The 72,089-nt window shown below is 44.0% G+C and overlaps 2 protein-coding genes across 2 annotated transcripts; both read right to left on the bottom strand.

Annotated features, from left to right (window-relative positions):
- Positions 1-15,214: 15,214 nt before the first annotated feature.
- Positions 15,215-17,026, bottom strand: LOC137518901 (piggyBac transposable element-derived protein 4-like). The gene has a single exon (XM_068237384.1). It carries the CDS (start codon positions 17,024-17,026, stop codon positions 15,215-15,217), a length of 1,812 nt encoding a protein of 603 aa, XP_068093485.1.
- A 6,509-nt stretch (positions 17,027-23,535) lies between these two features.
- Positions 23,536-53,570, bottom strand: HAPLN4 (hyaluronan and proteoglycan link protein 4). The gene is made up of 4 exons (XM_068234187.1): positions 53,467-53,570; positions 33,811-34,173; positions 33,389-33,691; positions 23,536-24,419 (listed from the first exon to the last, which is right to left on the bottom strand). Exons 1-4 carry the CDS (start codon positions 53,555-53,557, stop codon positions 24,061-24,063), a joined length of 1,116 nt encoding a protein of 371 aa, XP_068090288.1. The 5' UTR covers positions 53,558-53,570; the 3' UTR covers positions 23,536-24,060.
- Positions 53,571-72,089: the final 18,519 nt, after the last annotated feature.

The following is a 72,089-nucleotide window of genomic DNA, read 5'->3' as shown; positions in this document are numbered from 1 at the left end:
GAGAAAATGGCCGACGCTGCTGCCTTTTATAAAGGGCAGGGCTCCAGGAGGGAGCCATGTGTCTGCTGACTGTGATGTAGAGGGTCAAAGTTTAGCCCAATGATGTAGTATAGGGGGTGGGTCAAACTCGCATAAAGTTTGCGTTCGATTGAAACGCGAACCAGCGATGTTCGCACGAATAAGTTTGTGTGCGATCCGTTCGGGCCATCACTATTTGACTCATTTGACTTAACTCATGATTTATCTCTCCTTATTTGCTTATCTTATGCATTAACTCTCCTTACAGTTAAGGTGAAAAATAAGTAAGCTTTGTGAATCCAGCCCATTGGGCCATATTCAATACACCTTTTTTCCTGTTTTCTCCAGGTAGATATTTTTACACCTTGTCAAAAAAATGCCTATTAAACCACCAGCAAGGAAAAAAATACTTTTCAATAGTACCTTTTCACCTACTTATCTATACTTATTTAATTTCAGTGTGCTGTAAAGCCATTGGTGCTGATTCAGTTAACTTTTCGTCTGAGTTTTCTTCCAGGAGATCATTTTTCATTTTATCTGCAAGATCATTTTTCATCACCTAGCAACTAAAAAAGTATTACAAAGTAGGTAAAGAAGCTATTCCACAGTATGAGTATTTTCTTGTTTGCTGTTGGCTTAAAAAGCAGTTTATTGATAAGATGAAAAAAACTAGTCCTGTGAGAAAACTCAAGAGAAAAGTTAATTGAATAGGGCTGGTGAGTAATCTTTTTCCATTGCAGCTTACCACAGACTGAGACATCTCCTTTCAGCCCACTCTTACCACTACTGCCTCTGGCTCTGAGACCCGACTCCGTTTCCATCGTATGTGTGTGAAGCACATAATACTCATGTGGCAGGCCTCGCACGTATCTGTGCTCTCCAGCTGCACTCCCCACCTGCTCCTCTTATCGGCAGACTAAACACCTGTAGTGTTCATATGGCCATGAGGTGTTCTACTAGTGCAGCCAGTGCTGTGATTGGAGATAATCTACGTCACAACCAGCACAGTGAGTATGAGAGCTTTATGAACCGAGTTTCAATAAGGAGAAATGAAAATAGGATCAGTAGATAAAAGGCGGTATGAAGCCGTCAGATGAAAAATTCACTGCTTTTTGGCTTCTGTGCTTGATGTATATCAAAAAGGCATATTCCTGCAGTCAGTCATTTTATCTTTTTTTTGATGATGTGAGTAAAGAGCCTCAAGCCATGGGTAGCTTATGCTGGGCATACACGGATGCAATTATGCGGCGGATCGAGACACTGGCTCGATGCTGGAGCGTGCGGCCGGATCGATTTCCGCCGGCGGTCCTTATCAGCTGCTCGATTCCCCTCTATTGTCCGCCGGCAGGGATCGAGCGGGGAATCTATCCGGCAGGTCATCGGACCTGTCGGATATTATCAATCAAGCCATCAGCGGCTCGATTGATAGGGAAAAGAAACTCCGTGTATGCCAAGCATAAAACTTCACTTATACCAGATTTGTCTAAATAAGGATCAAGAGTCAAGTTTAAATCCCTTATTAATAAAATGTTGTCCTTTTGTTGTTTAACAATAGTTTTAAATAGAAAAGAAACATTTCAGATTGATTGGGTGAACAGAGGCTGTTTCAGAAAGCTTTCTTTGGTGCCATTTACACCAGTTATGGCTTTTTTTTTTAAAGGATTTTGCTATTTTAACTTTATTTAAACAGCCATGAGAAAAGTTCTGTGTTAATTTAGTGACTTATTATGTGCATAAATCAACACATTTGCATAATGTACAAATAAATTAACATATGTGGCATTACGGAATGGTTCATGAAAACTTCAGCTTGTAGGAGTTTCTTAAGATGTGCACACAGCAGGCCTACTGACAACAACCAGTAACTGAGCTGTGCTTTTGTTATGTAAAAGAAGCTTTCCTGCAGCTCTAAGCGGCATGTTTGCTTCTATTAACATGATAACAAAAAAACAAGCAAGGGTTGAAAATATTTACGTCACCCCCTCCTATTCCCTCCTGCAATATTATCTGCTGCTGTCTCGCCAATCCTTCACCTAGGCAGATTTTTTATCAAGTAATATTATCCTGCATTTATTGTAAGGGGGGGAAAATGATGACTGCACCTGTTTTACTGGGAACTTGATGGCTGCACTTAATTATTATTATTATTATTATTATTGATTTATAAAGCGCCAACATATTCCGTGGCGCTGTACAAAGTAAGAAACAAACATGGGGTACATAATAATACAGACAATGGTGTACACCAATATACAAGATACATAATTAGTGACAAAATACTAAGAATGATACAAAATACAAATTATACAATTGGTAATGACAGTGATAAAATTAACATGATGAATAAAATGTATAATGGTTACCAAGACACAAAAGGGGGAGAGAGCCCTGCCCTTGCGAGCTTACAATCTAAAGGGAATGGGGGGGGGGGGGAACAGGAGGAGGGGTAGTATGCAGCAAATATATAGAGGCTTTGTGTTTTAGGATACCTAGTAGGAGTGCAATTTGGTCTTAGTACAAAGGAAAGTGGCCTAAGGTAGAGCATATGCTTGTCGGAACAAGTGTGTTTTTAGAGAGCGTTTAACCCCCTTGGCGGTATGAAAAATACCGCCAGGGGGCAGCGCAGCAGTTTTTTTTAAATTATTTTTGTTTTAAATCATGTAGCGAGCCGATGGCTCGCTACATGATAGCCGCTGCTCAGCGGCATCCCCCCAGCCCCGCCAATCGCCTCCGGCGATAGGCGATCAGGAAATCCCGTTCAAAGAACGGGATTTCCTGGAGGGCTTCCCCCGTCGCCATGGCGACCGGGCGGAATGACGTCACCGACGTCAGCGACGTCGGGACGTCATTGGGAGACCCGATCCACCCCTCGGCGCTGCCTGGCACTGATTGGCCAGGCAGCGCTCGGGGTCTGGCGGGGGGGGGGGCGCGCGCCGCACCGGATAGCGGCGATCGGGCGCGCGGCGGCGGCGATCGGGGTGCTGGCGCAGCTAGCAAAGTGCTAGCTGCGTCCAGCAAAAAAAAAATTAAGCAAATCGGCCCAGCAGGGCCTGAGCGGCACCCTCCGGCGGCTTACCCCGTGTCACACACGGGGTTACCGCTAAGGAGGTTAAAGGTTACAAAGGTTGGCGAGTGACGGATGTGTTGTGGGAGGGCATTCCAGAGGAGGGGTGAAGCGCGTGCGAAGTCTTGTAAACGTGAATGTGAGGAGTTGATTCTAGAGGAGGACAACAGAAGATCATGTGCCGATCTGAGATTGTGATTGGATTTGTATCTGGAGATTAATGAGGATATGTACCGGGGAGAGAGATCGTGGAGAGCTTTGTAGGTTAGGGTTAGGAGTTTGAACTGAATCCTCTGGTTAATTGGCAGCCAGTGAAGAGCTTGGCAAAGAGGGTCGGCAGAGGAAGATCGAGAAGAGAGATGAATGAGACGAGCAGCTGAGTTCAGTACTGACTGGAGCGGGGCCAGTTTGTTAGACGGTAGTCCACAAAGTAGTACGTTGCAGTAGTCCAGACGAGAAATTATGAGAGCATGTACTAACATTTTAGTTGTGTCTTGAGTGAGAAAGGGACGGATGCGAGATATGTTTTTGAGTTAGAGATGGCAGGAGCTGGTTATGGAGTGAACATGAGGAATAAAAGAGAGAGAAGAGTCGAATATCACCCCCAAGCACCGAGCTTTGGGAACTGAAGTTATGGGAGTGTTATTAACATTTATTGTTACTTCAGGCAGGGAGGTGGACAGAGACGGTGGAAAAATTATTAGTTCAGTTTTACTCATATTAAGTTTTAGGAAGCGAGAGGACATGAAGGAGGATATAGCAGACAAGCAGTCAGGAACACGTTTAAGGAGGGAGTTAAGGTCTGGGGCAGAGAGGTACAGTTGTGTATCGTCTGCATAGAGGTGGTATTGAAACCCGAATGAGTTGATTAAATCACCAAGACCATGCATGTAGATGGAAAAGAGGAGGGGACCAAGGACAGAGCCTTGGGGAACTCCGACAGACAAAGCATGAGGAGAAGAGATCTGATCTGAGTAGGAGACTGTGAAGGACCTTCCAGAGAGGTAGGAAGATAACCATGTGAGAGCAAGGCCCTTTATTCCGACATTTGAAAGTATTTGTAGGAGTAAGGTGTGGTCGACAGTATCAAATGCTGATGACTTAATATACTTGAGAACAGAATGGCTTTACTTGTTGAGGACATACTCATATGGCTGTACTTGTTGCAGGCCTGGATTTACCTCATAGGAGCCTATAGGCACCGATGTGCTGGCACCTTTGACTTTGCCCTGCATAAACCTACAAATCCCCACCAAACTGCACTGCAAGTGTGCTGGCTGTCCCAGCTGTCACTTCTCCCTTACTTACCTTGCCTGTCATAGGTAGCTGCAGGTGCCCCTTAGTATTAGGTAGTCATAAGAACTCTCAATATTAGGTAGCTAGAGGTGCCCCCAAGTATTAGGTAGCTAGAGTCACCTCAGTATTAGGTAGCTTTAGCTGCCCCTGACTGAAGGGAGATCTCGTCAGAGGAATGTCGAGAGCAGGGTGAGTAACCTCTCATTTACACTCTCATCAGGACTCTGCATAGGGAAGGAGGGAGGGAGGCATTCTCAGAGGGGAGTGAGCCGCCTTTCCATCATCAGGTGCCTGCAGGCATGTGCCTACAGTGCCTTATTGTAAATCCGGCCCTGACTTGTTGTAAGGGGCAACATTAAGGCTCCAAACACTGTGCTGAGGACATCATCAGCCGTACATTTGTTTTTGCCGCCTGTTATTTTTAGGTGCAGGGTTAGCCGAATGAAGGCTCACCCTCTGCCGTTGAGTTTCCAGGCAGCGTTAATTACTATTCCCCCTCTGAGTCATAGCAACTTGAAGGAATAAGTACCGTAATTTGGGGTTTGGCAATTGCTAGATCCCCAAATTACCCGTACGCTGCTATAGCAGCGCCAAACTCAGGTGCTATGCGGTGCAGGGCGTGCGCCGAGAAGCCTTGCCTCAGCAGCAGCAGCATTTGTCTACCTTCTGTGGCACTTCCTGTTGTTCAGTCATAGTGTTGTGACATGGAACCTCCGAACACAGCCTATCCTGGATGCTGCAGGCAGCGTCCAGGATGAAACGACTGGATCTACTGCAGCGTTTACGTGAATGACAGGAAACACTGGTACCATCATTAGAAACAAACGATTCCATTTGTCTACTTAATGGACCATTATAGCGTAAAAAGTTAGCAGTTAAAATTAGACATAACTGACAGTTTTTGGACTAATCTATCTCCTCATGGAGGATTTTCAGAGTTTTCATTGTTTGCAAAAGCTTTTCCTGAATGGCAGTTACTAAGTCTAACTGCCGAAATAGTAAGATACCAGCCAGCCCCCCTACTCGCTTGCGCACTGTTTTGGCACTTGGACTGAGCGACTGCCATTCAGGGAATGCTTTTGAACATAAAACCCTGAGAATCCACCATGAGAAGATGGGCTAGTACAAATGATTTTTGCAATGTAGTGGTCCTGCTTTCCTTATGTAACATAAACCTCCCTGCAGACTTAATGTACGTATTTCAATATAAAAATAGCAGTGAAGGCCCTCCGTGTAGATTTCCATGGATGCAAACAGAGAGGATTTGGCTCCAAAACAGAGGGGTGACATGATATAAGTAGTGTCAGGCAGTGTCAGGCTAGTGGTCCACTGACTTCCGAGTGCATACAGCATCTGCTTATATGCTTGCATTGCACACTACTTTCAATCACCAGCTCCGATACAAATGCTTCTGTGCTCATGTTCTACACCGCAGGTTTTTTTGTTGCTGACTACGTAACTTATCAGAATACCTGTCTTTGAGGTGTTAATCCTGTCTGACTCAGCAGATAAGCGAGAACTGATTTACAAAGCCAAGGGGTTGTAATTTCTTAGCTTTGTGTGGCCATATTTACCCTGCAGGATAGGGTGCATCCTGCCTAGCAGGTGAGCAGTTTAAAAGTGCAGGAACTGTGGTCTACCTTGGTCTCTTGCACATCACTTCAGTCCAGCTGCATTAGCAGCCATGCCTGGCTCTATTGAAATAAACAGAGAAACAGTGTATATAAATGCATCATTCCCCATTTATTGCCAGGCATCGTGTTGTCTGGTGTGGCATGCAGGAAGACTTGGGACCAGGAGGCAGGGTAAGGGTGGGGTGGTTGCAGTGAGTAGGATGGATGGCAGACTCGGCACTGGAAAAGGTAAGATGCCAGCACCCAGGCCCAGATTTACATCACAGGAGCCTGAAGGCACAGATGTCCTGGCACCCTAAATTTTGCCCTGTAGGAACCCACAAACCCCCGCCGAACTGCACCGCAAGTGTGCTGGCTGGCCCAGCTGTCACTTCTCCCTTACTTCCCTTGCTTGGCCGCCGACGCGTCCTAGAACCGCTCGTGAAGAAAATGCGATCGCAATCGATTCTCTGCATCAATTGCGATTCAGATCAATAGAATCTGGATTAGTTGTGTAGGGGCTACCCGTAGCAACCTGGAGTTTCTCTTTCTCCCAGCTGTCACGGAACAGTAGGGAGGAACGTAGGCGCATCTGGAACATTCGCAGTCGATTTTTCCAATTTCTTGGTCAGATTTGCCAGTCATTGCAGCGATCAGAAAACTGACATTTCTGAGTTTTTTAAAAGACAGTTCTTTCCCTCCTTTCACCAAAAGGGCAGGAGCCTGCTGCAGAGTGTCCCCGGCATCAAGCTGTGCTAATGGCCCCTCCATCAGATGGAGTTGATAAGCAGGATGGCAGAACCAATTTAGTGGGGAAAAGTCAGACTCTCTGGCTACAATCCCAGCAGGGGAGCTGACACATAGCTTGCTGCCCAAAAGCTTCAAAAGAGCCTTCACCTAGAACTGACCTACTGTTACCTCTAGATGTATATAATATTCCATAAACTGCTATATGTGTCATATTTCCTGTATTGCCAGGCTGGCAGGCTCCCCAAACTCCCAGAGCATGCTGAGCCTGGTCTGGCGCTGGTTCTGAAAACGTTTCAGAACATTCTGAGGTAAAGACTGCCAGTTAGGCAGTTCGAAAGTGCCCTGATGATACCACAGGGGCCCTACCCCTAATGTTTGGTATTAGGCTGCTGGGTAAATCGAAACAGACCTGAAAATGTTAGTAAATCTGCCCGGACCTGTACGGTTCTGTGAGATAGAGCCCATATATGGTTAGATATGATTTCTGGTCCCCAGGACAAGGGGAGGACTCATCTCATATTCTAAGGGGGTGTGTAGCTCCCGCCCTCACTCCCTCCTACTGGATCAGGGGCATAAGAATGGCAGAGGAGCCAAACTCAGTGTCCTCCACTCTGAACATCTTCCTGATTACATCCTTGCCAGCTTGAGGACATGCTGGCATCTGGTTTGTTTGGACTTTGCTACTGAACTGAACCAAGGACTTTACAAGTTTTCCCACAAAAGGACATCTTTCCACGAACCCTAAGTATTTTCTCCCTTTTTATTTCATACTGGCTATTAATGTTTCCATAATTGTTGATTTTAATAATTTTCTGTATATATTAATTATTTATATTGTTTTCAATAAACCGACGCTAACGTCAGTTTGTTTTTCCGCTACCCTATTATTCAGCCATACACAGAAACTGAGCCCGAGTCTCTGAAGAGATGCTACTATTGTACTGCTGCTAGCTAGACAGAATAGAGTGTATTTAACCGTTTTTATTTGTAGATCTAGGCTCAGCAAGTCAGTGGGTGCTGCTGTCCCATGATAACAGCGGTGGTGACAGTTATACCCTGAAATAGTGTGTAAGTTGTAAGTACCGTAACCCACAGGCTCCATTCTAGTTGGGCTGCTGCCCAAATTCTGTCAGTTCCTGCGCACAGATCGCGACCACAGCTTGCATGGTCTGTGTGCTGAAACCAATTGGAAGGCAATTTGCGGTCTGGCCACCAGGGGTCTTGTGACAGGTATCTACAGGTGTCCCATAGCATTAGGTAACCAGAGGTACCCTCAGCATTAAGTACCTAGTGGTGCCCCTGACTAAAGGGAGATCTCATCACTGGAATGTCAAGAGCTGGATGAGCAACCTCTCATTTATGCTCAGCTTGGGACTCAGCATAGGGAAGGAGGGAGGTACTAGAGGAGTTGAATGAGCCGCCTTTTCATCATCAGGTGCCTGTAGGCACGTGCCTACAGTGCCTTATGGTAAATCCGGTGCCAGCACTACCACTGTGCTTCACTTGCGGGGGAGCTATGCAAGAAAATAGGGAGTTGAGATGGCTGCAATTGTTATAGGGGCTGGGGAGGTTATGATAAATAATATGGGTAGGGAAGCTGGTAGTAATGTAGGAAGGACGCACTATCAGCTTTTCACTGATGGGGTAGCATGATGTGTAAATACGTTAATGGGGAAAGGGCTGTGACAAAGTGGAAAAGGAAAAAGAGTTGGGGATCTGGTGACAATGGGGACAAGATTCTGTATCCCTGTATGTTTTAAAATAGCACCTGCATTACCCCTAGAGTTTGCAAATTAGATTTTATTGCCCCATTTTATGAGACTATAATATGCAAAAGAAAGAAAAGGTATCCCCACTCCTGCACTGCAGTTATGCAACAATCACTTGGTTGTGGCTTAACAATAATGGGCTACTACTTTACAATCAATATACTACAAAAGATGTTTATATACATTTCAAAAAGGTATTTCATATGAACAACATAATACTATTTTCTTTCATATATGGATTACAAATTCAGCAAAAGAATGTACAATAATGCACTTATCCACATAACGTCTGCAGCAGCTCTCCCTAACTCCCATAGGAGATAAGACTGCTGCTTGATCAGACCATTTACAATAAACACAAGTCTACATTTTTCAGCATAGCCGCAAGGTATAGCAGCTGAAGTGACAACATAAAGGCATTTTATTAAATGGTCAAAAAAGGCCATGCTCACCCAGACAGATAGCACTCCAAGAGACTTGCTACTCTGTAATAACAAGCATTGTACAGCATATTAGTGCTGTAAAGGAACTCAGATATCAGAGAGCCAAAAGAGCATAGGGCCCATCCATAAACAGTACTGTGTGAGGTATTTATACCTTCATGGTAATGACAAGGTCTTACTTTTTCCAGCTCTGTTCATTCATTAAAGCAGTTGCTGTGGAAATCCCACACCTGGTACATTCTGGGTGTAGTACATGGCTAATTTTTAGCCAATTTGCAAAACTTTACCTCACGTACCTCAGGAATTTTAGCTCAAACTTTGAGCAGTCTTAGTAGTCAGCAGTCTTTCTGTCATATGTGTGACAGCTGTCTGGGGACAGACTTGTCAGGCAATCACTGGGAGAACAGCTCCAGCGGCAGATTTTCATGCCATGCTGTCGCACAGCTATTGTCTGCTGCATTTTTAACCCTTTAGCAGCCACATACGGAAAGCCATATGTGCGCTGCAGGTCCACCTGTTTTCCACCCTTACCCCTGTGTTTCCTGAAGCCTGGCATCCGATGAAGAGTTGGCTCTCAACTTCCTCCACCAAGTGAACTGCTGTAATGCCGACATCTCCTTCTGATTCCTGATCACATGATATGACATGTGATCGAACGCAGTGGATGGTGCCAGCTCTTCTACTGGTGCCTGGCTCTTCTACTGACCACATATGCTATTGTTCCGTTGTTATTGCCTGATGAAGCGGGATCAAACTGGCAAAACGCATTGCATTGTCCCCCGGAGTATGTAAATAAACTAGTTGTACTTGACAAACACATTGGCAATTTTTGTATATGCTTGGAGAAGGTAAGTCCACCACTGCCTCCTCATGTTTTAAACTTTTTAGATACTTTTATCCTTTTGGCACCTCTGTATCCATACTACGCTATATCAAGTCCACCCCTGGTGGAGGTGTGTTACCCCTTTTTTTCCTCATCTACAGAGAGCGACTTCTTACTCCTGAGTGGGGTCAGGTCTAATCTTACTACCTGCCTATACAGTGGTTGCCTTTGAGGTAACCTTGCTTTGTGAGTATAACTTATTACTCTATCATACTTCATTTCAACTACCAGTACATACTACACTATATTTGGCTTTTGGTGTCCCTACTCTGTGATCAAATGGCATAAGTCATGAAGAGTAAACTCTGCTGTGATGTTCATATATCTGGCCTGTAGATGGAACTGTTCTACTTGTATAACTAATACGATTATCTAGACTTTTGTGGATTGTTTGTTCCTGTTATGCTCTGGCCAGAAACACAGAGTGAAGTTGCTGCTTATGTAGAGAGTTATCCTGCCTCTGTAACTACTGAACACAACAACTGCAAATAAAGTACTTCTAATTACTGCAGAATGCACTTCCTGGAAAGCATAATAACACTTCCATACCACAAAACACAGTAACTGAATTAGCACTTGCAAAGGAAACACCACATATAGTATTTGAGGTCAGGAAATTACCTAGTGCATCTGGCAAATGGTTTGTTTAGTAAATTCTTTAAAAAATGACAATCGTCATATACCTCACTAGTGGACCTAAGCCCGTTTAAAAATGGGCTAGGTCTGTCACTGCGCATGCGCCCGCCGTGCATGCACATTTCCGCCGCGCGCGTGCCTGTCCGCCCCTTCGCCCGTCATCGCTCGCTGCACGACACTCTCCCTCAATGTCTCTGCATCCCTGCACATGCGCAGAGCGCATGTGGGACACACACAGGGACATGGGACGCAGAGACATTAGGGTTTTATTATAGAGGATGGTATTGTTTGCAAAATCTGAGCTACCATTATTACACAGCGGTCTGTCTGCACTGCTTCTACCCACCTCTGTGTCTGCAGACTGGTGCGGCAGCATGAGAGATGGCATAGCTCCCTACTATTGCAATATCACAAGGTAAAGTTGGCACACCATCGATAATTTCAGGGTGCTTGGTAAAGTGGCATAGGCAGTGCCACAAGTAGATACAGTCACAGATATTACCAGCACACCACAAGTTACGTTACGCACTTTATTGTGCCAGTTTCCACAAATAAATCCAACAATTGTTTCGGGGGCCACGCAGGGTCCCCCTTTATCAAGGCATGTGGTCTGTGACTGCAGCTCCCTACTATTGTGACTGTTCTCCTGGCTATCAACAAAATTACACTTATTGGAAAGCTGAATAATGCTTCCTTACTGTGAAACACGGCAACTTAATGACTAACCACCACCCCTGAACTAAAATAACTCTAGCATTACTACATGATTTATATAAAAAGTGTTAAGGCGGGTACACACTAAACAATTTTTAAAATGTATTTTCAAGAATTAAAATCAATTTTTCTGATTGATTGAAACATCAACATGATCAATGAATCACACACAAGTTAAATTGTTCTCCAGTTATGAAAAAAATTATTATAAACTTTGAAAAAATTGCTTTGGTCTATAAATCAAGAAACTGATACAATTCAATTTACAGAAAAATTGATCCGAAGAATCCACCAAAAAATGGAAATTCGATCAGATTCCTCTAATAGATAAAAACATGTTCACTCATAAAATGTTTAATTTGTCGTAAAAATTTGCAGCCCCAGCCAACTGACAATCAGGTGTGTGTACGGCACCCGACAAACCCCAAACGGTGATCAGTCTTGCCGACAGATCAACCCAATTCCATTAACGCTGATCCCCCAGCCGATCCTATTGTTAGCACCCCTCCCCGGCTCGCATGGGCAGCTGAGGCCGCGTTCAGACCAGCGGTTTATCCGCAGCAGCAGCGTGCACCTGATTTGTCTGAGCCTAGTAGTGCACACAGATGGAGAGCTACGCGCGCGTGCGCTAACAGGCAAGCCCTTTATGCCAATAGGAGAGGGATCAGCTGATCTGGACGATCAGCTGATCCCAGCGCAGCAGGTGATTGGCTGAATGGGACTGGGCGGCGCTGAGGAGCGCTCTGCTATATATACTTCTTCCCTGTCAGTTGCCGGTTGTCTGCCATTGCGAATGCTTACGTGTTAGCACTCAGACCATAGTCAGATCCTTCAGTGTGGTTGAACCAGGTGGACCTGGGAATCCACACTTAGCCAGATTACTGTGTTATTATTGTGTTATACTCCAGACTAGTTCCAGGGTGTTGAGACCACGGACCTCACACCCCAGACTAGGGATACTGAGTTATTATTGTGTTATACTCCAGACTAGTTCCAGGGTGTTGAGACCACGGACCTCACACCCAAGACTAGGGATACTGTGTTATTATTGTGTTATACTTCAGACTAGTTCCAGGGTGTTGAAACCACGGACCTCACACCCCAGACTAGGGATACTGAGTTATCATTGTGTTATACTCCAGACTAGTTCCAGGGAGTTGAGACCAGGGACCTCACACCCAAGACTAGGGATACTGTGTTATTATTGTGTTATACTTCAGACTAGTTCCAGGGTGTTGAGACCACGGACCTCACACCCAAGACTAGGAATACTGTGTCATTACTGTGTTATTCTTAGACCAGTTCCTGGGTGTTGAGAACACGGACCTCACACTCTAGACTAGGCCTATGCTTGATATCTGTTATGACCTATTGCTTTCCTGACCCTCCTTCTGCTCTCTGATTCGGTACTTACGCACATCTGATTACTTGTTGCCAACTCAGCCTGTCCCTGGGTACTGTATCAGTCTTCTGTCTCTGTACCTTATCTGCTCGTGTGTTACTGACCCGGCCTGGCTGACCTCTCTTACTGTCTGCAAAGACTCCCTGTCTCTTAAAGGGACCTCTCTGCAATCCAGTCATGGACTCCATCTCTTAGGTGTCCTTTGACTGCAGTAGAGTCTGATTCCCAGCAGTCAGAGAATCACTGGCTCATATACTGTCACACCAAACTCTTACACTTTGTCAGGTGTCCAGAGGTTAGTTATACTTATATTATTGGTGTTTCTGCAGATCATCAATAATTGGGTATATATCTGTATTCTTGGTGATACTGCAGATCACCAATAATCATATTCTCTCTGTGTGCCGACACCGATCGTTACACTGGGCAAGAAATATTATTTCCTTCGTAAAAAGCACCTTGTGATGTGGCACAATCATTTTAAAGTCTTAGAAACTTTATGTATCAGAAAAAAGGGCGCAGGAACCCTTCCGGAAAAAAATTGCGCAGCCACAGGTGTCTTTTGTAAAAGCCGTGATTTGTGTCAAGGAAAGGAAATTAGAGCACATGGCAGTGCCTGCTGTTGGGCGCCTCCTGGTACCAAAATGTACCTTCCTTCAGTTCCTTGTGGCTCTTTGAGGCACCACGGGGGGAGCTTAGTTTTAGGCACCACCCGGGGGGGGGTTTCTTAGGGTTAGGCACCACCAGGGGGGTCTTGGGTTTAAGCAACACGGGGGGGTCTTAGGGTTAAGGTGGCCATACATCTAGCGATGATGGGCAGATTCAACCAAGAGACAAATCTCTCTTTTAATTGAATCTGATAAGAGAGAGATCTGTCAGCTGCCCATACACCACAGGCCGATTCTTGAGCAATTTTTTGCTGAAATCGATCCGGAATCGACCTTGTGACGCAGCATCCAAGCTCCCAATGTTATGTTAATGTTAACCACTTAAGGACCAACATATAAAATGGCCTTAAGGACCAGAGCGTTTTTTTTGGTTTTGACATGCTTTGTTTGAGTTTAGATATTTCAGTAAATTTTTGGTCTATCCAAACAAATGTGATATTGTTTTTTTCAGAACAAATAGGGCTTTTTATCTATACCACTTAATTATATTGATAATGGAATTTTATATGTTTTTTAAGAGAATTTATGCTAAAGAAAAGTAAAAAAATGTATATTGTCTGAAATTTTCAACCAAAAATATGTATATATCTTGAATTAAAACATAAATTCTTTTCAAAATGTATTCTGCCATATGTTTCTAATATAGATGTGCAAAAAAAATGAAAACTATTTACATCTTTGGTACATTGTAGAGACTGTGAAAAAAAGTGTAATTTTGCTTTTCAGTGAACAAAATCTACAATGCTTGTTTTCTGCGTTGTACATCACTTCTCTGAAGCACTAAGTCACTGAAATAGTAACATTCCCACCAAAATGACCCCATTCTGTAAACTAGACCTCCTGAGGTATCCATCGATGGGGGCATTGGTGATTTTGACTGCACAGATTATTGGTGGAAATTGATGGAATGTATAACGACAAAAAGAAAAAATCATTTTTTTTGTTCAGACATGTCAGTTTTTTTCTGTTTTTTGACAGACATGCTTTGAAGTATTGTAGAAATTCACCCCACAAATTATTCAGTAATTCCTTCTGAATAAAACAATACCAAATATGTGTGGCTAGACTATTGCTTTAGTCCAATACAGAGCTTAGAAGAAGTTGTCAATAATTGAACCTTAAAAGACCATAAATCACACGCTTGCATTTCCCAGCACAGCCCGCTTTTGATGAAGTCTGAGGTAAAAAGTCTGTCAAATTCCCGCCGAAATGACCCCATTCTGTAAACTAGACCTCCTGAGGTATCCATCGATGGGGGCATTGGTGATTTTGACTGCACAGATTATTGGTGAAAATTGATGGAATGTATAACGACAAAAAGAAAAAATCATTTTTTTATTCAGACATGTCAGTTTTTTCTGTTTTTTGACAGACATGCTTTGAAGTATTGTAGAAATTCACCCCACAAATTATTCAGTAATTCCTTCTGAATAAAACGATACCAAATATGTGTGGCTAGACTATTGCTTTAGTCCAATACAGAGCTTAGAAGAAGTTGTCAATTATTGAACCTTCAAAGACCAATCACACGCTTGCATTTTCCAATACAGCCCGCTTTTGATAAAGTCTGAGGTAAAGAGTCTGTCAAATTCTGTAAAATAGACCCCCTGAGGTATTCATCGATGGGGGCATTGATGATTTTGACTGCACAGATTATTGGTGGAAATTGAATAAAATAAATGAATTTTTCTTTTTGTCCTTATACATTCCATCAATTTCCACCAATAAATAGTCTAGCCACGCATATGTGGTATCGTTTTATTCAGAAGGAATTACTGAATCATTTGTGGGGTGAATGCCTACAATACTTCAATTTGAATGGAATGTTTGGGAAGAAAAAATAAATGTAGCAATTTTTTTTGGGCGGGGGGTTTCAGTTGCTCCTTCTGAATAAAATTATATCGCCTATATGTGGCTACTGGCGCTTTGTGTACCATAAATTTGAAGGACAATCCAAGTTAAAAATGTAGGCAGGTGTGGTACACTTTGAAACAGTCTTTTAAACAAAGTCCTGGTTTTTCGGGACATTCGGGGCAATGGTATCGTGTATCCGTCCTTATTTTTTGTTTAGTGCAGACCCTACACTTTTTCTGGGGGTATTGCTTTTTCCCCGTCTGTGGTATAATTTCTGGAACATGATATCCAGAAAGTCTCTCGACTGAATCAAATCTTCTGCCAGGGTGAGTTGCAGCTTTGGAAATGAGAGATTCAGCTATTTCCTCCTGGAATTCTAAATTGCTGAGAGGGTTTTTTGACATTTTGTATAGTATAAAGCTGTTGTAAATTCCCAACTGCAGCAAGTATAAGCCTAATTTTTTATACCAATATCTGGTTTTGCGTGCGGCCAGGTACGGCTTCATTGCCGCGTCATTGCGGTCTACACCACCCATATATTGGCTGTACTCATGAATACATTTAGGTTTCTCTTGTGCTCCAGTCCTGGGTGTTATGCTTTCAGGAGTATGTATGGTTGAAAGCATATATACGTCCCTTTTTCCCCTGTACTTCAGAGCCAGCATCTCTTCACTGCGGAGACCCTCAGATTCATCAGGTTTGAGGCGCTTGTTGACAAGGCTCTGAGGGAAGCCTTTGCGGTTGGATCTGATGGTACCGCAAGCTGGCGTGTTCTCTCTCACTAAATGTTTGAATAGTGGGATGCTGGTGTAATAGTTGTCTAGGTACAGGTTGTATCCTTTGTTCAGGAGAGGGTGAATCAGATCCCAGACAAATTTACCATTTGTGCCCATATAAGGTGGGCACCCAGGTGGATCCAGCTGGCTGTCTTTTCCCTCGTACACTCGGAAAGCGCATGTAAAGCCAGTGCTGCTTTCACAAAGCTTATAAATTTTTATGCCATATCTGGCACGCTTGGAAGGGATGTATTGCTTTATCCTAAGTCGACCAGTGAAGTGTACCAGGGACTCGTCAATACTTATATTTTTTTCTGGCACGTATACCTCTGAAAATTTTTGCGATAGGTAGTCAATTAGGGGCCGAATTTTGTATAGGGGATCAATATTTGGATCTTCTCCGGTTTGGTACTGGGAATTGTCACTGAAATGGAGGCAGCGCAAGATGGTCAAATAACGTGTCCTCAACATTGTTTGCGAAAAAATCCCCATATGTTGAATTGGTCTTTTCGACCAATACCGTTTTAGGTCTGGTTTTTTGGTAATGCCCATGTTTATTGTGAGGCCTAAAAATGTTTTTATTTCCTCCACTGTAGTGGGCCACCAGTTCTTAGGCCTCGCATAGCTGGATTGCGGTTTCTCAGCAATGTGTTGCTGAGCGTATAAGTTTGTTTGCTCAGCAATAGAGCCTAGGAGCTCATCAGTGATTATGAGTTCCATACATTGAATTGGGGAGAGGTTAGCCGTTTGCACTTTAATTCCAGCATGGCCTGTGAAAGGAGGAATTGAGGGTGCTTCTAGGTTGGCAGGCGACCACACGGGATGAAGCAATTCCTCCGGTACGTCAGTGCGGCGACGTTTAGTAGAAGCGCTCTGTTGCCTGCGGCGTCTCTGTCTGGGTGTTGCGACACTCTCTTCCTGCACCTGACTAGTGCTTGGCTGCTCTGGCATGGCTGTCTCAGAACTCTCAGTCTCCTCCACGTCCGATTCACTTGGTAGGGTGTCACTGTCAGGGATTGGCTCAAACTCTGAGTCTGAATCCTCAGGCTCTGATTCTTCAGAGTCTAATTCCTCACTGGATTCACCAGACTGGCAGATCAGATCTACAATCTGCTGAGCAGTAAAAGATCTCTTCGCCATCACGTATATAGTGCAGGACACAATATACAGGACACAATATAAAGGACACAATATACCCTAACAAACCTGTATATGCACAGACAATATCAGACCCCACACTGACACTATATACGTAAGCGTATAAACCCTGAACCTATATGCCACCCTTTACACTACTGATATACAGCCCTATATACCCTACACTGTACACTAAACCTGATTTACCCTACACGATATACCCGACACTATATACTAAACCCTTTATATCCTACGCTATATACTAAAGCCTATATATACACCCTACACTATATACTAACCCCTATATACTAAACCCTATACACCCTACACTATATACTAACCCCTATATACCCTACTCTATATACTAATCCCTATATACCCTACACTATAAACTAAGCCCTATATACCCTACTCTATAAACTAAACTATATACTAAACCCTAAATACCCTACACTATACCCTAAACACTATATACCCTGCCTATTATACTAACCCCTATCTAACTGCAGTAAAGCACAGTAAATAAAATCACAATCCAGTAAATAAATATATATATATATATATATATAGTTATATACTATATATATAGCTATATGCTATATATATATATATATATATATATATATATATATATATATATATATATATATATATATATATAACTATATATATATATATATATATATATATATATATATATATAACTTAAATCACAATCCAGTAAATATTATATATACTATATATATATATATATAGTTATATACTATATATATAGCTATATGCTAAATATATATATAGCTATATACTATATATATATATATATAGCTAAAATCACAATCCAGTAAATATATATATATATATATATATATATATATATATATATATATATATATATATATATATATATATATATAAATAGTTATATACTCTATATATAGCTATATGCTATATATATATATATATAGCTATATACTATATATATAGCTATATATTCTATATATATATATATATATATATATATATATATATATATATATATATATGGGTGGTTGGGAGGGGATCAAGGGATGAATTGGGGGGAGATGGAGATAAATAAATGTATCTAAAGTGTTATTTTTGTTAAAATCGCACAGCCTGTCACGGCTGCAGGCTGTGCGTCTCTCCCTGTCACAAAAGATCCTCACAGTGACAGGGAGAGGGAGGCGGAGAGGGAGGCAGAACGGCAACTATGTTGCCTTTCGGAGGGTGATCGCTGTGATTGGCTCACAGCGATCACACGGCAGGGAGCCAATCAGTGACGGCTCCTGCCGATATCCGGAAGCCTTAGCTGTCATAAGACAGCTAAGAGCTCCGGATTCCGTGCAGACGATCGCGGTGGGGAGCGGCGGCGCCGGTGATAGAGATCTACGCCCTGCCAACTAGGAGCCCATCAAAACAGGGCGTAGATCTCTATCACCTTGGTCCTTAAGTGGTTAAGTGTGCCCCATGCATGTTATACATTACCTGTCTGCAACCTCTGCTTGTCCCCGCTGGCTCCATGCGCACTCTATTCTTCATACACGTGCATCACGTGGTTGCTTAGTAACGTGGCCGCGTGTATGATGTCTGACATCATATGCACGCCTTTACTAGGAAACCATGTGGGGCGCATGTATATGTAGAGCGGAGTGCGCCCGGAGCAGATGAGGACAAGTGGAGGGTGCGGACAGTTAATGTATAACATGCACGGGGCACCATGGGGGATACTTAACATTAGGAGGGACAGTTGCATTCGTTGATCGACCAAAATTGCACGCCATTACCACCACGCACCCGATCAAGCAAGTCAGCCCAACAGCATGCCAATTCGATTATGCGACCAATTTTGGGACCAAAATTGGTTGCATTGTTGGTCAGGCATGCACTTGGCAGCACCGATTTTCATCCGATTCAATTATAATAATCGAATCGGATGGTCAATTGGCCACCGAGTCACCTGATGTATGGCCACCTTTAGGCACCACCATTGGGGGTTAGGGTTAGGTATCAGTAGAGGTAGGGTTCTGTGTGAGAGTAGGGTTAGGGTTAGCTGTAGTAAAATATCAGTAGTAAAATATCAGCAGTAGAATATCGCTACTTGTAGCAATATTCTACTAGCAGCAATGCCCTGCGCCCTTTTTTCCAGTTGCCTTATTTCATGTATGCCCACTGTTGGACTTAGTCCAACAGTGTCAAAACAGCAAAGTACCTCAGCGCAAAAGTCAGACCACTCTGCTAGAAAGCAGTAAGAAAATCAGTACCTGTTTCGGTAGTATCCCACCTCAAGGATCCACACAATATGCCCAGGAGTATCAAGGTGCTTGCTGTAATCCCGACATCCAGAAAGCTAACTGCGGAAAAAGCAGCAGCTTGACGGTGGCTCCTGACTGATTGTCAGGGCACTATAGCGCTCAGAGCTGTAGAAAGAGTAAGAGAAGATAGTGCACACTGCTATACTAAAGCCAGCCACACACGGGGGAGCTACTTACTGGTAGTATTCTTGTTTATTTAGCATTATTGCAACGTAGCCTCCACTACCCAAATGTTGCAATGATGCTAAATAAACAATAATACTACCAGTAAGTAGCTCCCCTGTGTGTGGCTGGCTTTGTATAGCGGTGTGCACTATTTTCGCTTACTCTTTCTACAGCTCTGAATGCTATAGTGCCCTGACAATCAGTCAGGAGCCACCGTGAACCAGCGTGACACACAGAAGAGTGGCAGCCAGAAGTTTGGGCGGTCACGTGACCGGGGAGGCTACCCAGCTGCACCAGAGAGCGGAGTTTGTACAGCAGACGACGCTGCTGCTTTTCCCGCAGTTAGCTTTCTGGATGTCGGGATTACAGCAAGCACCTTAATACTCCTGGGCATATTGTGTGGATCCTTGAGGTGGGATACTACCGAAACAGGTACTGACTTGTTTACTATTCCTGAATTACTGCTTTCTAGCAGAGTGGTCTGACTTTTGCACTGAGGTACTTTGCTGTTTTGACTTCCTTTCTTTGGGGCTTTGGAACCAGCCCACCTTTAGCTGCAATTATTCCTGTTGCGCTCCTTCCAGTGTTTTACCTTAGTCCAACAGTGGACCTTTTCACCTGAGCTCCTATGTCAGACTATGTCTGACAAGGAGAAATATGGATTCCACTAGCCGTATCGAGTCTGAAACAGCCTCAGCTCCTTTAGATCAAATTGTCTGAAACTTTGATCACCATCGGCCCAATGTTGCGCTGTTGTGTTATGTAATACAGTGCCTGTGCCACCTCTGGATCTATTCCGCCATTGCGTCAGCCTACTTGGATCAAAGTGTCAAACTAAGTCTGACTCTTTTATTTATTTATTGATTGTATTTATAAAGCGCCTACATATTACGCATATTACTCTTTGATCCCCTCTGGCACCATGCTGCAATGCATAAATACGTATTACGCTGCCGTGTGTGCAATGCAGGGAAAAGTTACACCTGGTGCTGGCCTCGAGCCTTCCTGCTGATGGACAGGTCCCCTCCTCGTAATAGTGTGAGGAGTAAGACCTACCAGTTCCCCCTGCAGTCACACTCATTGATCACCCATAAATACCCCCCAGCAGTAAGTTGCGTGCCTATCTACTCTTTAAAAGGACTGATGAAGATGCCACAACAACCACATAAATGCATAATAATAATAAATACCAGATACATTATTTCAAATCTCTAGTCTCACCAAAAGAATGATGATTTTTTTAATTAAAATAAAATAAAATAATAATGTTAAATTTAAAACATCTCCAGAAAATTGAACATCAGCTTAAAGAGAATCTGTATCGTTAAAATCGCACAAAAGTAAACATACCAGTGTGTTAGGGGACATCTCCTATTACCCTCTGTCACAATTTCGCCGCTCCTCGCCGCATTAAAAGTGGTTAAAAACAGTTTTTAAAAGTTTGTTTATAAACAAACAAAATGGCCACCAAAACAGGAAGTAGGTTGATGTACAGTATGTCCACACATAGAAAATACATCCATACACAAGCAGGCTGTATACAGCCATCTTTTTGAATCTCAAGAGATCATTTGTGTGTTTCTTTCCCCCTGCAGCTATCTTCCACTGAAGTGTCAGGCTATTTCTTTCTGCAGAGTGCAGACAGCTGTGCCTGTATGTAATTCCTCAGTATGTGAAAGCCCAGCCAGCTCAGAGGAGGATTTATCCAGCTTGTAAAAGATAATAAAACAGAGAGAAGCTGCACTAATCTAAATATCACACAGGCAATGTGCAGAGAGGGGCCTGGATGGGGGAGTTCATAGCAGAACCACAACACTGAAGAACTTGGCAGCCTTCCAGACACAGGCCTGACAAGTCTGACAAGAGAGAGATAAGTTGATTTATTACAGAGATGGTGATAGTAGAACGTGCTGCAGTAAGCCAGAACACATTAGAATAGCTTTTGGAACTTGTAGGATGATAAAAAACAGGATGCAATTTTTGTTACGGAGTCTCTTTAAATAACACTATGCAGACAAATACTGTTCAAATTAGTCATTTATTTTACGTTTACTTGTTTATTGTGTAACTGTACTTATTTCTGCATATAAATACTCCCCAAGGTTGTGCTAAGTCAGTGATGGCTAACCTTGGCACTCCAGCTGTGGTGGTACTACTAAGTAGTAGCTACAATGAGTCCATTTTCCAAACTATGAAAAGCTTCTCTGAATCCTGTTGTAATAAAAATGCATTCAGTTTGTGCTTTCTCCATGCACTGATATGTATTAATGTCCCTTCTCAAGAATATAGAACATTTAAGTGTGCGTATATTGACATACCTGATGCAGATGTCTCAAGTTCATGCCACATGTCATAATAAGCTTATTCTTACCTTTTTTTAATTTTTTTATTTTTTGCTTGACCTAATTTTTGTTCGTGAATGTTAAATGAATTTGTATGCTGAAAAAATGTTTGACGTGTGCGGCTTAATCACAAACGTATTTTTGCGGTTTGAGGTTTGGCAATTGGCATGCTTAGTAACAGGAAAGGCTGGGCAGTTGTGCAAGCACAGTAGTTAGGTGTAGGTTGGCTGTGCAGGCAGAGGAGAAGTTGTGTGTTGATTAGTTGTTGTGAAGGAGAGAAGAGGTGAAGTACTGGGTGACTGTTTAGGCAGACAAAGGGTTTGGTGTAGGCTGGCTGTGTAAGAAGATAGTGAATAAAGTGCACAATGATAGTGCATGAAGAGAAGTTAAATCTAGGCTAGCTGTACAGGCAGAAAAGGGGTAAGGGTTTCAGCTGCAATACAGATATAAAAATGATTTGAGGTAGAGTAACTGCATAGTCAGCAAAGGAGCAAAGTACAGTGTGTTTGCACAGGCAGAGACAGAGTTAGGAATAGGATGACTGCACAGACAGATCGGGTTCTAGGTGTAGGATAGCTATGTAGGCAGAGAAATAAAGTGCAGTATAGCTGTACAGGCAGAACATTGTCTAGGTCTAGGGTGACTGTGCAGGCAGAGAATGGGTCTGATGTAGGGTTGCTACATAGGCAGAGAAGGGAATAGGTGTAGGGTGGCCATATAGGGAGAGAAAGATAAAGTGCAGAGTGGCTGTATTGTACAGGCAGGAAGAGATGTAGGGTGGCTACAGTGGCAGAGAGGGCGTTACGTATATGATTGATATATAGGTAGGGAAGCGGTTAGGTCAAGGCCATATGTACAGACAAAGAAATGATTAATACAGGATGGTTCTACTGGTTAAGTGTTGAATGGTTATGTAAAGAAGATGTTGACTATTGGGTAGTTTTGCAGGCAGAGAAGGCGTTATGTGCTGGGTGCAGTGGCGTAGCAATAGGAGATGCAGAGGTTGTGACAGCACCAGGTCCCTTGAACCAGAGGGGTCCTCTAGGGGCATGCCCTCAACCGCAGTATTAGCTCTTGAATGGTGCTATGCTGGTAATGATCACTTTTACAGATGCTTTGAATAGTTGCAATCTTTAACAAACTGTTTCCCTCCTCTGCTTACACCTCTCATTCTGTGGATGTCCTTGGCAAGTTTTGTTGTGCCATATGAATTGTTATGCATAGAATGCTTGTGGTGCCCAATGTAAAACTTGCACTGGGGCCCAATGTTCCTTAGCTACGCCACTGATAGTGTGGCTGTGCAGATAGATACTAATAACATTTACATATTAATCCATGGGTTCTATTGGGTACAGGCACTGCAACTAGCATTCTTGTTAAATAATTACTGTGAAAACTTCAGCACAGCTGGATAAGCCTTTTGATCACATACAGTAAATAACTACATGTAAATAAGTACTGAAAAACTTGGCATACTCACAACTGTGCAAAATCCTGTGCACACAGCCAACGGTTATTAATGCAGTGAGGTGTGGCATCTAGTGTACTGCATTCCTATAACCACGGTTCTTATATGGCATGCAGGTATGGCGTACAAATAGGATTAAATCATAAAGGCAAACCTTTGCAGTACTGATATACATTACCAATATTATTTGCATCACACTGTATATTAAACTAATCATTTTCACATACTGTATGTCTCTTAAAAATAAATTTCAAAAATATGATAGATTCTTTTCAGAGAAGAATAATGGCTTTAGTACCACACTACTGCATGGAAGTGTGTGATAAATAACCCTGGAGATATATTAAATAAGGAATGGAATGAGTATATTAACACGACAGTAATAGGATTCTGAGTCAGCACCAAGGACAGCTCCCATGTTAATATATTGCAATGAGTCAAGTCAGCATGACCCAGTCCTTTTGTAGATAGCATGAGCGTCATTTTTTCTATGGGATTATTCTTCTCTTTCTGAGGCATTCTATGTTTGATTATTTCAGTTTAGTCCTTCACTTCTCCCTTACAAGCTCCCATTAATCTCTGTCTTTTGGTAGTTATCTCCATATATGGTGCGATCCTTCATAACCTGATTGAGGAAAATGTGTTTCAGCATACTGATAAAAAAGAATGCATCGATGGATTTTCTTATGACATTCAGTAAATTAATGTATGTCATGCCAGTCCCCATACATGCTAAACTTGGTTAGACTTCCACTTATTAATGCTGTCTTTGATTTTCTCATTTTCTGTGCTTTGTTCCTTTTCTTCCTTGCCTCTAAAACAATAGACCCCAAACAGCTTGTACTTTTTACTGGGGAAGCCCAGGTTTCTGACGCCAGGCTCTGCGCCCCCGCACCTTGCCCGGGGGTTAACAATAGGGTAGCGGACACTGCCGTCCCCAAGCCACCCAGCTTCACACCTATCCAGGAGCTGCAGCTTCCAGGCAGCATACAGTTGGCCTACTTTGGCTACAGAGTCGCCATTTTTCTCACAGGCTTTCATGGCCTCTGGGTAGCTCATCTTGTGAAAGCTCTTCAGAAAGTAGACTTTACCTAGAGAAAAAAATTGCCAGTTAATAATCACTTTAATTCAGCTGTAGAAAACAAACATCAGAATTTCTAAATAGTGAAAGGATAATAATGGAAAACGAATGACTCCCATTTCACAAATGTTTCATATATTTATATTACTTCCTTATATTCCTGACTGATCCATGTTTACTATCTTCTCTTGACTCCCCTTAGGGGGCCCGGATGTTCTATGATTTATTGTGTATTTTATTTTATTACAATAATCCTTTCAAAAACGTAAAAAAACTTTTTAAGCCTTAAAAAAAAATCTGTATAAAAGCCACACAACTAAATGTTGAAATACATAAATACATATATCTGATCTGCATTACCACTAAACCAGGAGTAAATATACAAATCATGCGGCCTGTTAGCAGTACTCCTGCCTCATGGGGCTTCCTACTTGCTTTATCTCCATTACATCTTCTCCCTCAGCTGCAAATTATAGTTTAACCTCCCTAGCGGTATGATTACTTCCAGATTTTATTGTCCAAAAGCAGTGCAATTTTTTCACAAGCTTTTAGACCCTAAAAATCATACCCCTAGATAGATCTGCAGCAGCCCTGCACATTCCACACCTCCCATGGATACAGCTAGGTGTTACGGTAGCTCTCTGAGCTGTGAATTTCCACCACCAGCCTGTCTCAGGATTACAGCTAAGGAGCATAAATCACACATTTTTTAGTAATATACCCAGCGCTAAAATTAACCTTCACATTAAAACAGCCGTGAAAACAATAGCCCATTCAAAACAATAACCCATTGTTTCAGGGCTCTTTTAGTATAAAGATTAGGTCTAGTGTTAAGGTTCATTAAAGAACCTTAACATTAAACCTAATCCTTATACTAAAAGACACCCTAAAAATGGGTTATTATTTTGAATGGGCTATTGTTTTTACAGCTGTTTTAATGTGAAGGTTAATATTAGTGCTAGTTACAGCATATTACTAAAAATTGTGTGTTTTATACTTTAATGTGCCTAGCATGACTTAAAATTGGAAAAGGGCTCAAGTAATGTGTTACTTCTCTCTACTCTGACTCCATAAATATTACTCTTGCTACCACAGATGAAATAACACCCCTGCACCAAAATATTTATTATTTTATAGAGCCGTCTTTGTACGACTTTGCCATTAGATAGCATGGTGACATCAGTAATTACTATTTCCCTTCTGCAGCTATTCTGATGCCTCTCCATTGCATGATCAATTCTGATGACTTTCCTGCACTCCCCTCCACCTGTAAGCAGGCTGCCTACCTACCCACCCACCAGGCTACCTACCTACCTACCTACCGGGCTAGTTACCAACCCATCCACCAGGCTACCTACCCACCAGACTACCCACCCACCAGGCTACCTACCTACCCACCCACCAACCAGGCTACCTACCCACCCACCCACCAGGCTACCTACCCACCCAGCTACCCAGCCACCCACCCGGCTAACTACCCACCCACCAGGCTACCTACCCACCCGGCTAAGGGCTACCTACCTACCCACCCACCAGGCTGCCTACCTACCTACCCAGCCACCAGGCTACCAACCCACCCACCCACCAGGCTACCTATCCACCCAACCAACTATTGGGAGCTGCGCGCCGGATGGAGGCTGGGACAGGAGGTCTGCTGCTGCAGGTGAGTAAATGTTTTTTTTTTTTTATATTAGCAGGTGTATGTTCTGGGCAGGTCTGCCACATGATTGCATGTATTTTCTGGGCAAAACTGCCAACATGATTGCACGTATTTTCTGGGCATGTCTGCCGACATGATTGCACATATTTTCTGGGCATATCTGCTGACATGATTGCACATATTTTCTGGGGAAATCTGCCGACATGATTGCACAAATTTTCTGGGCATATCTGCCGACATGATTGCACGTATTTTCTGGGCATATCTGCCGACATGATTGCACGTATTTTCTGGGCATATCTGCCGACATGATTGAATGTATTTTCTGGGCATATCTGCCGAGATTATGTGTATTTTCTTGAGAAAACCTGCACAATTATGTGAATTTTCTGGGGAAAGGGTCACCAAAACTTGGGCCCACTGTCTTTGCGTTGCACTTTTCAAGGGAACCTGAGGTGAGAATAATCTTGAGGCTGCCATATTTCTCTACTTTTAAGCAATACCAGTTGCCTGGCTGCCGTGCTGGTCCTCTGCCTCTTATTCTTTCAACCATAGACCCCGAACAAGCATGCAGCAGGTCAGGGGTTTCTGACAATATTGTCAGAACTGAGAAGATTAGCTGCATGCTTGTTGCTGGTGTAATTCAGTTTATTACTGCAGCCAAATATATCAGCAGGGCCGCCAGGCAAATAGTATTGTTTAAAAGGAAATAAACCCTCACCCCAGGTTCGCTTTAAATTAGTTACCTCCTTTAGATACTCTGCACTTCCCAGTGGTGTCTGCTGATGACAGAGTTTTCCTGGAAGCGGACATCACTGAGGAAGAGATTAGAGAAGTCATCAAGGGTCTGCCGGACTCTAAGTCCCCTGGCACAGATGGGCTGCCAGCGGCCTTCTATAAACAATACAAAAAATGCTCACCCCACGCCTTCTCCGATTATTCAAGCACATTCTCGAAACTGGCAACCTTCCTTATTCAATGCAAGAAGCGCTAATTTCTGTCCTCCCTAAAAAAGGCAAAGACCTAACACTATGTCAATCATACCGCCCAATATCCTTACTAAATCAGGATTACAAATTGTTAGCTAAAATACTTTCCATCTGATTAAACTCAATTATCACCAAAATAATACACTCAGATCAATCTGGGTTTATTCCGGGTAAGGGGACCGACATTAACCTGAGACGGTTGATGACTAATCTTGAAATAACTCATGAGCAAGTCGGCTCGCGTGTGGTAGTATCCCTTGATGCCGAAAAGGCCTTCGACATGGTGGATTGGGAATTTCTATGGGGAACTATGCTTAAGTTTGGCATTAGTGCTAAATTTGTACAATGGGTCAGAGTGCTTTACACCACGCCGAGGGCCTTAGTACGTACTGGGCTAAATATTTCTCTCCCTTTCCTGCTGTCAAGGGGAACGAGACAGGGTTGCCCGTTATCACCAACAGTGTTCGCTATCGCAATTGAACCGCTAGCCTCTATGATCAGGGCCAATACACAGATTCGGGGGTTACAATATGGGTCCTGCACAGAAAAAATTTCTCTTTATGCAGACGATATATTACTATATTTAGCAGACCCCGGCCCTTCTTTAGCATCTGCACTCTCCTCCATAAAAACATATGGCTCCCACTCTGGCTTTAAAGTCAACTGGGACAAATCGGTGATACTGCCATTAGATACACAAGTTATACCTGCCCTTCCCACAAACCCTTTAAGATGGGTGTCAGAGTTTACCTACCTAGGGATCAAAATTACAAGAACCCCGCAAGACTACACCCGCTTAAATCTCCACCCAGTTCTAACCAAACTCAAACAGAAATGCCAAGCCTGGAAATCCTTACCTTTAATACTACTAGGGCAGGCAAACGCCATCAAAATGAACATGTTACCCAAATTTCTTTATTGCTTCAGGAACTGTCCAGTATTGCTTCCCCAAAAATTCTTTGCAGAAATAAATAAAAATATTTCTGCCCTACTGTGGTACCCGAAAAATCCCCGTATTGCACTCTCAGCCCTGCAGCTCAATCAAACCCAGGGAGGCATTGGCCTTCCAGACTTCGAATACTATTATTGGGCCTCTAACTTAGTTACCATACGTTGGTGGTTTGCTCAATCCCCACTAAATCCTGCTACTGTCCTGGAGGCTGAAATCATGGGCTCATTTAACGCCCTCACTAGCCTCCCATTCAGAGGCAGTAAACAAATCCCACGCGCAACCACAAACATGCTTAATACAGTCCGAATATGGGAAAAAGTAAACCGCCTAATGTCCCACCCTGGGCAAATTTCGCTGTTCACCCCACTTTGGGCTAACCACTCCCTATCTCATTTTTTAACTGTTCCAGACCCTAAAATCTGGGCAGACCACGGCATTACTAAGTTAGCGGATATTACAGACAATAGCTCCCTTAAATCATTTACAACGCTGAAACGGGAGTTTAGCATACCCCCCTTTATGTACTTCCGATACATACAATTAAGGCATGCATTTAATGCACAATTTCACCCAACAGACGGCCCTCTGTTGATACAATCACACCCTATTGAGGCAGAAATCATCAAGGAACACCTTGAACATGTCATATCTACCTTTTACAAATTATTTCCTCCAAGGGGTAGAGGAATCGCTGAGGATCTTCTCAAAAAATGGCAATCTGATATCCCGGATCTAACCACAGAGAGATGGGAGGCTATCCTCAATTATTTTTTTACGACTACAATTGCATCCAAAGATAGGCTAATTGCCCTCAAATTCATTCACAGATGCTATTTATCTCCAGCAAGATTACTTAAAATCTATCCAACTTCAACGGGAGCATGCAATAGATGCACACAGACCAAGGCAGATCTTTTCCATGTCTTCTGGCAATGCACTCATATAACACCATATTGGAAACACATCCACGCAGAACTTCAGAGAATATTTAGCATTCTTATACCATTTACTCCTGAAGCCTTATTGCTGGGTAGTATTGAGGATAGCCTTTTATCCACTCACAAGCTGACAGCATTCAGGACACTAGTAGCTTATGCACGAAAATTGATAATGTTAAAATGGAATCAAGAAATCCCCCCACGCATGAAACACTGGAAAACATACGTCCACAAGGACCTAATATATATTAAACGAGTATATGTTAAGAGGAAATGCCCCAAGAAATGTGCTAAAACATGGAACAAGTGGCTTTCGTATTACGATTTAGAATTAATTGATTAATACTTACTTACTAATCTAACTGCTGATATCACGGTTTTCTGGAGAGGCATGCGACTGGACCAGACCCCCCCTTTTTCTGGGTTACAGAACCCCATCCTGCCGAGCAATATTCCTTCCCCTGGACTGTATTGCACCAATGTTATAATGTTGAATTTGTTATGCTGTAGTGGCACTGTCGCCACTTAAAACTCAATAAAAATATTCTTTTAAAAAAAAAAATTAGTTAGCTCCGACCTCATCCGGTCATTGCCACGCCCATTTTTTGGCACAGCGCAGGTTCTACCCACACCCATTTTTTGCGCCACAGGCTATAGCCACACCCATTTTTTGCCACGGCGCGCAGGTCGTAGGGGCCCGCAATTGCAATTTTGCACAGGGGCCCACTGCTGGCTGTGTCCGCCACTGCGCAGATATACAGAGGGATCATAACCCAATGTATGGCCACATCATTTTTTTAAAATAAGGTGTGCTTTTCTATCCTTTCTAAACTCATTGTCTCCCTCTAAATATACTACCCAATAATGACATCCATCCATGTGTTTGTTATTCCCTCATTCTTATAGACTTTATCTACTGTACTGCTTCTTCATTGGTTAAATTCATAAAGCATTACCGCATGCATTTTGGCAAAATATTTAAAACTGGATGGATTTTATTATTATTCAAAGGAAGTTCCCACATGGTAAAGCTGCTTGTGTGTCACCTCATTTTCCCTTGCTACATGGCATAATATGTCAAGCAGCGTGTCTGTACACAGATCGTCCAAGCCCCCTGCACAAAACAATCTCTAAAGGTCAGACAGATAAAGTGTGAACAGAGACCAAGTCCAGCAGCAGAGATTGCACGTCTCACATTGCCAATATGTCAACTAATAAAGGGAACATTTATCATTTATAAATGAACAGAACTGTCTTTCTGCTAGTACAGTGATGTACTTAGGAGCATACCTACCACAACTTTATTAATCAGAATCTAATAATCTATTATTATTCAACTGAATATATAGTTAGCATACTTTACATCAGCATAGAGTTCTATGTAAAAAAAAAGTGATTGTTTTTAACCACCTTTTATAGTGCTTATTACAGTAATATGCTCAGTGTAATCATTATTTTTAGCCCCTTCCTGGATTAAATGAGCACAATTAGCAGTAAACAGCAACTGATTAGAGGTCACCTGACCCCTGACTTCAGCAACCCCTTTCCATATCCACATGTCACTCATGCTGCAGCTGATTGCAGATTATATGAATTGAGAACATTTTAGCTTGAGTGTAATGAAGTACCATAAATCTAAAAATAGAAATACTCAAACTAATTAAAAATATTTGTTTTCTTTGTGCGCTTATTTGCTTTCATAAACCTGAGCTTCATTGTGCATTGAAATGTTTGTTGTTGCTATAGTGCCATCACATTTCATTATACATAATTCAAAGAATTTTCTCATCTCTAGAATAGCCGTGACTAGCTGTTAACCAAACTTGAAGTGAAAATAAACTAATGAGAAAAAGAATTGTATCTATGATGCTAATTCTTAAAGAGACCCTGTAACAAAATTTTCAGCCTTAATTCTTCTATCCTATAAGTTCCTATACGTTTTCTAATGTGGTCTGTCTTACTGCAGCCTTTCCTAGTTGCACAGTGGCTGTATTATCTCTGTTATCTAATCTAATCTAATCTTCTTTCCTTTGCCGGCTTTGTCGGCTCAGGCAGGAATGTGCTGCTCTGCTGTGATAGGATAGAAGTTATGCACACCCCCTCCACGCCCCCTGCAGGCTCTGTATGAGTCACAGACTGAGCTTCTCTGAGCCCATCACAAGCTGGTTAGCAACCATGTCTTGTCTGTAAACACTGCCTAAAACTGGCAATTACAAGCCAGGATCTCAGCAGGGAGTGACAGAAACAGCAAAGAGGGGCCCAGGAGAACATAATGAATAGAATGTTATGCTTTTTATTGTAATAATTTTAGAGTACAGATTCTCTTTAATAGGACTTTTCTGTAGTCTTATTTTGTATCTAAGGGACCTTTCACACTAGGTCCCTTGCATCGCATCATGTTGCAAAGGACAAATGCAAACATAGTCCTATGAGACTGTCACGTTGATTGCAGTGCGGCACAGTGTGCCAGGTTCCAATGCGGTGCGTTAAGGTCTGTTTCCACTAGGACAAGTTCATTCACATCTTCTACAGAGTTTTACAACCCTAATTAGTTACCAATGGCAGTTATGCTGCAATTTGGCTAAAGAGAAATTGCCATAGCGCTACATTCTTAACCCCTACAGCCAGGGAAAAAACAAAAAAGGAGCTTCTATGCAGAAATGGAACTGTATAGCCACATACTTATCTCATACTGTTATGCGTCACTTCTGGTACCCTTCAAAGAAAATTTCAGCAAAGCTGTTCATAAGTACCTAACCTAAATAAACTCCTTGGATTCTGGGGTGCTTTGGGATCTTTGCAATCTGTAAAACAGGTTCATGAATTACATCACTCCCATCAAGAACCGGTGATGTATAGTGAGCCAATGCTTTATAAACTTTAAAGAGCCACATTAAACCAACATACATACAGCCTGTTTCAGACTTTCTGGTCCCCATCATTGCATGGCATGGATTGATATGCGATAGAGCTTAAACCAGCATAAGAGATGATTTGCATGTTCGGTAGTGATGCATCATGGGAAACCACAGATGCTCACTTAAAACTGAATTATCACAAATAGATTGTTGTTCTGTTATAAGCTGGATGAGAAAACACAATTAGTGAATTATGCATGCTGGGTATTCTGTAGTACTGGTCCAAGCCCTATCCCATAGTGCCATATCAATCCATGCAGCACACTAATTAAGACCAAAAAGTTTGAAACAGTCTGTATGCATGTGTACTATACTATACACCAATAGTTCTGGATGTGGCTTTCAGGGGCATAGAGATGATTCGCAAATATGGGAATGATGCATCTTGGGAAACCTCAGATGCTCACTTAAAACTGAATTATCGCAAATTCCTTCTGTTTTATGAAGACAAAATAATATTAGGCATTGCTTTTTAGAAAGACAGCTTTTTTGCTCTGTTTTAGCCACTAATACTCTCCTAGTGGTTCGGTTCTAGGTCACCATGAGCTACTTGGGTATTCTGTAGTATAAGATAGTTACGACCTAAATCTTTTCTTTAAGGAGAGGGGCCTTCATTCAAAGTTTTGTTGAGCCACACATGTCTAATTAGACTATACCCACCTTATTGCACAATTCTCAAAATGCTCTATTTATTTTTGTCCGGAGGTGCTCCAGATCTTCTAGCATGGAAATTTGCACAGGAGGCTTATAAGATTATGGAGCTGCCAATGAAATAACTGTCAGTTGATTATTTAACTAAATTGGCAATTCCAAAATCTGATCCGCCCCTGCAAAGTTTTAGTTTAGCCACTGCAAATTTCAGCTCCCATTCAACCAGACTTGACACATCAGCCACATTTTCATATTGTCTCTACTTATTATTATAAATACAGTAAATTAACACATTCTTCTGCTAAGCATTGCCAAAAACACAAAGAAATGTGGCAGTACACTTTCAATTAGTACATAGCAAAGAAATGAACAGCGCTACTTAAAAACAGATAAGTGCTTACCTGCAAGAGAGTGCAAGCCCCACTTGTGGGATAAAATACACACCTAGCATACACATGACCTGTCTACCACTGGAGGATGTTGGTTTCCTGTAACAGGCAGCTTGCATGCAACTTGTTAAGTACTCGTCCCTCCCACTGCGGAGAAGTCATCCCCCTATGGGAGGGGACCTAACACTAACTAAATCCTAACCTATGCATATGCATAGCCTGGGTGCGCTACCAAGTAAAATCGAACATTTAAAATTGCGCAAAAGCTTTCATTTTTGGTCAGCTGCTCCCACTTAGCAGCCTTGCTTTTGGTGTATATGCAGAGCTTCTGTTTGGGTTCAAGGTGCGTTTGCAGTTTCTGGGGGGCTCAGCGCACCTTTGATTGTAGGCCATTCGGAGGCGGCCTGGTGATGCGCTGATCCACCTTTTGCGCAGTACACTTTCAATATAATTGTAACTATTGTGCTAGGAACACGTTATACCATTGAGATTGGATGTAAAACAGAAGGCATCGTAGCGCTCATCATCCTTGTGTCGGTATCCGTAATTCCTTACTCCAGTAGGAGTATCTTTTTTTCCACATTCCTCCCGAGGTTTTGCAATTGGGTACTGTACCGAGCCATCCTGCAACCAACCGGCATTGCACCAGTCAAGGCCATTCAGCCAGGCTTCATGGAGCTGATCGTAGGAAGCAAGGATCCCATCCTGCTTATTACAAGCCTGCTCAGCCTCATGGAAGTTCATACGATAGCGCCCGAAGCGTGGATAGTAAGGGAAGATCACTCCTGAGTGGAACAAAGGAAAAACACATGTTAATAAATAAGATCTGTTTTGTTTACTTGTATGTATGTATTTTCTCACTTCAAGTAAGTCATAGGAAGGAGTATATTATGGGTTAATTTACCTTCTAAGTCTAGTTTGACAGTCCCTGTATCATCTTCTAGCTCATTGGTCACTTCACACTCATACCTCCCATAATCTGCCAAGGTGACATTGTGAACAATCAGTGAGGCATCTCCTGGATCAAATTCCTGCAGGGACACCCGGTTCTTGTAGGAACCAAACCCTCTCCTCTCCTTTCCCAGAGCTACAAACACATCAGTGAAGGCTGCAGGCTCGCTAATTTTTGACCACTTTATGCGAACCGGTGCTGGATCCTCTCCGGAATGCTCATAGTGATATCGGCAGGGAAGTATTATGGTGCCACCTCGATGTGTGGTGACTATGCCTGGCGCTGTCTGTACAATCACTTCACCAGTTTCGTCCTCTGGTCATGCAGGTCACAGAGCAACAAAGAATATGCAGAGAAAACAAAAAACACAGATCAGATAACAAAATGTTGATTTGTAACAAGTTACATTATAAACAACTGGACTGGAAACTGGAAATAACAGGAAAACATATCTCAAAATACAGGTGTCCTGTGCTTAAAGTACACATTTCACAATTGGCCATTAAATCGTTATTTGCCTCTTTACTTGTAAAGCTGGCCATGTACATGTCAATCCATGACCAATTTAATTACAAAATTGTCCACCCAATTCCATTACAAAAGTCAATTCAAATCTGTCTACATGATACCACATAAATCCCCCAAGTTTAAAGATGATATAAGATGCTAATGATTTTAGCTTGCATACACATTTATTGCAAATTGTATGCATCTTGGAACTGAGTTAATCAAATGCACTGCCTGCTGGTATTGATTGGCTCAATCCTAAACTGCATGGAATTTGCATTAAATCTGCATCCAAGTCGCAGTTATTAGCATCTCACTGACTATCTTTACGTAAGTCGTCTCAGTGGTACACACAGTTGTATGTAGATCAAACCCCACCCCAAATAAAAGTCCCTATTAAAGATTTTAGGCAGATTTGATCAATAAAAAATGCTTTTCCCAGAATGGATTAATACACGTGATCAATTGTTTGCAGTCTTAACCACTTTGCATCCAGACCTTGTTTCCCACTTATGGACCAGAGCAGTTTTGACAGTTTAGCTCTGTCCTTATTTAACCACTTAAGCCTTCAGTCGTGTTTCACTTTATGCATCCGAGCAATTTTCACCTCCCATTCATTTGCCAATAACTTTATCACTACTTATCACAATGAACTGATCTATATCTTGTTTTTTCCGCCACTAATTAGGCTTTCTTTGGGTGTTACATTTTGCTAAGAGATACTTTATTGTAAATGCATTTTAACAGGAAGAATAAGAAAAAAAATGGAAAAAATTCATTATTTCTCAGTTTTCAGCCATTATAGTTTTAAAATAATACATGCCTCCATAAATAAAACCCACGTATTGTAATTGCCTAATAGTCCTGGGTATTACACCGTTTAAATTATGTCAATGTCACAATGTATGGCGACAATATTTTATTTGGAAATAAAAGTGCATTTTTTCTGTTTTGCATCCATCACTATTCACAAGCTGAAGATAAAAAAAAAATAGAAATATTTCATCTTTACATGGATATTTAAAAAGTTTAGACCCTTAGGTAAATATTTACTTTTTTTTTAATTGTAATGTTTTTTCATTTTTTTTTATTAAACATTTTATTTGGGTATTTTTGGGAGGGTGGGATGTAAGTAGTAATTTTTTTATGTAAATATGTGTTTTTTGGGGTTTTTTTTACATGTAGATGTAGTTTTACTATTTGGCTACAAGATGGCAACCATGAGTTTGTTTACATGATGTCACTCTAAGCGTAACATGTACGCTTTATCGGGACATAGGGGGGACGTAAGAGGCAGAAAGAGCAAGGCTTCTGAGAGAAGCAGTCGCTTTTTCAGACAGGGAAAGGGATTAATGATCGGGCACCATGTCCCGATTAATTGATCTCTAGACTAACGAACCATGGCCCGGGAGCGCGCGATCGGCCGCGGGAGCGCACATGGCCTTCTGGACATAGCCTCCATGTCCAGAAGGCTTAAATGGTTAATCAGCAATAACTTTATCCCTACTTATGATACAGAAATGAAATAATTTTTTTTTATGGGAAAACAAGAAAAAAAAATGAAAAAACACATTTCTCAGTTTTACCAACTCCAGTTTAAAAATAAAGAGTGCTACTGTAGATAAAAAAAATACAAATTTTGTTTGGCTATTCTTACCGTTTATCACAAAACTTAGATTATGTTCATGTCATAATTTGTTGTGAAGATATTTGATTCTGAAATAATGCTACAGAGTGTATTTTTCACTATGAATTGAGAAAATAAAAGTATTTTAATGATAAAATCAATATCATTAGCTCAGGGAACATATATTCCCGTTCACCAATTAGTGCTGCATCAGATAGTGCCAGAAATTTGCACAGTAGCAAGCACAATCCTGGCACAGCACTGCTTCTGCTACAAGATGTATATCTACGTCCTCGTGGCTTAGATGAAGTCACATAGGAAGTATATATACTGCAGCGGTGGATAAAGTGGTTAACAGTGATCTGTTTCCTCTAAGTAATTTGTACATCTTGGGCTTGATTCACAAATCCGTGCAAACTGTTTAGCACGGGTGTGCTAAACAGTCAGCACGTGAAGTGCTGTTCGCAGACTTTTGCGCGCGCAAAGTGCAATTTGCAAAAAATTCCGCACGCAAAAGTCCGCAATTGCGCGAATCGCGACACTTTGCGCGCGCAAAAGTCCGCGAACGGCACTTCACGTGCTAACTGTTTAGCACACCCGTGCTACCCAGTTTGCATGGCTTTGTGAATCAAGCCCCTTGTTGGTTATCAGTCTATGGATTTTGACAAAACATGTGGTAATCGTGCCTTATTATATGACAGAATAATATGGATTATTGCAAATGCATATAGAAAACAAATTTATTTTAAGTCATTACTTAAAAAAAAAAATATCTGTAGTTCTAGACTTTTAGCAATCGTATCCAGTAAAGCAGTATAAAACCCAGGCTGAATAGTGCTGGGACGCATGGCAAGCAATCAGATTTTACTGCATTACAGTCTGGTCATTGAATGGTGAATTCTAACTGGTTAGTATGGGTTATTAGTATTCTGCATCCTATCAGACTTACCAAAATATTGAAGGAATGTTGCCAGTATCTCATTTGTCTCCAGGACCATACAGGCTCTCATTGTGGAAGTAGGTAGTGGAAGTATCATTAGACACATCATTCACATGCCTTAAATAACTATTAACTACTTAAAGGAGCCAGCCTAAAAGTTGTCATAATCAAGATTAGCCAGTAGTGGGTGCATAGCTCACTATAAACAGAATTTTTATAGGTTAACAGGTTTACCTCTAGAAAAAATATGCAACACTCATCAGTTGAATTTTATAAAATTATATTGATATACAAAATAGATAAAGCATATATACAGGGATATACATCTCTCCAGTTGTTGTCCATCATCTAGTAAACTGACTTCAAATTATGAAAAATGCTACTTTCATCACAGCTCTATGACCTTTTATAAATGTGAACCCATAATATTCTCCAATCCTAATACAGTCAGGCCCTAGAACTTTTTGCTGCCTGAAGCAAACATTGTCAGGATGCAGCCCCCCCAAAACCAGCCCCATTATACATAGCCAGAGGAACCTCCAATATTAGATAGCCAGACTTAACCCAGTATAGGTAGCCAGAGGTATTAGGCATTAAAACATAGCACCCCCCCTTCCCAGTATAGTTAGCCAAAGGAGTCATGGGTATTAGGTAGACAGGCATACATAGCCCCACCTTCCCTAGTGTCGTTAGCCAGAGGAGTCCCCGGAATTTGGTAGCCAGTTGCCCCCAGTATAGGTTAGCTAGGTAGGTGCCTCCAGTATAGGTAGCCAGGCAGCATAGGTGTAGCGGTGGGGAAGAGCGGGCATAGCGTAGTAACAACTTATCTTCCGGGATAACACCGGCAGCTTCGATCTTCTTCCTCTCCCAGCCATCCATTGCATTGGTACCAGCGCCCCCTGTGATGACATGCAGTTACGTCATCACAGGGACGCTCTTACCAAAAAGACTGATGCCTGGGAGAGGAAGTAGGAAGAGGCTGCGGGGGATCCCGGAAGGTAAGCTGCGCTATAATTATATGCATGGAACACGGCGGGTTGCGGGGGGACATGGAAAAATATACGCGTAAAAAATCACTGCTTTGACGATTACGTAATCATCATGCCCCACATTGTGATTTGGATTTTAAAATGATCGTGCAGCCCTAATGTGAATTCCAGTATAGGCAGCCAGGGGAGCCCCCACTATTAGGTATCAAGAGAGGGCCCTTTATTCCCCAGTGTAGGTAGCCAGGCTTGCCCCCAAGTACAGATAGCCAGAGGAAACCCCAGTATTATGCAGGCAAACATAGCCCCTAGTATAGGTTGCCAGAAGAGCTCCCAGAATTAGTTAGCCAAACAAGCCCCTCTCTGCAGTGTAGAAAGCAATAGGAGAACCCAGTATTAGTTAACCCCCCCCCCCCACACACACACACACACACACACAAACACACACACTCAAACATACTCAGTATAGGTAGCCAGATGTGACGATAACCTCCCTGTGGGCCACTAATAACCACCTGGACTACTAGTAACCCCTCCCAGACAACTAATAACTTCCTGAGGGCACCTAATAGCCCCACTGAACAACTAATACCCCCCTATGGGCAACTAATTCCCCTCATTGTGCCTAGCCTTAAACCCACTATGGGAGGCCTTAGTGCCGGCTATTCAGCGTACATTCTTGTTGTGCTTTTTTTTAGCTGCTCCTCTGCAGTATAGGTATCCAGATGTGACCCCAATATAGGTAGCTAGAGGAGCCGCCCATATAAGGTAGCCAGACATAGCCCCTCAGTACAGGTAGCCAGATGTGACCCCCAGTATAGGCAACAAAAAAAAACCATCATGCAGAGTGGCAAGCTGAGTGAAGGAATGAAGTGACTTACCTCTCTAGGATCCAAGGCCGAACACACACTATCCACCTTTTGCCTAGAGATCCTAGTCTCCATGGCTGCACCAGCGTTTCTCAACACGTAACCCATTGGTACTGGCCATTGCCATAAAAATAGATGTTTCTTAAGATTGGTAGAGACAGCATTGTTGCTGACAATTAAGCTCCCCTCAAGTGACACTTGGCCATTGGCCACTCTGTCCCTTTGTGGATAAAACAGGAGTGAAGTTGTAACGATCTGCTAGTGTGTGAGCAGTGAGCACTAGCAGACAGACAAATATCAGACGTTACCTAAACGGGAAACGTCTACAGACAGTGTCAGTAGAAGGCAGCACTAACACTGAGTACAGATAAGGAGAATGGTCAACAAATATGGTCGGTAACAGATCTGAAAGATACGGTACAAAATCGGCAGGCAAATACAACGTGAGTGTTCAGGCAGAGGTCGGCAACAGATCAGATATGCAAAGGTACAGAATCGTTAGGCAAAGGGAAGTCAGATAACAGGCAGAAGTCAAACACAGTATAACAGACAATAATAATAGTAGGCTAGCTAGTATGGAATCCCCGGGGTCCTGCCGGTTCAAGCCACACACGGAACTGACTAAGGTCTGAAGCCTTCACTGCGAAGTGTTAGCTAGAGCAGACAGTGAGCAAGTGTCAGAACAGAGCTTAAATAGCCTGGGTAAGCAGGAGAACACGCTGTGGTGAATAAAATTGCATACCATGCCCACCGATGACGCACATCGATTGCGCCATCAGTAGATGTGACATTCTCACTCAAAAATGACAAGCAAATGTCTTTTCCCTCTCTTCTCTTAGAAGCAGAGTACAGTAACTTCCCCCATGTCCTGTGTTAGGTCAGCAAGGAATTTCACACGTGGCTCGACCTCCTGGGGAGAGCCGTTTGCTACCTCAACCCCTCTCCCAAAAGCCAGATCGAACTGGCCAGATAAGAAATCCCCGCCAAAATCATACAATCAAACAAAGGAAACTTTAATGTATTTGTATTTCAAAATACGCTTGTCACAGAAAGAAAAGAATTACATTTTCGGATACCCATAAACCAATTCTGTAATTCCATCGAATTACAGTTTTCTAACTGTCAGGAATCAGTAGGGAAACTGCTTTATTCAGCCTGCGAATAGCGAATGCGATAGAATAGGCATGTGTAGCCTCATTTGATACAGGGTCGCAGGCCGCTTATGAATATAGCCTCGGATTTGCGATGCGCTACTCTGGGGTGGAGTCACGCAGATTATTAATAAATGTTACATTTTCTTGCTCTGAGTCTGGGGGTGGCAACCTTGCTGCCAGGAGATAACCCCGCCTTCCCTCCACCTAGTTTGGAGGTAACCCAACCCCAATTCTAAGATTTTGTCTTGGAGCGGAAGCCTGACTCCGCCAAAGCTGCCGCAGAACTTGCAGACACTTTTGTGGCCACCCGTGTGTCGGACATCCGCAAACCTCCATCCCAGAGCTGGAAAGGGGGGAGAACTGCGCAACCTAGCTCTCCTCCCCCTGCTAACCATGGGAATCGGGTCCCAAAGCCACAGAGGCCGGATGCTGCACCTGCTACTCGTTCGCCTGATGCCACATATGTGAGACGCCGTCTCCAGAGCCTAGCGCAGAATCGGCTAGCGCATCCTCTACTGCACACTCCTACCTTGTCATGGGAGCGGCAAATCCTCGACTTTCCGGAAATCATCAAGTCGTGGAAGTAAACGACCAGATCGCTGTCGGTTTCCGCAACCCAGGCGCAGAGCTTACCTTGGTTCACTCTCATCTTGTTGCCAGGGAGAATTTCCTGCCTAATGAGCGTGTTACACTTGTGGGAGTTGGTGACACACACGCACGCATCGTCAAAGCTCGTGTTGTTCTCGATTGGGGAAGGAGGCGCCAGACAAGAGTTGTGGGGGTGACAGATGACATCCCAGTGCCTGTGCTGTTGGGCACCGATCTGGGCACCCTACGATCTTTTTATGAACCTATGATAAACACCCCAGATCTCCCGTCCGGACCCACTCAGTTACTGTACAAGCTTGGGGAGGGACTGTTGGGGTAATTGTACCTAGCTCTCCTAGGGAAGGAGGCAAGGAAGAGGTACCTGTTTCTAACGGACAGCTGTCTAATCACTGTTGGTCTGATTCTAAGCCTGTCACTGTTGTTCCTGATACCTGTGTACATGATGTGAAAAATGAACGTAACTGTGATGTTAATGTTGTACCAGATGTTGCTAATAGCTTTCATGCTGAATCTCACATTGCTAAAAATGATGTATGTTTAAATGTGACAGTCTCTAATCTAAGAGGTAACTGTGTTGTTTTTCCTGGGTCATATCCTTGCCGGACAGCGGAAGAATACCAGGTGTCAGAGCAGGCAGCTGGAGGCCTAGACCGCCCCTCCTGCTATGACAGCCAGAGTGCCCCACCATTGCCTGTTACCAAATAGCTGGTGGGGACAGGCAGTTCATTCCCTGTCTTCCCCTTGCAGGAGCAACCCAGTGCAAAACTGCCCAGAGGACCACCCTCTATCCCTCCTGGAGGAGCACGCCTCGCCACCCAGGTGAAGGCTAATTCGTTTCTTAAAATGTGTTCTACTGTCTACCTAGGTGGTGCTGACCAAAATGTTTTGCCATGGTGTAGTCAGTTAAACCAGGGGTATGCCATGCTGCTTCCAGATTCGCAGGCTGACACCCGAGAGTCAGAAAGTGACCTGGATGTCAGCCAACGACTCTCTCCAGGAAGCACTACACAAACCCAGCCAGGCCTTTAGAGGTAAGCCTGTTGGTGTCCATCGCACCATCCGCAAAGCGGACACTGGGACACACCGGACCATGAGGCCTTATGCCTCTGGTGAGTTGTCTAAAGTGCAGTCAGATAAGAAGTCGAGAACCCGTTCAGTAGCTAAGAGGCACGTAGACCAGGTCTGGCAGACCCACTCTGTTTGGCCGACTGGTAGGGGGAGATGTGGTGAATAAAATTGCATGCCGCGCCCACCGATGACGCACATCGATTGCGCCATCAGTAGACGTGACATTCTTGCTCAAAAATGACAAGCAAATGTCTTTTCCCTCTCTTCTCTTAAAAGCAGAGTACAGTAGCTTCCCCCATGTCCTGTGTTAGGTCAGCAAGGAATTTCACACGTGGCTCGACCTCCTGGGGAGAGCCATTTGCTACCTCAACCCCTCTCCCAAAAGCCAGATCGAACTGGCCAGATAAGGATTCCCCGCCAAAATCATACAATCAAACAAAGGAAACTTTAATGTATTTGTATTTCAAAATACGCTTGTCACAGAAAGACAAAAATTACATTTTCGGATACCCATAAACCAATTCTGTAATTCCACCAAATTACAGTTTTCTAACTGTCAGGAATCAGTAGGGAAACTGCTTTTTTCAGCCTGCGTAGAGCGAATGCGATAGAATAGGCATGTGCAGCCTCTTTGATACAGGGTCGCAGTCCGTTTATGAATATAGCCTCGGATTTGCGATGCGCCACTCTGGGTGCGGAGTCACACAGATTATTAATAAATGTTACATTTTCTTGCTCTGAGTCTGGGGGTGGCAACCTTGCTGCCAGGAGATAACCCCACCTTCCCTCCACCTAGTTTGGAGGTAACCCAGCCCCAATTCTAAGATTGTATAAATCTGGGGGCCAGCAGAGCCCCCCTTGTCTTTCATCATTTCATCTGCTAAGGAAGAGCTTTGAGCATGCGTTCCACAGAAGTTCTGACGCATGCATTTTTCCAAAGACTCTTAATGCTCATTTAAACTGGACTCTTTTTCTTCATTCTCCAAATGGACTGCTCAGCCGTAACTAAGTAAGAACTTTCTAATTTTATCACTTTTATTTTTAAGCTTTGTATGTATATGTTAGTTGGTGTATATATAGTGTTGGGCGAACAGTGTTCGCCACTGTTCGGGTTCTGCAGAACATCACCCTGTTCGGGTGATGTTCGAGTTCGGCCGAACACCTGACGGTGCTCGGCCAAACCGTTCGGCCATATGGCCGAACTAAGAGCGCATGGCCGAACGTTCCCCGAACGTTCGGCTAGCGCTGTGATTGGCCGAACGGGTCACGTGGTTCGGACCCGAACGCGCTCTGATTGGCCGAACTGTCACGTGGTTCGGGTAAATAAATACCCGAACCACGTCATATCTCCGCCATTTGTCTGTGGGTTTAGCTTTGGGTAGGCAGGCAGGGTAGTTCGCGCTCCAGCCACGCTAGCCAGGGTCCCCCCCAGTCATTGTGTGTCGCTGCTGGGAATAGTAGTACACCGCTCGCTCAGCATTCTGTTTACTGCCACTCTGTGTACCTCGCTCAGCCACACTATATAGCATTCTGTTTACTGCCACTCTGTGTCTGCTGGGAATAGTAGTACACCGCTTGCACAGCCACACTATATAGCATTCTGTTTACTGCCACTCTGTGTACCTCGCTCAGCCACACTATATAGCATTCTGTTTACTGCCACTCTGTGTCTGCTGGGAATAGTGGTACACCGCTCGCTCAGCCACACTATATAGCATTCTGTTCACTGTTCTGTGTCTGCTTGGAATAGTGGTACACCGCTCGTTCAGCCACACTATATAGCATTCTGTGTACTGTTCTGTGTCTGCTGGGAACAGTAGTACACCGCTCGTTCAGCCACACTATATAGCATTCTGTGTACTGTTCTGTGTCTGCTGGGAACAGTAGTACACCGCTCGCTCAGCCACACTATATAGCATTCTGTTCACTGTTCTGTGTCTGCTGGGAATAGTGGTACACCGCTCGCTCAGCCACACTATATAGCATTCTGTTCACTGTTCTGTGTCTGCTGGGAATAGTGGTACACCGCTCGCTCAGCCACACTATATAGCATTCTGTTTACTGTTCTGTGTCTGCTGGGAATAGTGGTACACCGCTCGCTCATCCACACTATATAGCATTCTGTTCACTGTTCTGTGTCTGCTGGGAATAGTGGTACACCGCTCGCTCAGCCACACTATATAGCATTCTGTTCACTGTTCTGTGTCTGCTGGGAATAGTGGTACACCGCTCGCTCAGCCACACTATATAGCATTCTGTTTACTGCCACTCTGTGTACCTCGCTCAGCCACACTATATAGCATTCTGTTTACTGCCACTCTGTGTCTGCTGGGAATAGTGGTACACCGCTCGCTCAGCCACACTATATAGCATTCTGTTCACTGTTCTGTGTCTGCTTGGAATAGTGGTACACCGCTCGCTCAGCCACACTATATAGCATTCTGTTTACTGTTCTGTGTCTGCTGGGAATAGTGGTACACCGCTCGCTCAGCCACACTATATAGCATTCTGTTCACTGTTCTGTGTCTGCTGGGAATAGTGGTACACCGCTCGCTCAGCCACACTATATAGCATTCTGTTTACTGTTCTGTGTCTGCTGGGAACAGTAGTACACCGCTCGCTCAGCCAGAGTATATAGCATTGTGTTTACTGCCACTCTGTGTACACCGCTCAGCCAGACTATATACCATTGTTTACTGACACTCTGTGTACACCACTCAGCCACACTATATACCATTGTTTACTGACACTCTGTGTACACCGCTCAGCCAGACTATATACCATTGTTTACTGCCACTCTGATTCTGCTGGGAACAGTAGTACACCGCTCGCTCAGCCAGACTATATACCATTGTTTACTGACACTCTGTGTACACCGCTCAGCCAGACTATATACCATTGTTTACTGACACTCTGTGTACACCACTCAGCCACACTATATACCATTGTTTACTGACACTCTGTGTACACCGCTCAGCCAGACTATATACCATTGTTTACTGCCACTCTGATTCTGCTGGGAACAGTAGTACACCGCTCGCTCAGCCAGACTATATACCATTGTTTACTGACACTATATAGCAGACTATATAGCATTGTGTGTACACCGCTCAGCCAGACTATATACCATTGTTTACTGACACTCTGTGTACACCGCTCAGCCAGACTATATACCATTGTTTACTGCCACTCTGATTCTGCTGGGAACAGTAGTACACCGCTCGCTCAGCCAGACTATATACCATTGTTTACTGACACTCTATGTACACCGCTCAGCCAGACTATATACCATTGTTTACTGCCACTCTGATTCTGCTGGGAACAGTAGTACACCGCTCGCTCAGCCAGACTATATACCATTGTTTACTGACACTCTATGTACACCGCTCAGCCAGACTATATACCATTGTTTACTGCCACTCTGATTCTGCTGGGAACAGTAGTACACCGCTCGCTCAGCCAGACTATATACCATTGTTTACTGACACTCTATGTACACCGCTCAGCCAGACTATATACCATTGTTTACTGCCACTCTGATTCTGCTGGGAACAGTAGTACACCGCTCGCTCAGCCAGACTATATAGCATTGTGTTTACTGCCACTCTGTGTACACCGCTCAGCCACACTATATAGCATTGCGTACTCTGCCAGTCAGTGTGTATATTGCTGGGATCAGTAATACTCCACTCACCGTCAACCACTATATGAGCTCAACATGAGTTCCCCAGAGACCTCCGCTGTGAGCAGCACTCCCAACAACAGCAACAGCCAACGCCCCACGCAAGCTATAACATCCACCCCAGCAGCCAGTGGTCAGCAGCAGCCCTCCCCGGAGGAGAACGTTGTGTCCATCAGTCCGTCGCCAGAGCGATTAATGAGGGCTGCCATTGAGGAGATGATGGGGCCTGATGTGGAGGAGGAGGTCTGGCTCAGGCCAGCATCCCAAGTTAATGTTGAGGACGATGAGGGGTCTGTGTCTGGGGATGTTGGGGTGGCAGAGGTGGTGGGTGGGTCAGACTCAGGAGAAGAGTTGTATGATGAGGATGATGATCGGGACCATCTGTATGTGCCTCAGAGTCCGACCCCGGAAAACATGTTGTATCGTGTGTTTAGGTACTAAAATCTGCGTTCCCTCCCAGTAGTGTTGGGCGAACAGTGTTTGCCACTGTTCGGGTTCTGCAGAACATCACCCTGTTCGGGGTGACTATATAGCAGACTATATAGCATTGTGTTTAATGCCACTCTGTGTACACGGCTCAGCCACACTATATAGCATTGTGTTTACTTCCACTCTGTGTCTGCTGGGAACAGTAGTACACCGCTCACCCGCCACTGTATAGCATTGTGCTCTGTGTCACTGCTGACAATAGTGGTACACCGCTCACCCACCACTGTATAGCATTTCTGTACTGCCACTGTACTGCTGCCAGTCAGCGTGTACTTTAAGGATAAGTGAAATGAGGAAGAAATCCGGTGAAAGAGGGAGGGGCAAGGGAAGAGGTGTTTCCCCTGACGGTTCACGTACAGGCCACAGGGGAGCACCCAAGAAAACCCACTCAATACTGCCCATGTTGTCCAGGACAACAACCCTCACAGATCCAAAAGAACAGGACCAGATAATTACTTGGATGACCTCTCAAGCGTCCAGCAGTGGGTTAAGCAGCACCAGCACATCACGCACGAGGTCCGAGTCCTCAGCCAGTTAAAGTCTGGGCTTTCTTTGAAGACTGCACTGAGGATGTTACCATGGCGATTTGCAAGGTGTGCAAGACCCGCCTGAGCAGGGGGAAAAGTATTAACAACCTCTCCACCACCAGCATGAGCCGCCACATTCTATCCAAACATCCCACTCTGTGGGCAAACGCGGCAGGACAGGGTACCACCAGCAACACTGCCTCCCTTGGGTTCACCAGACTCACCACCAGACCCGCCTCAGCAGCAGCAGTAGCCCAGCCATTGCGTGGTTCACAACATTCACAAACATCAGACGATGCTGACACTGTCACTTTCCGGACTAGTGCTCTTGAGGTCTCCCAGTGTTCATCAAACACAACAACCAACAGCCCTTCGGTGTGCAGCGCTACGGTTGAGTTGTCTGTTTCTGAGATGTTTGAGCACAAGAGGAAATTGCCAGCAAATGACCCCCGGGCCGTGGCAGTAACAGCCAGCCAGCATAGCCAAGCTTCTGGCCTGCGAAATGCTGCCATATCGAGTGGTGGAGACAAACAGCTTCAAGGGCATGATGTCAGTGGCCATCCCACGTTACGTGGTTCCCAGCCGCTACCACTTTGCGCGCTCTGCAGTGCCTGAGTTGCATGAGCACGTGGTCAGCTAAATAACCCGAAGCTTGAAGAATGCCGTTGCCTGCAAGGTTCACCTCACCACTGACACCTGGACGAGTGCGTTCGGCCAGGGTCGATACATCTCCCTTACCGCGCACTGGGTGAACCTTGTGGAGCCTGGCAGCGATTCCTCACCTGCTACGGCGCGGGTGTTGCCCACGCCGCAAACAGCTGGATAACAACAGCAGCACCTACCTCTCTGACTCCTTCTCCTCCAACGCATCTCAAAGCTGTACCTCATCCGGAAATGCTAACCCAGCACCAGCAGCAGTAGGATCGTGGAAGCAGTGCAGCACAGCTGTTGGCATGCGTCAGCAAGCGTTGCTGAAGCTGATCTGCCTTGGGGATAAGCAGCACACAGGGGAGGAAATTTGGAGGGGAATAAAGGAACAGACGGATTTGTGGCTGGCACCGCTGGACCTGAAACCGGGCATGAAGCTAGACACCTGGCACGAACTGGCAATGTACGCAATAGAGGTGCTGGCTTGCCCGGCAGCCAGCGTTATGTCGGAACGCTGTTTCAGTGCTGCCGGAGGCATCATCACAGATCGGCGTATCCGCCTCTCCACAGAAAATGCAGACCGTCTGACTCAAATTAAAATGAATCAATCCTGGATTGGAAACGACTACGCAACACTCCTGGACCCCAACCAAGTAACATGACCGATGAACATCTGGGATGGTTTAGCGTTTCCGGTCCCTGTTTATTGAACCTCTCATCTGTATTACATTTATGACTGCATGGCGGCAAAAAGCATTGCTGCTATATCCGCACGCTTTTTGTCCTCATGCAAGGCCTGGGTTGTTGTGTCTCACAAAGCGTGGCCTTCTCCTCCTGCGCCTCCTCCTGTTCCATCACGTGTGCTGCTGCTGCTGCTGGGTTACCGTTGCCGCGTGGTCCCTGTTTATTGAACCTCTTATCTTTATTACATTTATGACTACATGGCGGTACAAAGCATGCTATCCGCACGCTTTTTGTCCTCATGCAAGGCCTGGGTTGTTGTGTCTCACAAAGCGTGGCCTTCTCCTCCTGCGCCTCCTCCTGTTCCATCACGTGTGCTGCTGCTGCTGCTGCTGGGTTACCGTTGCCGCGTGGTCCCTGTTTATTGAACCTCTTATCTTTATTACATTTATGACTACATGGCGGTACAAAGCATGCTATCCGCACGCTTTTTGTCCTCATGCAAGGCCTGGGTTGTTGTGTCTCACAAAGCGTGGCCTTCTCCTCCTGCGCCTCCTCCTGTTCCATCACGTGTGCTGCTGCTGCTGCTGCTGCTGGGTTAGCGTTGCCGCGTGGTCCCTGTTTATTGAACCTCTTATCTTTATTACATTTATGACTACATGGCGGTACAAAGCATGCTATCCGCACGCTTTTTGTCCTCATGCAAGGCCTGGGTTGTTGTGTCTCACAAAGCGTGGCCTTCTCCTCCTGCGCCTCCTCCTGTTCCATCACGTGTGCTGCTGCTGGGTTAGCGTTGCCGCGTGGTCCCTGTTTATTGAACCACTTATCTTTATTACATTTATGACTGCATGGTGGTACAAAGCATGCTATCCGCACGCTTCTTGTCCTCATGCAAGGCCTGGGTTGTTGTGTCTCAAAGCGTGGCCTTCTCCTCCTGCGCCACCCTCCTCCTGTTCCATCACGTGTGCTGCTGCTGGGTTAGCATTACCGGTCCCTTTTCCTGGAACCTCTTATATGTATTACATTTATGACTGCATGCCGACAAAAAGCATGTTACCTGTGCAAAGAAAACAGACATTTCCCGCATTTAAAAGACAGTTTTCCCTTTGAAACTTTAAAATCGATTTTCTCAAAAACTATAAGCTCTTTTTGCTAAATTTTTTTTTCCTCTTGTACCCACTCCCAAGGTGCACATACCCTGTAAATTTGGGGTATGTAGCATATAAGGAGGCTTTACAAAGCACAAAAGTTCGGGTCCCCATTGACTTCCATTATGTTCGGAGTTCGGGTCGAACACCCGAACATCGCGGCCATGTTCGGCCTGTTCGGCCCGAACCCGAACATCTAGATGTTCGCCCAACACTATGTATATACAGTAACTGTATGTAATGCATTTTTGTTATTAAACGTTTTAAAAATAGTTTAGCGGTTATGACCTGTTGCTGAACATACACAATCGTACTCATACTCCTGAAACCGCTATCCTGAGTTTAATAGAAGTGTACATTTATAACCCGTATGCGTGAATCCGGCTCAGATATTCAGAGCTGACCCAGATTCCTGCATACTGCAAAGGGTTTACAGAGCGTTCTCGAAGTATTAGCATAATTACAGTAGCGGGCTGTGTAACCCGCTTGGTGGCAGATCTTTGAATTTTATGTGTGTGGTGAATCCTTTGGCATCCGAACGCCTCTCCACTAGTCAGTTCATCAAATTGCGAAGTCAGGTTTACGCTTCGTGATGAGCAAAATGACAGTGTGAGAGGATTTCTGATGCTGATCGATTGACCCTCCCGCAGACCGGCCTTGCTGTCAGTGACACACGCCCCCAAGCCGCTTGGCCAATCAGGAACCGGAGGTGGAGTCCTGCGTGTCAGCTGACAGCTGGTCAGCTGACACGCTTCCAAAGAGCATAAGAGGAGCGACGCTGCCAGCGCATGCGTCCGCCCTCACTTTTAGTCAGAGTATCATGCGGCCGGATCCCCGCAGACATGCTGTTGACATCATTCCCGCCGATGCGGCCGGCTGCACCGGAAGTGCCAGATGCGCTGCCAGCAGAGGTAACAGCAACTTACTGTACTTACTGTACTTCTGTCAGGATTACTGACAGAAGTACAGTAAGTAGCATCATTCACTATTAATGGAAACTGATGGGCAACATAACCTTTCTGTATCCTTTAAAACTTTTACAGTGGATAACTTTTTAAGTGCAGTCATTATTCTAAAAGAATCTATTAGAAATGTATATCCCTGTTCAATGTCCAATACAATGGTACTTTTTATGGAGTTCTCCTTTAAATGCATACATAAACTCCCTTATTCTCTTTGTTCGCTGCTTACAAAGTTTGTAGCTGTGGTGGGAATCGAAAAAAGAAACCTATGATAGAACGGCTGGAGGAAGCCAATTTGCAGGAACAGTTGGTGATTATATATGGTCTCATGGAATATGTAACTTCTCGTGTGGATTGAAATTACTTGCACACAAATATCAGCTCTTCACTACCTGTGCTTTGCCCATACTTTAAGATACCCAAAGACATAGTACTCTCCTGTTTCCATGGATACATAATGCTCTTTTGTGCTCTGCCAACAGAATCTATCACAGCAGATTTTCAGATTTAGATGCAATATGAACAATCATTCTTTCAATAACTGGTTGGTCAAAATGTCCACTATTGGCCATCTCACCTGACTATCTGCTGAATCTGTTCAATCTGCTCAATCTGTTGTTCATATTTTTGGACAAATGAAAACCTAAGTGGCTGTGACAAATTATTTCAGCCAAGCATAGGGAGAGAGTTTTGTATCCATGGCAATTGGCCCTGTTTTAGCAGATCTGTTAGGGCCTGTTTCCACTACACGCAGATTGGATGCAGAACTGATGCAGAATGGATGCAGAAAAACTGACTACAATGAATGCCTATGGGAAAATCTGCATCAGAAAAATCGCGTTTAGTAGAAACAGGCCCATAGGCTTTCATTGGAGTCAGTTTTTCTGCATCCATTCTGCATCCAATCTGTGTGTAGTGGAAATAGGCCCTTTCTGCAGTGTCTGTAGGGTAGTTTGCAGATGGTGTGTGGGCTCTTGCCAGTCTATCATCTGCACACTAAAGTTTTAAAGTAATTACAGCATATCACAATTCAAGCATTGCAGGCCAATGTCCCTTAATAGCAAGGAGATTTCACCTTAGTGTGAATGTTTTTAAATCAATGTGTCAGTTCCAAGTCATGGCCAGTTGCTGATAAATTGTGTCAGACTATGTCACTCACAAACCTGTCTTTTTCCATCCATTATTAATTCAAACATTCTGATCCTCACTACTGAGGTAAGTAATCAATATTTTTTCTGTTTCCCTTCAGGTACACTTCAAGGCTATACCACATAAATAAATGGTAAAACCCACAGGTCAAACCCTGCCAGCCGTTTTGCTAGAGTTTAGTTGAGCCTGAATGCCTTGGGCAGCATGGTGGTGTATTGGACAGCCCTCTTGTGTTCAGGGGTGTAAGTTAAAGGATACCCGAGGTGACATGTGACATGATGAGATAGACATGTGTATGTACTGTGCCAAGCACACAAATAACTATGCTGTGTTCCTTTTTTTCTTTGTCTGCCTGAAAGAGTTAAACATCAGGTATGTACGTGGCAGTTCCTGTCTGAGTCAGGACTGGGTCAGACTACAGTGTGACCCTCACTGATAAGAAATTCCAACTATAAAACACTTTCCTAGCCGAAAATGGCTGCTAAGAGCAGGAAAGAGAAAAAAGGGTCAATAGTTCATATATTTCAGCTCTGGCATATTTCAATGAATGTCTCATTGAGCAAAAACAATAAATCAGTAAAAACTTAAAAAGTAGATTTAAATATCAAATAAAACTGTGGAATATCTTAAAAAGTCATTTTTAGGAGAAGGAGGATAGATAAAATTGTTTACTTCATTAGTTTATTTTCACCTCAGGTGTCCTTTAAATATGAAGTGTCCCCCCTTTTCCCCAAAGGCCATATGGGATGATACTCAATGAATGATGAAAACGCAAGTACTTTGTGTGTGCTGCTTGCAAAGCATTGCATAAGATGTCAGTACTATATAAATACAAAATAATAATAATAATGCCCCCAGTGGTTTGACCATTCTGAACAAAATCCATATCTTCACTACGGTACTAGACTGTGCAATGCTGAGAGCACAACGCATTAAAATAATAGTTCTTGCCCTACTGTACAGAAAATCGAACACTGCAGTATACTGTAGATTTTCAAACGTGCTGCAGTTTTCCACAGTGCACATCCAATTCCCATAGCGGTATTATTGAGCCGCTTCACATCACACGGCCAGAAGTACCCGCGTTTGTATGTGATTCGGTGCGATGATCGCACCGGGGCAATATGGCTAGTGGAAATTGGCCCTTAAGAGCGCTTTGGAAGACAAACAAACATTTAATTAAATTTTGAATTGATAAGCAAGCAACGTCTTGATATACAAGCAGTTCTGTATACGCGTCACGTCATCACAACTGAGCCAATGGTTCTTCTCCATTTGACGCTGTAGGATTGCAGGGACTTTACAATGTCACATTCGTTCAAAAGACAGCAAGTAATAGGCAGTGCTCCCAGACTGCAAATGAAATGAAACCTACAGAAATGTGCTAGCATGGCTAGCAGCACCAAGTAAGAATTAGGTGTGTAATCTGCCCGTTATTCAAGCCCTGCCCACTTGTGCAAGTAGACAAATCAGGTGCAGCGTCTATTTGGAAGCGCTGCCATTCCCTTCTGCTGTACAATGTCACATTGCCCTGAATTTTTTGAATCCTCAAAAGGAGGAAAAAGCAACTCTCCATGGATAGGATTCTTGTTAAAGCCACACAAAAAAAGGTTGGGGCCAACAGATAGCAATGATTTTTCTGTTAGTTACAGTGAAAGTGTTTTTTTACATTTTTACTTTATATAGTACAGTACTTTGTATTAAAGCAAATCTAAAGCCAAATGTAATTTATCCAAATGCTGGATAAATTAATTCACATTAAGCACATATGTCAACTTATTGCTGCTCTGCAACCTTCCATTCACTGGCAATTTTAGAGTCAAAAATCCATACTTCTTGGTTTAAAATGGCTGCAAAATTTGGAAGAATGTCCAGGCACGACCCAGAGTGCCACCCTGCTCCAAGACTCAACTATGCTCGGAGGTTGGGCGGGCTGTTTGCACACGCGGACAAGCACGCATGCTCAGATGGATGTGCCTGCCTCTACCTGACACACCCTGCAATGATGTGAGTCTCATATCCTCAGAAGCGGGAATAAGATGGGTGGTAAAAATGGGCCGCAATTGAGGATTATGAGGCAGAGCTATGGAGAACAGCTCTGCCTCTTCCTGTCAAACAGTATTCAACCAAGTGGGTTGAGAAGGATAAAAGTGATTTTGGGGTACAGGGGGGCCTCGTATAGCCAAGGGAGTACCGCGGAACAACATGTAAGTACCAGACAAACAAAAATCTACTTTCAAATAGAAAAAAAAAATTGGCTTCAGATTTGCTTTGAACATTTTTCTACAAATGTTTTTGGATTGTGGAATTAATCATCTGAGTTTCCTTTGATTCTTATGGGGAAATTTGCTTTTATATAAGAGTGCTTTGGATTATAAGCATGTTTCCGGGAACCAATTATGCTTGCATCCAAGGTTCCACTGTAATATCATGTCACAATGCCATGACGTGGGAAGGTTGTTCTCAACGCTCAGCCATATTCTTAAAGATTACAATAAAAATGAAATATGACCTTATCTCATGATCAAGGTCTAGTGAGCACACTGAACAGCACTGACTCACCAGTAACATGGACTATTCTCCGGTGTCCTCTCTCAATGCCAGCAGCAAGTACTACATGGAGTAATAGAACCATACACAATGCACAGGACATTAATAAGCATGGGAGAAGTCCACCCGGCATCTAGTTGGAAGAAAACAAAGTATATGAAAGTAGATTCAAGGATAAGTTGGAAGAGATTACAGAAGCAACATTAATATGCAAGAATTGTGCTCTGTATTAACAGGACCACTGTCTCAAAAATTATAACATTTAAAATGCATACATTTAATATGTACATTTGTCCTGGAGTAAAATGTACCATAAATTACCATTTTACTCTGTTGCTGTCATGTACAGTAGGTAGTAAAAATCTGACATCTGCTCATGGGGAAATCTCCCATAAAACACAATGTTCATGTGCTTTTCCAGAATTCCAGCTATATTAATGTATTAAACTATAAATCTACATATTTGATACCCTATGTTCAAGTGACAGCAACAGTTTTTTTGTTTTTGTTTTCATTTTTATTTCTATTCATGGCTCAAATTTGCAAATTCTTCAGACTCTGCGTATTTCATGAATACACTGTTTACTTCCTCAGGAGAAATCATTCTGTCATTGTTGTATATGGCTGGTTGAACACTGCCTATAAATAAAAACTAATTAGCACAGTTAACTTTTCCTATGTGTGCTTATTCTTTGGAAAGGGAGAGAGAGAAAGGAGAGGGGGTGAAATGGGAAGGGGGAACAGGAGGACAAGGGTGAATGGTAAGAGGGGAGGGGGAGGGGAAAAGAGAGGATGAGGGAAAAAGCAGGAAGGATGAGTGTGTTTGGGAGGGATATGTGGGGGGGTCCTCCCTCCACCACCTTGCTCCTCCCATGTCCATGTAATGAGATAAACATGTGTATGTACAGTGCAAAAGATATTAATATCCAGGCTGTTTTACATTTTTTTATTTTGTTGCTTGAAATAGGTAATTTTCAGACATGCAAGTAACAGCTTCTTTGGAATATATTACTGATAAGCAAATTACAGCCACGAAAGTTTTCCTGGCAGAATACAATTTATGAGAGCAGGTGGAGAAAGAAAAAGGTCAGCAGTTAATTTATTTTAACTCTGTGGCCCATACGCAATTCACTTTTTCTCCTGAGTTTTCTCCAAGGTGAGATTTCCACACCTTATCAATAAATTGCTTTTTAAACCACCAGCAACCAAGAAAATACTTTAAATAATTTTGACAACACCTTTTCACCTACTTTTTGGTACTTTTTTCATTGCAAAGTGCTGAAGTTATTTTAAACAGAGGATGAAAAATTATTTCCTAGGTGAAAACTCAGGAGAAAAAGTGAATTGCATATGGGCCAGGGACTCTTAATAGACTGCCATTGAACAGAGACAATAAAACATTCAATCTACTTTGTAAATGTTTAAATATAAAATAAAACCATGGGATATTTTTTTAAGTCATTTTTAGGAATAGGAGAATAAATACAATTGTTTATCTCTTCAGTTTATTTTAACCTCGGGTTCACTTTAAAATATTATGTTTTTATAATATTAGAAGACTAGTATAACTTATTAGTTTCATTCATTGTTTTATTCCTGTACATTCTAATGTATATATGTAATGCAATTAAGTGACTGATTTTACAACTTCTAGTTGTAAAGCATTGGTTCTCAATTTCAGCAAGTAGCCAGCTATGACTTTATAAAATTGCCAGTCAGTCCAAACTTAAAGAGAAACTCCGACCAAGAATTGAACTTTATCCCAATCAGTAGCTGATACCCACTTTTACATGAAAAATATAATGATTTTCACAAACAGACCATCAGGGGGCGCTGTATGACTGATATTGTGCTGAAACCCCTCCCACAAGAGGCTCTGGTACCGTATGGTACTCTGGGCAAACTGCCACAATGTAACAATGACACACACAGGAAATGGCTGTTTATAGCTGTCTGTTAAAGCCAGAACAGCTACATAATCTGCCCACAGTAACAATGTCACCATGTAATACATGTCAGAATGTGAATCTGGGAGAGGAAAGATTTTACAATGAGCAAACTCTGACTAAATCATGTATACATAATTATTGTAAAAATTAAGCACCTTTTTATATTAAATTATTTTCACTGGAGTTCCTCTTTAACATTTCTGCAGCCATGGCAACAGCTGTTGAAGGTATCCATCTCATCTTAGTATTCTGAAGATCCACTAATTCCCACCTTCCTGCACAAGTGATTTGCTACACAGAGCATAATGTAAATTCTGAGTATCCATTGACACAGACACCTAGTTTATGCACTTAAAGAGACACTGAAGTGAAAAAAAAATTATGATATAATGATTTCTATGTGTAGTACAGCTAAGAAAAACATTAGGAGCAGAGACATAAGTCTAATATTGTTTCCAGTACAGGAAAAGTTAAGAAACTCCAGTTGTTATCTATGCAAAAGAGATATTAAGCTCCACGGCTTTCAAAGTCTTCTGAAGCTGGTTATCTCAACTGTCATTGTATTTTCTTTTTCTCTGCAGAGAAGGGTGCAAAAGTTCACTAGCCTGCTCTGTAAAATAATTTAGAATGCTGAGTAGTGTGTAAACTGCAAATATTAGAGAATGATGCAATGTTATTAAAAAAAACTATATAACTGAAAATAAAAATATGAGAATATTTTCTTTGCTACTAATGTTCTAGTAATTATCCATACTACACAACCAATTCATTATATCCTAATTTTTTTTTTTTTCGCTTCAGTGTCTTTTTAAGAAAAACATATGCACCTGGAACATTTGTTTTAATATTTGTCATATACAGAGCTAGCACAGAGAAGTGGAGTTTTACTAACTAACTTAAATATAGTTGATATATGGAAAGTGGTGAGTCCAATTTAACAAACTGACATCTCATGATAGAATATACGTCAGAATTGATAGACTCACGGTTTGTTTGCTAAGGTCGTAACTTTATAACTCCAATAGAACTTTATTACAGAATAATAATGAGGGTACCCTGTAGCATCTGTTTCGTGAGCTGTGTGGAAATGTGACCTGCAATCTCTTCACTTCTGTGGCCACAGAGGGGTTTCTGACCTTAAATATCCCCGTATCTCACATTGGAAGGCTCGGAGTCACCCAATTATGTGTGCAAGGAGGCAAAGCAATGTCAGAGAAATTTAAATCTGGAATGCGGTGCAGTGATCAATTATAGGAGGCAACAGAAAGGAACGTTGCTAAGTGTCTGCACTATATAGACAGCCAGAGAACACTGCAGCATCAACACACTGCTCTTACATAACGTGACAGGTAATTGACACATCTCCTAATTTACCACAATAACACTGACAACATTCATAGAACGTCAGTTCAGTCTAGCGGAAGCTCTTGGCATTTTCTTCAACTTTAACAGCAGAAAAGAAGAAAAGGTGTAAATAAAACAGCTAGAAAATTACAAAAACTAACATCAAGTGCAGAACAACACAGAAAGACATGACATTTGGGAACATGGTGTATAGGAAGAATTCTAGCAAGACCCAGAGTTATTGTTAAACTGTACCTTCATGGTCCTGTGACTAGTACACTCAGTTTCTAGCACTGTCCCACGGATATTTCAGCTGGTCCCAGCTTCAAACAAGATAGGAACTGCACCAAAACAGGCACCCCTCCTCCTCCTCTTTTGCAGATCCTGTTCAGGGATGGGGGGGAGACAAGCAGCTCCGTGTCCCATAGCTTACTACTGCAGTACTGTACGCTGACATCCTGCATTGCAAGACTGCAGGATACACTGCACCAAACTGCCCAGGTTACAGCGCACAACCACTCAGAGGACAGGTAGAAGCACTCGCATATACTTTCAGCTCATTAAACTGAAGGCAGCTGACATTAGAACTGACTGTAAAAATAGATATTGCAAATAAACAGAGAGATTTTTGATCCACTTATCAGAAGTGAAAGTGTCTGCTATAGAAAAGCAAGCTTTCTTCCACATTTCTTTTAACAGTGCTAATGCAATTACAGTAGGAGCCATTTAATGTTATTTGATGAGCAGAGGTATAATTATAGGGGGAGCAGCCTCTGCAAGCACAATGGAGCCCAGAGCCTGGGGGGTGGACTCATACATTAATGTTATAAAAGTGCCTGGAAAAAAGGGCAAAGGTGTCGACCGCTAGTAGAATATTGTTAAAGAAAACCTGTACTGAAAAAAGTTCCCCTGGGGGGTACTCACCTCAGTAGGGGGAAGTCTCTGGACCATATTGAGGCTTCCACTGTCCTCCTGTGTCCCACGGCAGTCTCGCTGCAGCCCACGGAACGCACAGGCAACAATTGTCCGGCTGAGCAATATTTACCTTTTCTGGCTCCAGCAGGGGCGCTGTTGCAGCTCTTCCCACAGAGATAGGCAAAAATAGCCGATCTCCGTCGGTTCGCTCTATTGCGCAGGCGCAGGAGACTTGCGCCTGCGGAGTAGAGCGGCCTGACAGAGATCGGCTATTTTCGCATATCTCCGTGCAGAGAGCGGATACTGCGCCTGCGCTGAAGCCAAGAGGTAAATATTTACATCGCCGCCACTCCAGGAGGATTTTCGCCGCCACCGTGGGACTGAGGAGGATGGGGGAAGCCTCAATAGGATCCGGAGGCTTCCCCCACCCGAGGTGAGTACCCCCAGGGGAGGTTTTTTCATTACAGATTTTCTTTAAAGTTATAGATATTGTACTACTTAATTCCGATAATAAAATATTGGTAATCTTTACCGATATTTTACTATGCCTTAACCTAACCCTACTCTCAGAACCCTCCCTCTACCAATACCTAACCCTTAGGCCGGCTTCAGATTGGGTATTGGGAGCCACACCGCACCGACAAAAATGGGCCTTCAGGGATTACTGTGTTAGTATGCGGTAATCCACTGCTGGATGGAATAGAAACAGGAAGTGACACTCGCTTGCGATGACTTCCTGTTTGGGAAATGCGGAAGTGTATTGTAAATATATGCTTCCGGGCATGCGTGCCACAAGGTCGCAACGCCAACATTTTGGAAAACCCTTTATCACCATAGACTTACATATGACTTCCGGTCCGATGAAGATCTCCACAGGTGCCGTGCGGTAATGTAGATATAATAACGTGTTAGATAGGGCACTTCTGGCACAGGGCACTTCCGGCACAGCGCACTGCAATGTGTGTCGTATGAACTACCCCTTAGACTGTCATTAGGCTGTGGTGAGTTACAGTAATTTACCGTACTGCACTGCCCCAGTGTGAAAAGGCCCTCAAACCCTCCCTCTACCTATGCCTAACCCTTAAGCTTCCCCCCCCCCCTCCAGATTGCACCTAACAATTAAACCCCAGGGGGGGCATGGCCATTCAAGCTTGCTGAGTGGAAGCACCTCTTCCGAGCTCCCGCTCTGAACCTGATCCCCAGCCGCTTATCCTGCACAACCATCCTTAAATCCACCCCAAATGCAGTATGCCAGGAGTGGTGTGAACATTGGGAAGGGGCAGGGGCGGACTGACCATTCGGGCAAGGGCCGAGGGTCGTGGTCGGGGGGGGGGGGGGGGGGCGCCGCCTGCCAGAGAACCCTGATCAGGAGGGGAGGCAGCCAGTGAAAGGGAGCATTGGGCACAGCGGGGAAGGGGGGAAGTCTCCCCCCCCCTTCCCTCAACTTGGGGCCCCCCATTCCTGGCTCTCCCCTCCAGAATACTTAAGTGTCGCAAAGCGGCTGACATCGGGCGGGAAGAACCAGAAAGGGGGGCCCCAAGGCGAGGGAAGGGGGGGAGACTTCCCCCCTTTCCCCATCGCTTTGCTCACAGATCCCTTTCACTGGCTGCCTCCCCTCCTGGGGAGAAGTACAAACCTGGCTGCATATACTGGGAACACCTATAGACCTGGCTATACTGGGGACACCTATAGACCTGGCTACATATACTGGGGACACCTATACAGCTGGCTACATATACTTGGACACCTAGACCTGGCTATATATATTGGGGACACCTACCCACCTGGCTACATATACTGGGGACACCTTTAGACCTGGCTACATATACTGAGGACACCTATACAGCTGGCTACATATACTGGGGACACCTATAGACCTGGCTACATATATTGGGGACACCTATCCACCTGGCTACATATACTGGGGACACCTATAGACCTGGCTATCTATACAGGAGACACCTATAGACCTGGCTATCTGTACTGGGGACACCTATACGCCTGGCTACCTATTCTGGAGACACCTGTAAACCTGGCTACCTATTCTGGGGACACCCATACACCTGGCTACCTATTCTGGGGACATCTATAGACATGGCTACTTATACTGGGGACACCTAAAGACCTGGATACCTGCACTGGGAAAACCTATAGACCTGGTTACTTCCACTGGGGATACCTTTTGACCTGGTTACATATACTGGGGGCACCTATTTTGGGGGAACTGCTGCCAGATTAACTATTTTTGGGGAACTGCTGCTGCCAGATTAAGTGTATTTTGGGAAACAGCTGCCAGATTATGTGTATTTTTGGGGAACCGCTGCCAGATTGTGTATAATGGGGGAACTGCTGCTTCCAGATTATATGTATTTTGGGGGAACCACTGCTGTCAGATTACATGTATTTTTGGTGAGCCGCTGCTAGATTACGTATATTTTGGGGAGCCACTGCCAAATTATGTGTATTTGGGGGAACGACTGCCATATTATCTGTATTTTGGAGGAACCTCTGCCAAAACTTCTCCCCTGATGACGCAAGATTGCGAAACCGATTGGGAAGGCGACAGGCGGCACCATTTTATTTGAGGTCTTCTATTGACCATTTTATGTGCGCTACTTTTTCGGGGTTCCCAGTGCACGGGCCCTGTATGTGAGTTTCTTTTATCCTTATTTTTATATTGTTTTACTTGTTATGTAATAAAGACGGTTTACACTTAGATGTGCCGTACATCTCTTTCATGTCACTATCCTACTGGACTCCCCTTTGGCGAGTCTCTGCGACCTCAGGATATCTAATATATTCCGGAGGAATTTGTGGTGTGCAACACCGCTGGTGAAACGACACCATTTGAAAGTTCTGTGGACCAAATATCAAACTCGTTTACAACCTTATAATGTGGGTTGTTGGAATCTGGTAAGCCTTGCTTCTTTACCTTTTTGTTCGAAGATCCTGTATACCAGAAAATGACGAAAGCTGTATTACTATAGACCTGCGCTGACTTTATATATTCATAACATAGAACTGACACAGTATCCTAGTCTTGGGTGTGAGGTCCGTAGTCACAACAACCCCGGAACTGGTCTAAAGCATAACATGGAACTGACACAGTATCCTAGTCTTGGGTGTGAGGTCCGTAGTCACAACACCCTGGAACTGGTCTAAAGCATAACATAGAACTGACACAGTATCCTAGTCTTGGGTGTGAGGTCCGTAGTCACAACACCCTGGAACTGGTCTAAAGCATAACAGTAAAGCCACAAGAGTAATCTAGCTCAGTGTGAATCCCCAGGTCCACCTGGCTCTTAACACACTGTAGGATCTGACTGTGGTCTGTGTGCCAACACATAAGCATTTGCAACGGCAGACAACGTGAGACTGAAGGACAAGCAGCTATATAGATCAGCCGCGCCCAGTCCCCTTCAGCCAACCGCCGTTCGTTCTGGGATCAGCTGACCAGTAGAGTCAGCTGACCCCTTTCTGCTTCCTATAAAGCTTCTGCCTCTCGGCGTGTGCGCGTGTATTCCCCAGCCTATGTGCACAGGAAGGCTGAACCACATCAGACACATGTCGCCGCGCAGAAACCACCGGGCTGAACGCGGAACTAGCCGCCTTACCGTCAGAGCATGCAGCGGCTTTTCCGCAATCCTTCACAGTACCCCCCCCCCTCCCCCGAGGAGTGGACTCCGAACACTTCCCACCAGGCTTCCCAGGATGTAAGTCATGGAACTCTTTCCTTAACTCCTCTGCGTGCATGCGACATTCTGGCACCCAAGTCCTATCCTCCACACCATAACCTTTCCAGTGCACCAGATACTGCACGGAGTTCTGCACTAGCCGAGAGTCCAGAATCTTTTCAACCTCATACTCAGGTTGATCATCAATCAACACAGAGGGGGGGGGAGCGGAATCCGCCTGTACTGCCGGCTTGAGCAATGACACGTGAAAAGATCTTACACCTCGCATACTGGTAGGAAGATCTACAGCATAAGTGACAGCATTAATCTTTTTGGTCACTGGAAAAGGCCCAACAAACCTAGGCCCCAATTTGGGTGACAGTTGTTTCAGTGCCAGGTGTCGCGTAGACACCCAGACCAAATCTCCTGGTGAAAAGTCCCATTCAGTAGACCGTCTTTTGTCCGCCTGTTTTTTCTGAGACTTGAATGCCTTCCCCAAATTTGTTTTCACCATAGCCCAAATCTGTTTCAACGCCCCCTGCCAATCCTCTAATGCTGGGAAAGGAGTAGATGCCACTGGCAAAGGAGCAAACTTAGGTGACCTTCCCGACACCACCTGAAATGGGGAAAACCCAGAGGAAGAACTTTTCAGATTTTTGTGCGCAAACTCCGCAAAAGGCAAAAACTTAACCCAGTCAGTTTGCGCATCAGCCACATAACATCTGAGAAACTGTTCCATGGATTGGTTGACTCTTTCAGTATGGCCATTTGTCTGCGGGTGGTAGCCTGATGAAAATGACAGATCCATGCCCATTAGATGACAAAATGCCCTCCAGAACTTAGAAACGAATTGGACTCCCCTATCTGACACCACATTCTCCGGAATGCCGTGCAGCCGGAAAAAATGTGCTGGATGAAGAGATTAGCCAGCTCCTGGGCTGAGGGGAGTCCTTTCAGAGGGACAAAATGGGCCATCTTGCTGAATCTGTCTACTACCACCCAAATGACAGACATGCCTTCTGACCTGGGGAGTTCACGCACAAAATCCATGGACAGATGAGTCCACGGTTCATTTGGCACCGGCAAAGGCTGCAAAGTTCCCACTGGTGCCTGACAGGAAGGTTTACTCCTAGCACACACAGCACACTCTCTCACAAACTCCTTACAGTCCGTGGCTAAAGATGGCCACCATGCACACCTGGCAAGGAGATCCTGTGTCCTGGTGGCCCCTGGATGACCAGCATTCTTATGAGAATGAAATAACTGTAAGAGCTGTAGGCGAAAAGGCAGGGGCACAAACAACACTCCCTCAGGCTTTCCTTCAGGAACATCCTGCTGATACGGGGCCAGTGTGGCAGCCCAATCCTTCCAGGTTTCTGTGGCTGCCAAAACCACCTTCCGAGGCAGAATAGTCTCAGGTGCTGAGGGCTGTGCCGTCTCGGGCTCGAAACACTTGGACAAGGCATCAGCCTTAACGTTTTTACTACCAGGAGTGTACGTAATTACAAAATTGAATCTGGAAAAGAACAGTGACCACCGGGCCTGTCGGCGACTGAGTCTCTTAGCGTTTTCTATGTACTCTAAATTTTTATGGTCCATGTAAACAGTGATAATGTGTTCTGCTCCCTCTAGCCAATGTCGCCATTCCTCAAAGGCTAACTTGATGGCCAGGAGTTCTCGGTTACCTATATCGTAGTTTCTCTCTGCTGGGGAAAACCTACGAGAGAAGTAGGCACATGGGTGAAGCTTACCCTGCAAACCAGAACGCTGAGACAGCACAGCCCCCACCCCCACCTCTGAGGCATCGACCTCCAGTATGAAAGGGAAGGTGAGATCAACGTGTCTCAAAATAGGTGCAGAACAAAACAGTTTCTTCAGCATGTCGAAGGCCCTAAGAGCCTCCTCGGACCAGTGGTAAGTATCAGCCCCTTTCTTGGTAAGACTGGTGAGGGTCGCGACCACTGTAGAGTACCCCTTGATAAATCTCCTGTAGTAATTTGCAAAACCCAGGAATCTCTGGAAGGCCTTCAAACCAAGAGGCTGCAGCCAGTCCAGCACTGCAGAGACCTTCCCAGGATCCATAGATAGGCCCGAGGTGGATATTACATACCCCAAGAAAGCAACAGAGGTCACCTCACAAATACACTTTTCCAGTTTGGCATACAATTGATTTTGTCTTAGTCTTTCCAGCACGAACTTGACATGTCTCCGATGCTCTGAAAGAGTAGCTGAAAAGATCAGTATATCATCGAGATATACCAAGGCAAATGTACCCAAAATTGGTCTAAAGACCTCGTAAATCAGCTCTTGAAAGACGGCCGGAGCGTTGCACAACCAGAAGGGCATCACCAGATACTCGTAATGCCCATCGGGTGTATTAAATGCCGTCTTCCACTTATCACCGTCCCTGATACGTACAAGGTTGTATGCACCCCTCAAGTCCAATTTCGCGAAAATTTTAGCTTTGGTGATCTGAGAAAAAAAATCGTCAATCAGAGGCAAGGGGTAACGATTTTTTACTGTGATCTTGTTTAGGCCCCGATAGTCAATGCAGGGACGTAGGCCCCCATCTTTTTTCTTGACAAAGTGACCGAGAGGGGCGGATAAAAACCTTAGCTAAATTTTCTTTGATGTATTCTTGCATTGCCAATTTCTCTGGCCCGGACAAGTTATATAGATGACCCCTAGGGGGCATACAACCAGATCTTAAGTCAATCGGACAATCAAAGGGACGGTGAGGAGGCAGTCTATCTGCTGCCTTAGGACAAAATACATCAGCAAATTCTTTATACTGCTCTGGCAATCCTTCCACCTGAATTCTGGTGTTACCCATGGTTACCTTCGCCAAACAATGATGATGGCAGCGGGTAGACCAGCTCGTTAGCTGACCAGAGGCCCAATCAATCTGAGGGGCGTGAAGTCGTAACCATGGCAGGCCAAGGATAACCGTGGAAGTTGCCATCCGTAACACAAAAAACTGCAGACTCTCTCTATGTAAAACCCCTATGGTGACCCCCAACTCTAGAGTCTGAGACAGAGGGTATTTACTCTGCAGAGGAGAGTCATCCACCGCAGTAACCAACACTTTATAATCTAATGGGAGAATAAGAATTCCCAATTTTCTGGCAAATTCGTAGTCGATAAAATTGGCCGCAGAGCCAGAGTCAAGAAAGGCCTCAGTAGAAACTGTCTGACCCTCCCATGAAATGATACATGGGAGGAGCAACCGATCAACATGAAGAGGTAAATTCTGCACGCCTAGGGTATTACCTCTGACTACTCCTAGTCCGACTTCTTGGGACAGTTCTGCCCTTTATGACCCTCCTCTGCACAGTACAAACAGAGCTGCTCGGCTTTCCTGCGACTCTGCTCGACCCGAGACAATTTTGTCCTACCAATCTGCATGGGTTCAGGAGGAGGTGACGTAGGCGGAGACGAGGCATAGGAAACATATCTCACACTATTCCTGCCCCGAGTCTGCCTCTGATATCGTAAGCGGCGATCCACTCTGACTACTAGTGTAATGGCCTCATCAATGGACTTTGGTTTAGGATATCCTAACATCAGACTAGATACTGCATCTGATAATCCTGACAAGAAGCAGTCTAACAGTGCGAATGAGCCCCATCTAGCCGACACCGCCCACTTCCTGAACTCAGCTGCATAAATCTCTACCAAATCCTTACCCTGCCGCAGAGTCTTGAGCTTCTGCTCAGCGGTCGAAGCAATATCCGGTTCATCGTAAATTATAGCCATAGCTTTAAAAAATTCCTCCACCGAGGTCAGGGCCTTATCCCCTGGTTGCAGACCATATGCCCAGGTCTGAGAATCCCCTGTCAACAGAGTATTAATAAAGATAATTCTCTGTGCGACACTACCAGATGAATTAGGTCTTAACTCAAAGTATGATAACACTCGGTCTTTAAAGTTTCGAAAGTCAGATCTGTGACCAGAAAACTTCTCGGGCACCGGCATGCGTAAATCGGTAACAAGAGGGGACCGCACTGCATTAACAGTCGTCTGAAGGACTTGTATAGACCCAGACAAAGCATTGATCTGGGTCTGATGACTATCCAGCACGCTGTTGCAATTCTCCACCGAGGTGGTGAGTGCAAGCAGACGACTGTCAAGTGCGTCCATATTGTTTTGGTCTGCCGTTCTGTAACGATGGGTGTCAACACGCAGAGAGAATCTGATTACTGGTGATCTGCAGAATCACCCACAATGCAGATATACACCAGATTATGGATGATCTGCAGTATCACCAATAATCCGGGTATGTCTAACCTCTAGACACCAGTATAATGTGAGTGTTTGGTGTAACAGTACAACTCTGAGTATAGACCACCAGGGACCCCGGTGGCCTGAGTGACTTGAGGAATACTCCCCTGACTGTGGGGAATATTCCTGTAGCCTGAGGACTCCCTAGGAGAGGGAACCAGGCTGGGTTGCAGACTGGCCCTAACTAGGTGAGAGGGCCTATTCTCTATGCCCTGGAACCGGGGTAAGGCACATACACATACAATACAATCCTAGCTCTGGGTGTGAGGTCCGTGATCACAACACCCTGGAACTAGCCTACCGAATACCCTAGTCTTGGGTGTGAGGTCCGTGATCACAACACCCCGGAACTAGTCTAGAGCATACCATGAAACTGACACAGTATCCTAGTCTTGGGTGTGAGGTCCGTAGTCACAACACCCCGGAACTGGTCTAAAGCATAACATAGAACTGACACAGTATCCTAGTCTTGGGTGTGAGGTCCGTAGTCACAACACCCTGGAACTGGTCTAAAGCATAACATAAAACTGACACAGTATCCTAGTCTTGGGTTTGAGGTCCGTAGTCACAACACCCTGGAACTGGTCTAAAGCATAACAGTAAAGCCACAAGAGTAATCTAGCTCAGTGTGAATCCCCAGGTCCACCTGGCTCTTAACACACTGTAGGATCTGACTGTGGTCTGTGTGCCAACACATAAGCATTTGCAACGGCAGACAACGTGAGTCTGACGGACAAGCAGCCATATAGTGCAGCGCAGATCAGCGCCGCCCAGTCCCCTTCAGCCAACCGCCGTTCGTTCTGGGATCAGCTGACCAGTAGAGTCAGCTGACCCCTTTCTGCTTCCCATAAAGCTTCTGCCTATCGGCGCGCGCGCGTGTATTCCTCAGCCTATGTGCACAGGAAGGCTGAACCACATCAGACACATGTCGCCGTGCAGAAACCACCGGGCTGAACGCGGAACTAGCCGCCGCACCGTCAGAGCACGCGGTGGCTTTTCCGCAATCCTTTACACCACAGTACATTTATCCCATGTGGTGAGAGCACATTTTCTCGGACGTAGAGCTTCAGCTGTATTTGATGAATATTACATGTAGGATGTTCTTCATATGTGAGTTTCACGTCCAGGAATGTCAAATAGTTAAAGAGAACCTGAACTGGAAATAAAAAGTCAAAATAACCATACACAGGTCATGCTTACCTCCTGTGTAGTCTACTCCTCAATCTCTTTCTCCTCTCCTGCTTCCCATGTGTCTACTGGGATCAATGGAATTCTCCATTATCCATTTTAAAATGCCCATTACCCCATAACAGCTTCCTAGCCTGCACACTGTTAAACTGTAATATCACCTACTCAAGTACACAGGGAAACATGGACATTACCTTGCACATTCAGTTGTAACTGACAGCTGTTGATATATAACTGTCAGCAACTGGTATATTTCAGTTCTGACAAAATATTGCCAGAACTGGGAGGGATCACTGTAAGAAGAAAAGGGTGAGCTTCTGAGAGGAACTGACGGTGAGATTAGTATGTAATATTCATTTGCAGCCACATCATGTGTTTATTTTAAATAATTTTCCTCGCTTCAGGATCCCTTTAAGCTTATAGTCACCACATATATTGATTGATTTTTAGTAGAAACACAACTTACACACAGTTCAGGAATACCACTGTACTTCTAACCCCTTTTAAAAGAGGAACTTTAATGACATTTATTAGAATGTACTCATTTTTAGCTTAATTATCCTGATTTTAGTGACAGGAATGCTAGTTTTTTTTAAATATTTTTTTGTATATAGATATGTAACCCTGCCCTCCTAGGATATGATATATGCTCATTGGGAGATCATATGATGTTCCTGCTCACCTTATAGAGAAAGGATAACATTTCAGAGTGATTTACTTTACAGATTGGATTTACAATTAACCTCCCTGGTGGTACACAGTTTCAGATGTTGCGTCCGTGGGAGGATTTTTTTTAAATAAAATTTGATCTACATGCTTAAGCTAGCACTTTGCTAGCTAACTGTGCCCCCAAGTCCCCCGACACAGCTCCGATCCCTCCAATCGTCGCCGACAATATCTACCCGTCCACGATCCCGCGAGAGCCGCATCTTTACCCTTTAGCTTCAGTCGTCGTTATGGCAACGATCGGACATGACGTCATCGATGTCATGACGTCATGCGCAGTCCCGATCCTCCCCATAGCAAAGCCTGGAGCTGATTGGGAGGCTGTGCCGTCGCGGGATCCCTGGGGAGTACGTATAACGGTGGCGATCACGGGTGATCAGGGGAGAGCGGAGGGACTTGGAAGACATAGATAGCTAGCCAAATGCTAGCTGAAGCCTATAAATTTAATTTTATTTAAAAAAAAACTCCGGGGGTCATGTGATCCTCTCTGGCAGCTAGCCTGAACGTAGGCTGGGCTTACCGACAGGGAGGTTAAGATTGAATTAAGGCCCATTTCCATTGTGTCTGCGTGCATCTTACAAGACGCATGCTGTTATCTGCAGTGATGCGAGAATGCATCCAAATCCCTCTAGCCACTTCCTCTCTCTGGACAGCAGCCTATTGATTTCCACTTTGTCCGATTTGCTGCGTTTCCTGGCATGCAAAAAAATCAGATGGGGAAAGGCAGCAAATCAGACATAGTGAAAACAGGCTCTAAGTTATATACAGTAAAGTGGTTCTTTAGAGCAGACCTAAACTCTTCCACAGGAGAGAAGTAAAGCACAGAGAACCCCATCCTATGTGTATTTAGAGATAACAGTTTGTCTAATTCTCCATTATCTGCTAGTAATTAGTCACTGTAATTTGAGCTGTTAGCTCTGTCGGGTGTGCCATTCAGACAGGCTAATATGTAAACACAGAATGTGCTCCCATAAACCCAGGAAGTAGCCACTCTGCAAAATCTTACTAGGAGTTCTGTGGCCTGTAACAAATAAATGTTTTTCTTTAAATGTTATTATGCTGATGCTTATATTTTAGAGCAGAGAGGAAATTCAGAGTTTAGGTACGTTTAAGAAAAGTCTGTGACACTTACTGCCACGCTCCTGACAAAATGACAGAGTTGCAAACACATAAGATTTTCTACAGTAGTGTGTCAGACACAAAAGATTAATTTCTTATGCATAGCTGGAAGAAATGCCCCCAAAATGTTACATTATTTAATAAGGTAAAAAAAAAGATGGTGCATCAGGTAAATGAAAACACCAGCAAATAAACAAAATAAATCACAGCATAAGATAAACAGGATTAAATGAAGAGTAAGAATAGTTATGGTTCGTTTGATATAGTCCTAGTCTTTAACCACTTGCCGACCGCGCACTCATAACGTGCGTCGGCAAAGTGGTAGCTGCAGGACCAGCCGGCTGCAGGCTAATTAATCAGGAAACAGCCGCTCGCGCGAGCGGCTGCTTCCTGTCAATTCACGGCGGGGGGGCTCCGTGAATAGCCTGCGGGCTGCCTATCGTAGCTCGCAGGCTAAATGCAGGGGCGCCTCTAGGCATAGGCAGTACAGGCCATTGCCTGGAGTGCCATTGGTCTTCGGGGGCGCCATGTTGCTGGATTAAGGCCCACCCCCACATTAAGCCCCCCAGACTAAGCCCCGCCCCATGGGTGTTCTATTACTTGCTTCTGCTGCATCTACTTAGCATAAGTTGCAGGCAGCAGCTACCTCTGTGCCTTGTGCATCTTTCTTTCCCGCTTTGTGCCTCCCTCTGCCCCCCTTTGTGCCTCCTTCTGTCCCCCTTTGTGCCTCCTTCTGTCCCTTTTGTGCCTCCTTCAGTCCCCCTGTGCCCCTTTGTGTCTCCTTCTGTTACCCTGTGCCTCCTTATGTCCCCTTTGCCTTTATTTGTCCCCTTGTGCTACCTCTGCCCCCCTGTTCCTCCTCTGCCTCCTTCTGTCCTCCTGTGCCTCCTTCTGTCTCCATGTGCCACATCTGTCCCCTCCGCCTTCCTCTGTCCCTTTTTCTCGCCTGGAGTGGCAAAATGGCTAGAGGCGCCCCTGGCTAAATGTAAACACAAGCGGAAATAACCTGCTTTGTTTACATTTTTACAACGCTGCTAACAGTAGCAGCGTTGTACTAGACCAGCGATCCCCGGCCAATCAGCGGCCGGGGATCGCTGTCACATGACAGGCAGGAGCCTGTTAGAGGCTGCACAGGACAGATCCGTTCCTGTGCAGCCTCCGATCTCCAAGGCAGGGAGGGAGAAGAGGGAGAGGGGCAATCCTGCGGTGGAGGGGGCTTTGAGGTGCCCCCCCCCGCCAGCCACACGCAAGCAGGAGCGATCAGACCCCCCCCCAGCACATCATCCCCCTAGTGGGGAAAAAAGGGGGGCGATCTGGTCGCTCTGCCTGTTATTTGATCTGTGCTGGGGGCTGTAGAGCCCACCCAGCACAGATCTTAGAAATCAGTGCTGGTCCTTAAGGGGGGGGGGGGGGAGGGGGGGTAAAGGCTGAGTCCTGAAGTGGTTAAAGGGACACTTAAGCCAGGAATAAAAAATCAGTTTTACTTGCCTGATGGATAAGTATCTGCTTGTATTTCTCAGCATTTATACTGACCTAATTCCCAACTCCATTTGCAGAAATATAATAATAAACTTGGAGGGAACCTTCAGCAAACTTTACTGTTGCTTTTAAGACTCATTATTGTATCCTTCTCTGACTCTTTGGCAAACAAACTGCCTTTTGCTACCGCCTAATATGTTACATTTTAACTAATTTGTCTATAGCATCTCTTGCCATTTTTTGCACCCTCGTCCTTATGTTTTCATGAATACTTGAGTTGCTTTGCCTATTTCTACATTAAGGCTACTTGCACACCAAGACGTTGCGTTAGGTGCTACGTTAAGGTCGCATAACATGCACCTAACGCAAGGCCTGGTGCTCTTCGATGCGGACGTCAGAGTGAGCCGTGTTGTGCAGCTCACTCTGGCGTCCGTGATGCCGTGATGCGTACTCTTGGACGTGGTCCCGCCGGCCAATCGCCGCACAGAGCGGCCGCACCAGGAAGTAAACACTGCACGTCACAACGTGCAGCGAATATTAATTAGCCATGTGCCTGGCCGCTCTCCGCTCCTCCCCAACATGACTGAGCATGTGCAAACAGTCTAACGCAGCTTAAGTCGCTGTAACGCCGTAGCATGCTGCACTTTCGGAAGAACGTGCAGCGTTACATGTAACGCAACGTGGGCAGTGTGAACAGCCCATTTGTGTTACATTTCTGTACATTGGGGGAGAGTTACAGGCTGCACTAACGTGCGCCTGTAACGTCCCTGTGTGTAAGCAGCCTAAAGATATGGCTTTTTGGCAGCAGTTTTACATGAAGAATTATTTTGGCCAGATTTCTCCAAACCATAAATGGCAAATTATTATGAGCATATTCCAGCTGCTTTTTCTAATTTCAGCTTGTTTCAATAACATACATTGTTTCTATTTTGCTATTGTTTCATAGTTTTTCTCATTTGTATTTTGAATATTTAACTACAGTTATTGTCCATTCCATACATGGACTGAAAACAATGGGTGGGTATTTAGAATGTATGTTAAAGCTGAAGTAGCCAAAGTAGTTTCCAAAGTGGACACGTATCTTGCAAGTTGATATTGGTTCATTTTATCATTATGATCAAGCATGGCCTTATCAATACTCTTACATTTTTATATGAAAGTGCTTTAACCAAACTTCAATATTAATAGTTGCCTCCTGTATGTAAGGTAACCATCGTTACCACCATCCTGAACTGTGATAGTATTTAAAGTAAAAAAAATGTAAAATAATGTTTATATCATTATTATAGTTATACTGTGTTGGAGTAATGATTGTGTGTGTGTTATGCTCTTTTTGAGAAACACCTAAATGAATCCTTCTTGGCCATACAGAAATATAAGAGAATGCTACATAGTGGAAAATGTGGAATACTGTAAATATTTTCTTATCACTGCATTCCTATTCTCTCATTGTGGGGTAGATGTGGTCTCAAGTAAAGTATACAGTTTCCCATAAAACGCATGGAATGATCTTGCTATAGATACAGTAGATTCACTCTACAGTGTTTCTGTAGTTGTGTGTCGGTTATCAGTGGAATGTAGTTGAATTATTTTTGCAGTTTAGGCTTGCGCTAAAATTCTCTCGTGCTAAAATCCCATGCTCATAGTAGGTCCTATGACAGCATTGCCGCTAGCTAAATCCTGTGTATTCTGATCTATGTGATCTCTAAGTACACTTCTTGCTAATGTGAGATCGTGTACATTTTTCAAGAGATTGTGTTTGCATTCTGATTGTCATTTTTGCAGATGATTGTTGTACTGTGTTGCTTTTCTTTTTATTCTTTAAATTCAATAAAAAAATCTGTATTGTATGGTAATTTTAATTACATCTGGTGTATTACTTTTATGGCTATGTTGTTACATTTTTTTATCAGCTTTGACATTTGGTTTGAGGCTTTCAGTATTGTGTCCTTGCAGAGCA

Source organism: Hyperolius riggenbachi, chromosome 1, assembly GCF_040937935.1.
Source record: "Hyperolius riggenbachi isolate aHypRig1 chromosome 1, aHypRig1.pri, whole genome shotgun sequence".
Taxonomy (NCBI): Eukaryota; Metazoa; Chordata; class Amphibia; order Anura; family Hyperoliidae; genus Hyperolius; species Hyperolius riggenbachi.
The sequence above is the reverse complement of the archived record's forward strand: the minus strand, read 5'-3'. Positions and strand labels throughout refer to the sequence as shown.

Excerpts from the sequence above, each read along its gene's own strand:
- LOC137518901 (XM_068237384.1), bottom strand. The coding sequence starts at position 17,026 with ATGGCGAAGAGATCTTTTACTGCTCAGCAGATTGTAGATCTGATCTGC.
- HAPLN4 (XM_068234187.1), bottom strand. The coding sequence starts at position 53,557 with ATGTCCTGTGCATTGTGTATGGTTCTATTACTCCATGTAGTACTTGCT. Across the intron at positions 33,692-33,810 it reads TGTCAAACTAGACTTAGAAG|GAGTGATCTTCCCTTACTAT; the intron begins GTAAATTAACCC and ends TGTTCCACTCAG. Across the intron at positions 24,420-33,388 it reads TTTTACATCCAATCTCAATG|GTAAAGTCTACTTTCTGAAG; the intron begins GTATAACGTGTT and ends TTTTTTCTCTAG.